Source organism: Rhinopithecus roxellana, chromosome 13, assembly GCF_007565055.1.
Source record: "Rhinopithecus roxellana isolate Shanxi Qingling chromosome 13, ASM756505v1, whole genome shotgun sequence".
NCBI classification, from domain to species: domain Eukaryota; kingdom Metazoa; phylum Chordata; class Mammalia; order Primates; family Cercopithecidae; genus Rhinopithecus; species Rhinopithecus roxellana.
The window spans coordinates 7,220,544-7,286,677 of NC_044561.1; the positions used below are offsets into that span (position 1 = coordinate 7,220,544).

A 66,134-nucleotide genomic window follows, 5' to 3' on the forward strand; every position below is an offset into this window, starting at 1 on the left:
AAATAGTTGTAGGAATTAGCGTCATTTTACAGTATGGAAACTGAGGCTCCAAGTGATAGTAACTTACCCCCAAGGTCTCATTGGTGAGAGACGTTGTGGAAGGGCTGCCCTGGCCTGAGCACACAGTAGGCGCTTTGATGCAGGCTCGGGAAGGTCCTGCCTGGTCGGATTGCGCCCTGGGGCACCGCGCACGAGTCGGGGAAGCCCCGGGCAGGGCCGTATGTAAATAGCGCGCGAGGAGGCCGCGGATTGGCCGGCCCGGGCGGGGGCGGGGCGCGCCGAGGGCCCCCGGCTGCCAGGTGCGCTGGCCGGGAGAGGTCAGGTGCCCGCGCCCGCCCGCTGGACCTCCCGCCCCGCGCTCTGCGGCTCCTTCCGGGCGATGCCTCCGCTCTGGGTCCTGCTGGCCCTCGGCTGCCTGCGGTTCGGCTCGGGTAGGCAGGGAAGGGCAGGAGGAGGCTGAGCTCAGAGAGAGGGGGCAACTGTGTCCTGAGGCGCCTGCCGCCTGGACCCTGATTTCTGGCGCTGGGGACCCAGATATTACTATTATGAATAATAGTGATAGCCAACGTTTACGTGCGTCCTCTGGTGGGAATCCGAGGGCTCACGGTTGGCTGCAGCCCTGCGATGTGTGTTGCAAGAGAGCAACATGCAGGGGGGCTGCGGGAGGGCAGAGAAGGGACTAGCCCCGGACCCATGGTGACACCTGGATGGGGGCAGATAGATATTTCGGCCGAGGAAGGCACATGGGCAAGGTCATGGAGGTGGGAGACAGCATTTGGCTGTCCTGGGAATTGCCAGTCCGTGGGACTGCCTGGAGTGTGGGATAAGGGGAGCCTGTGGAGGAAGGGGTGAGGCTGGAGACCCAATAAAGCAAAGCCCAGAACTTCAGGACCTCACTGCCTTTCCAGAGAGGCTGGACTTCGTCAGGGGGCGCTGGGGGACCATGGAAGGGCCATAGCAGGAGAACAAGACAGTCAGATTTGCATGTGGTGGGGACGGTGTTGTTACTAGGGTCCAGGTGAGGAAGTTGGGATGGAGGAGGGCTGGACCCATGGGGCGGAGAGGTGCTTGGGAGGGGCAATGGAGTTCTTGGCAACTGAGTGTCTGCAGCAGGGAGAGAAGGCAGCAGTTTGGCCCCACTGCCCCATTTCTGAGCAGGATGACTGGGCAGGGGGCAGAGTCTGAGACAGGTTATGCGGTGGCCCAGGGGTGGGTGAAGCCCAGGGCCTGGCACACAGCAGGTGGTCAGTAACTGCAAGCAGAGTGGGTGTGGACAGTTCTGCCGGGTGTGAGTTCCCATCCTCACTGCCTCCTCCAGCTGTGAACCTGCAGCCCCAACTGGCCAGTGTGACCTTCGCCACCAACAACCCCACACTTACCACTGTGGCCTTGGAAAAGCCTCTCTGCATGTTTGACAGCTCAGAGGCCCTCACTGGCACCCACGAGGTCTACCTGTACGTCCTGGTTGACTCAGGTAAGGGTCCTGCTTCCCTCTGGCTACTCCAAAAGGGGCTTTGACCTGTCTGCAGGGAGGAGGGAAGGAGGCAGGTACAGGAACCCTCCACGCCTATAGTCGTTTCATTAAACTACCCACTCTCTTTATTAGCATGCCCTGGCTTCCACTCTGGGCCAGCCCTTGGCTGGGTGCTGCAGTCACAGACCTGTCCTTGCCCTGCAGGGACATCCATTTAGTGAGAGAAGTAATAATACAAGCAATCACTGAGTACCTACACCATACTGGGCACTTTGCACACTGTAGAGCTAATATCTACAACCGGCTTGTAAGGTAGCTATTACCAATCCCCACGACAGAGCAGGGAATCAAGGCTCAGAGAGGTGGAATAAGCCCCTGGAGCTCCTGGAGCGGGAGAGTGAATCCTGATCTCTCTAGTCCCCAAGCCCAACATCCTTCCTGAGGCTTCGCAAGGTGGCTCGAGGCTGGTATTTTGGAGGCAACACCGTGGATTTGGACCTGCTGCTCTGGCCCAGCCCCGATCCCTTCCCTGAAGGGGATCCTGAGCTTCTGAGACAAGCCAGCATCAACTCTTGCATTTCTAGCAGCCAGTCATTTACAACAGCTCATTCAGGGCCATCATTTTCTTCTTTCAGCACATGTTTATTGACTATAAACTAAAGTGCCTGATCTCTGGGCACTGTGAGGAATTTCTCTCGCATTTCATAGAAGACTAGGGTCTGGAGAGGTAGAGTACGTTGTCCGAGGTCACCCATCTAGTAAGGAGGAGACCTGGGACCTGCCTCCACATTATTTCCCTTGGACATATGACCCTCCTTTCCCATTTTACACAACAGAAAATCCAGGGCTTTCAGCAATGAAGTGACAAAAGTCTGTTGGGAATGGGGGGTTGCAGGAATGTCACAAGATAAGGCGAGAGTCAGACACAGTGCCCAAAGCAGGGAGGTGATCCTTGTCCATCTCCCACATTGCACTGGGAAGGCAGAGACTAAGCTAGCCCCATGCCTGTGACCCCAGTGCCCAGCACAGGGCTGGGGCAGAAAGGATGATCGGGGCTTTTGATGAATAACTGAGTGAGTGCCGCTGAGCCGGAGTGGCCAGGAGCCTCACTTCCTGCACTGTCTCTGCAGCCGGCTCCAGGAATGCCTCAGTGCAAGACAGTGCCAAGATCCCACTGGACTCAACGTTCCTACAAACAGAGGGTGGGAGGACAGGTCCCTACAAAGCCGTGGCCTTTGACCTGATCCCCTGCAGTGACCTGCCCAGCCTGGATGCCGTTGGGGATGTGTCCCAGGCCTCACAGATCCTGAATGCATACCTGGTCAGGGTGGGCGCCAACAGGACCTGCCTGTGGGACCCCAACTTCCAGGGCCTCTGTAACCCACCCCTGTCGGCAGCCACGGAGTACAGGTGGGTGTAAACAAACTGCTACAGGAGAGCAGCGGTTCCCCAGTCCTGACAAGGGAGAGCAGGGGCAAAGCAGGAGCAGCCACATTTCTCGAGAGCTCATATGCTGAGCGCATCCCAGGTTCCAGGCAGGCCATGCTGAGCCTCAAGTTCAGAAGGACCCCTCTTGGACTGATGCTCTGCAACTACCGTCTTGAGGTTTTTTTTTTTTTTTTGAGACAGAATCTTGCCATCTCCCAGGCTGGAGTACAATGGCACGATCTCAGCTCACTGCAACCTTCACCTCCCAGGTTCACGCGATTCTCCTGCCTCAGCCTCCCGAGTAGCTGAGATTACAGGTGCATACCAGCACGCCCAGCTAATTTTTGGGGTTTTTAGTACAGATGAGATTTCACCATGTTGGTCAAGCTGGTCTCGAACCCCTGACCTCAAATGATCCACCTGCCTTGGCCTCCTCCATAGTGCTGGGATTACGGACGTGAGCCGCCATGCCCGGCCCATCTTGAAAGTCTTAATTGTTGAACAAGGGCCCACATTTTCATTTGGCTCTGGGCCCCACAAATTATGCAGCTGGCCCTGGCCCATCTACATATGTGGGAGTCACCCACCCAAACCCCTTCATCTTACAGGAAAGGAAACTGTGCCAGAGAGGGAAGCTTGCCTAGTGGAAAGCTGGGGCCCAGCGTGAACAGAAACCCTACCAAAGCCTTGCCATCCACAGCCTCAACGGAGTTTCGCTCTTGTTGCCCAGGCTGGAGTGCAATGGTGCAATCTTGGCTCACCACAACCTCCGCCTCCTGGGTTCAAGAGATTCTCCTGCCTCAGTCTCCCGAGTAGTTGGGATTACAGGCATGCGTCACCATGCCTGGCTAATTTTGTACTTTTAGTAAAGACAGGGTTTCTCCATGTTGGTCAGGCTGGTCTCAAACTCCCAACCTCAGGTGATCCGCCTGCCTCGGCCTCCCAAAGTGCTGGGCTTACAGGCATGAGCCCCCGCACCTGGCCTGGGTGAGACTTCAAGGATCTTCATTTTTATTTGCGTGTTAAGCTACAGGCTGTAGATGTGTTTGTCATCAGAACCTCCATCATTTTAAAGTGACTGTGTATGAGACCTTAGGTAGGCTGTGACTATTCTGTACTGTATTGCCCAGTCTTCTTTTGTGATTTGCAGGGTTTCTGCACTTAAAATATATCTCCTATACAAGGGCAGCAGGGTTTATGATGGATATTATTCCAGTTTTTTTTTTTTCTTTTTCTTTTCTTTTTTTTTTTTTTAGAGACAGGGTCTTGTTCTGTGTCCAGGCTAGAGGGTAGTGATGCAATCTCAGCTCACTGCACCCTCTGTCTCTGAGGGATCCTCTGGCCTTGGCCCCCCAAAGTGTTGGGATTATAGGTGTGAGCCACTGCATCCAGCCTCAGCTTTTTTTTTTTCTTTTTTCTTTCTTTCTTTTTTATTTATTTATATTTTTTTGAGACAGAGTCTTGCTCTGTTACCCAGGCTGGAGTGCAATGGTGCAATCTTGGCTCACTGCAACCTCTGCCTCCTGGGTTCAAGCAATTCTCCTGCCTCAGCCTCCTGAGTAGCTAGGATTACAGGTGCCTGTCACCATGTCCAGCTAATTTTTGTATTTTTAGTAGAGATGGGGTTTTGCCATGTTGGCCAGGCTGGTCCCGAACTCCTGACCTCAGGTGATCTGCCCATCTCAGCCTCCCAAAGTGTTGGGATTACAGGTGTAAGCCACCACGTCCAGCCTCAATCTTTTTCTTTTTAAGTTTTCTTTCTTTTTTTTTTTTTTTTTTTTTGAGATGGAGTCTCGCTCTGTCGCCCAGGCTGGAGTGAGTGCAGTGGCCGGATCTCAGCTCACTGCAAGCTCCGCCTCCCGGGTTCCCGCCATTCTTCTGCCTCAGCCCCCAGAGTAGCTGGGACTACAGGCACCTGCCACCTCGTCCGGCTAGATTTTTGTATTTTTTAGTAGAGACGGGGTTTCACCGTGTTAGCCAGGATGGTCTCGATCTCCTGACCTCGTGATCCGCCCGTCTCGGCCTGCCAAAGTGCTGGGATTACAGGCTTGAGCCACCGCGCCCGGCCTAAGTTTTCTTTATGATGCCAAGGAGTAGGCTTGGAGTAGCGGAAGGCAGAAATGCAAGGAAGACAGATGCATTAGTGCTCAGCAATGATACCACGTGTGTTACATGGAGGAAAGAAATGGAAGGGAGCTCTAAGAGGGAGCACCTAGAAGAGCGGTTTCTGACTCTGAAGGCTTCATGGATGGAGGAGGTGGCAGCTAAGCTGGGGAAGGGTACAGGGGGTCCTAGTGGCCAAGCTCAGCACTGTCCTGTTGCCCAGAGCCCACTCAGTAGCCATCTATATTTCCATCTCCTGGAAGGAACCCCCTACCGTCTCCCACCCCTAGGCCATCCTATGTCCCCCCACCGCCTCCCTGTGGCTGGGGCTCGCAGGAAGCATAAAAGTCACCCTGCCTCCATCTCCTTCCAGGTTCAAGTATGTCCTGGTCAATATGTCCACGGGCTTGGTAGAAGACCAGACCCCGTGGTCGGACCCCATCCGCACCAACCAGCGTAAGTGGTGGGCCGTGGTGGGGGTTATGCTCAAGGGGACCCGAGAAGGCAGGGCCAGGCACGGCGGTGAGAACCAAGGCTCATCTGTCCCTGTGAAAGCCTCCCAGGCCAGGCGGTGATGAGTAAAATGCTCCTTAAAGCCGTTGATCCAGGCCAGGTGTGGTGGCTCACACCTGTAATCCCAGCCTTTGGGAGGCTGAGGCAGGTGGATCACGAGGTCAGGAGATCGAGACCATCCTAGCTGACCCGGTGAAACCCCCATCTCTACTAAAAATACAAAAACAAAATTAACCGGGCGTGGTGGGGGCACCTGTAGTTCCAGCTACTCTGGAGGCTAAGGTGGGAGAATAGCGTGAACCCGGGAGGTGGATCTTGCAGTGAGCCAAGATTGCGCCACTGCATTCCAGCCTAGGCAAGAGAGTGAGACTCCATCTCAAAAAAAAATACAAAAATTAGCTGGGCGTGGTGGCACGTGCCTGTAATCCCAGCTACTTGGGAGGCTGAGGCAGGAGAATTGCTTGAACCAGGGAGTCAGAGGTTGCAGTGAGCCAAGATCATGCCACAGCACTCCAGCCTGGTGACAGAGCGAGACTCCATCTCAAAAAAAAAAAAAAAAAAAAAAAGGGTCGTTGAACCTGGAAGTTCCTCCTTCCTCCTTTCCATCCTTGAGGGCCAGGTGTGGGAACAGATCAAGATGGAGGCCTTGGTGGCATTTGGGCTGCGGATGGGTGTAAGTGGATCAAAGCTGGCCCATCCCTCCATCTCTCCAGCTCTTGCAGTGGGTTGGCCTCAAAGGCATGCGGAGCTGACCCGGCATTTAGGTCCTAGCCAGCCCCTTTGCTAAATCCTCATAGCAGCAAGCACCGGTGGCTAGGTGAGATGGCTCCAAGGCCTAAAACTAAGATGGTGAAGGCAGCAAGGAACCACTCTCCCTCCCTCACTCCTACTCCTTAGCACGTGTGGGCAGCTTTCCTGAGGGTGGAACACCAGGGTCCTGCCCTGTTCCTTGCTCAGCAGAGACCCGAAGTTTATACACAGAGTCGAGTCTGCTGAATGGCAGGGGTCACGCCAGGGACTTTGATGGTAATTTTGAGTGAATGATACGCTAACTTAAGACCCCCTCCCGCCACACCTTGGCCCCTAAGATGAGGCTGTCTGGCAGGATGGGTGTCAGGGGGCTGTGCATTTCACCTGCAGAGCCTCCTGCCGTGCCCATGTGCAGCCCCCAGGGGCATGGGGGGCTCCAAAAGGTTGCCTGAGGTCACACATAAGTGGGTGGTAGAAAGCCTTGTGTGTGTGTATGTGGGTGCCTGTGCCTGTTGTGGTATGTGTATGTGTGTGTGTTTGTGTTGTGTGTGGTGTGCAGTATCCGTATAATGTGTATGTAGTTTATGGTGGTGTGAGTGGTGCGTGAGTGTGAGAATGTGTGCGGTATGTGGTGTGTGGAGAGTATGTGAGGAATGTGGTGTGGGTGAGTGTGACAGTGTGTGGTGTATACCAGGGGTCCCCAACCCCTGGGCCACAGACCAGTACCAGTCCACGGTCTGTTAGTAAAGGGGCCGCACTGCAGGAGATGAGCATCTGCATTTGCAGCCGCTCCCTGTGGCTCGCATTACTGCCTAAGCTCCGCCTCCTGTCAGATCAGCAATGGCATTAGAGTGTCACAGGAGTGTGAACCCTGTTGTGAACTGCGCATGCCAGGGATCAGGTTGCATGCTGCTCATGAGAATCGAATGCCTGAGGATCTGTCACTGTCTCCCATCACCCCGGATGGGACTGTCTAGTTGCAGGAAAACAAGCTCAGGGCTCCCACTGATCCTACATGATGATGAGTTGTACAATCGTTTTATTACATATGGCAATGTAATAATAATAGAAATAAAGTGCACAATAAATGGAATGTGCTTGAATCATCCCAAAACCACCCCCAGCCCACTCCCATCTGCAGAAAACCTGTCTTTCATAAAACCGATCCCTGGTGCCAAAAAGGGTGGGGACTGCTGGTATATGTGGTGTGGGGTGGGGGTGTGTGGTATGTGTGGTTGGTGTGAGAGTAGATGTGGTGTATGAGTGTAGGTATGGGATGTGTGTGTGGGGGGTGTGGGTGGTGTATGTGGTGTGTGGTGGGGGTGTGTGTGAATATGAGGGTGTGTGTAGTTAGTGTGAGAGTATGTGTGGTGTGGTGAGAGTGTTTGGTGTGGGTGGTGTATGTGTGTGTGGGGTGTGTGGGGTGTGGTATGTATGGGAGAGTGTGTGGTGTGTGAGTTTGAGAATGTGTGTGGTGTGTGATATGTGTGGTATATGTATCGGTGGTGTGTGTGTGTGTGGTGTGCAGTATGTATGTATGAGCATATGTGTGGTGTCTGTAGTGCGTGTGTCAGTGTGAAAGTGTGGGAGTGTGAGCATGTATGGTATGTGTGGTGTATGTGAGAGTGTGTATGATGTGGTGTGTGTGGTATGTGTGTGGTGTGTGGAATGTGTGTGGCACATGGTACATGGTGTGTGTGGTATGTGGTGTGTGAGTGTGAGTTGGTGTGTGGTGTGAGTTGGTGTGTGTGGTATGTAGTATGTGGTGTGTGTGGTATGTGGTATGTGTCTGGTGTGTGGTGTGTGTGGTGTGTGGTGTGTGCGTGTGAGCATGTGTGGTGCGTGGTGTGTGGTGCATGGTGTGTGGTACATGATATGTGTCAGAGTGTGCATGAGTGTGATTTGGTGTGTGTCATGCGTGGTACATGGTGTGTGTGAGTTGTGTGTGTGTGTGGTATGTGTGGTATGTGGTGTGTGTGTGAATTGGTATGTGTGGTGTGTGGTATGTGTGTGGTGCGTGAGTTGGTGTGTGTGGTGTGTGGCGTGTGTGTGCTATGTGGTGTGTGACAGTGCATGTTTGTGTGTGTGTGTGGAGTATGTGAGAGTGTGTATTGTGTGTGTAGTGTGTGTGGTGTGAGAGTGTGGCAGTGTGTGTGTGAGTTTCAGTTGGTGTGTGGTGTGTGGTGTGGTATGTGAGTGTGAGAGTGTGTGTGAGTTGGTATGTGTGGTGTGTGGTGTGTGGTGTGTGGAGCATTGTGTGTGAGTTGGTATGTGTCGTGTGTGGTGTGTGTGTGAGTTGGTATGTGTGGTGTGTGGTATGTGTGGTGTGTGGTGTGTGTGTGAGTTGGTATGTGTGGTGTGTGGTGTGTGTGAGTTGGTATGTGTGGTGTGTGATGTGTGGTGTGTGGTGTGTGGAGCACTGTGTGTGAGTTGGTATGTGTGGTGTGTGGTGCGTGTGTGAGTTGGTATGTGTGGTGTGTGGTGTGTGAGTGTGGCAGTGTGTGTGAGTTGGTATGTGTGGTGTGTGGTGTGTGTGAGTTGGTATGTGTGGTGTGTGGTGTGTGGTGTGTGTGAGTTGGTATGTGTGGTGTGTGGTGTGTGTGTGAGTTGGTATGTGTGGTGTGTGGTGTGTGAGGGCAGCAGTGTGTGTGGCTGGGGTGACTCCTCCCATCTTCACTCCTGACTGCCCCTCCTGTGGCATTCCTACTCAGTGTGATTTCACTGAAACAGCCTTGGAACCCTTGGGACTAAGAGTCCTGAGCCCAAGACCAGCCTCTGCCCCTCCCTGCTGTGTGAGCCATTATGGACCTCGGTTTCCTCATCTGAGAAGAGGGAAGAAGAATTCTTGAAGGGCCTCCGCAGCAGGGTTCCTTTGGGGAACGCGGGCAGAAGCACAAGGCCCAGGTCGCGGGGCCTGTCTGGGGGACAGCATACACCTCAGGACCAGGCCGGCCCGGCTTGAGCCTGGATTCTGCATGTTCTTGGCTGGGGACTCAGGCTCCCTGAGCGCAGTGAGTGATCTCCAGGATGGGATCTCCAGGGAACCTACCTGGAACAGTAGCTGCAAGTGGCTGGCTGCAGTAGGACCTATACATCATCTGTTCACATCGTTCCAAAGGGTGAGGCCAGCCCCAGAAGAGTGACAGCCACCGTCCACCTGGCCCCGTCAGACCAGGGCCCTTTGCCTCATCTTTGTTTATAATCCATATGTCATCCATCTCACCAGAAGACTTGAGTCAGTTTTGTTTGTTTGTTTTTTGAGACGGAGTCTCGCTGTGTCGCCCAGGCTGGAATGCAGTGGCGCGATCTCGGCTCACTGCAAGCTCCGCCTCCCAGGTTCACGCCATTCTCCTGCCTTAGCCTCCGAGTAGCTGGGACTACAGGCGCCCGCCACCACGCCCGGCTAGTTTTTTGTATTTTTAGTAGAGATGGGGTTTCATCGTGTTAGCCAGGATGGTCTCAATCTCCTGACCTCGTGATCCGCCCGCCTCGGCCTCCCAAAGTGCTGGGATTACAGGCTTGAGCCACCGCGCCCAGCTTGAGTCAGTTTATGATTTAAAATTATGCAAAGTCCAGGCGCTCTGGTGGCTCACACCTGTAATCCCAACACATTGGGAGACTAAAGCAGGAGGATTGCTTGAGCCCAAGAGTTCAAGACCAGACTGGGCAACATGGTGAAACCCCATCTCTACAAAAAAAAAGTACAACAAATGAGATGGGTGTGGTGGCGTGCACCTGTAGTCCCAGCTGCTTGGGAGGCTGGGGTGGGAGGACTGCTTAAGCCTGGGAGTTTGAGGCTGCAGTGAGCCAGGATGGCGCCACTGCACTCATGCCTGGGTGACAGAGCAAGACTCTGTCTCAAAAACAATAACATAAAATAATGCAAAAAAAAAAAAAAGAAGAAGAAGAAAGAGTTAAAAGAGGAAGTGGCCAGGAACACATGAAAGAAAGCTGGGAAGTGGAATGTGGGGAAAACAAGGTAATTGTGCCTAAAACCTGAGAGAAGTTGCCGCACTGGGTCCCAGGGTCATCCCTGGATCCCCGGCAGCCAGGGCGGGGGAGACACCTGCCGCCTCCTGGGAGAAGGCGGAGGGTGGCGCTGTGTCTGGGGAGTAACTGGGCTGCATCCCACCACAGTCACCCCATACTCGGCGATCGACACGTGGCCAGGCCGGCGGAGCGGAGGCATGATCGTGATCACTTCCATCCTGGGCTCCCTGCCCTTCTTTCTACTTGTGGGTTTTGCTGGTGCCATTGTCCTCAGCCTAGTGTAAGTACCCAGCTGGGAGGGCTGAACCCCAGGGACACGCCAGACATTCGGCTTGCAGGGACTCAGCAGCAGGATCCTCCAAGGCAGGGGACAGCCTGGAAGGCAAGGAAGCTACCTTCTGCCCTGTGGGTGGGGTCTGGTGAAGAGGGAGCAGAGTGCTGGGATTTCAAAGCGGGAGGACCATCAAAGTCAAGTTGCTGAGCTGGGAAGGGTGGGGCTCAGCACCTGGGCTTTTGGGCAGATGGCCAATTCACATCTTAGCTCTGACACTTAGAGTTATGCAACCTTAAGTATGGCTTACTGTCCTTCTATTCTTCACTTTCCCCATCTGGAAAATGGAAATAATAAATATTAGTCATCTCACGGAGTTGTGAAGGTTGAGTGGAATAATCTCTATAAAGTCTCTAGAGCAGTGCCTGGGAACTCAACAAGTATTTGCTTTCATTGTCATTATAATACACCCACTTGCAGTACAGATGGGGAAACTGAGGCCCAGAGGGGGTCAGAGTGGTCCAAGGCGACACAGCCTGCAGACCAGAACCCAGAGTTGGGGTCCTAGAACCTGGGACTCGGGACTCCACTGACACCTCTGATCTGTGTCGGCTTTGGATGAGAGTGGCGTACCAGGGTTAGCAGGGCTGTGGGTGGGGAAGGCAGGTGAGCCCACAATCCACTAACCCCCAGGAAGACCAGGCAGCGGACAAACCAAGGTACCGTAGGAATCCAGAGGAGGGCAGGGCGGGTGCTGCCTGGAGCGTCAGGGTGACCTTCCTGCAGGAAGGGTCAGCGTGAGCAAACTCTCATTGGCAGAGTCCTACTCAGTGAGAGGCAGGGAGGCCCAGGGGACTTTGAAGACCGAGAGAGGTCCCAGTGTGGGTAGGGGTGGAGCAGATAGAAAAGTTTCTTGGAGTAAGTATAATTAAGTGGATACATGGAAACCAGGCAGGCAGGAAAAGATAGGTGGGGTGGGTGGAGATCGAATGAGGGAGGAGGCTGAGAACTTGCAACTCCCCAGGAGACCCGGAGTCCTCATCCAAAGCTGACACAAATTAGAGGTGTCAGTGGAGTCCCGAGTCCTGGGTTCTAGGTCCCCAACTCTGGGTTCTGGTCCCAGGCTGTGTCACCTTTGACATTTAATGACGAATGACTCTGACATTTAAGTTAATAAAAACAACAGATGATATCAGCCTCCCAGAAACTCTGCCTGGCTGTACCTGGGAGCAGTCAGAACATGGCAATGTCCCTCCTTCCTTTTGGGCAGTACCCTAATCTGGCATTGGAGAGCCCGTTATCTGAATGTAGCCCAGCTTTTCCATGTATCCCTCCTGCTATCCCCACTCTGTTCCGGCTCCAGCTGCACCAACGCTGATCTGCACTATTGCTCCAGATACTCCTCAGCCCTTCATGCTTCATACCTACTATGTGCTGACTCTACACCTGAATGCCTTTCTCTCCCCCAATATTCCTCTTTTTTTTTTTTTTTTTGAGACGGAGTTTCGTGCTTGTTGCCCAAGCTGGAGTGCAATGGTGCGATCTTGGCTCACTGCAACCTCCGCCTCCCAGGTTCAAGTGATTCTCCTGCCTCAGCCTCCTGAGTAGCTGGGATTACAGGCATGCACCACCATGCCCAGCTAATTTTTTTGTATTTTTAGTAGACAGGATTTCACCATGTTGGCCAGGCTGGTATTGAACTGCTGACCTCAGGCAATCCACCTGCCTCGGCCTCCCAAAGTACTGGGATTACAGATGTGAGCCACTGTGCCCAGCCCACACTCCTTCTTTAGGGCCACATGAGCTGCCGCCTCCTCCAGGAAGTCTTCCTGCAGCTCCGCCCTGCGCTTGTCCATGCTGCGTGGTCATTGTTGCAGTCAGTCTCCCCCTGCAACCTTAGCTCTTTGGGAACATGGGACAATGTTCTCAAATTGTCCAGCTCCCAGTAAGACCTATGCATTGTTCACATTGTTCCAAAAGGTGGACCTCTTCCTTATTCCTAGTGCCTGGCACAGAGTCAGTGCTCCAGAAAGATGGGTGGATTGAATTCATGTCTACGAAGACAACATCTGTGAGAGTGATATCTGACTATGAAGGTCCTCAAGCAGCTAAAGGAGTTTGGGTTTGCTCTGCTCCCCTAATCCTGGGTCTCTCCATCCCCTTGAACAGGGACACAGGGAGTTCTGATGGGGAAATGACTCACGACTCCCAGATCACTCAGGAGGCTGTTCCCAAGTCACTGGGGGACTCGGAGTCTTCCTACACGTCTGTGAACCGGGGGCCGCCGCTGGACAGGACTGAACCATATTCCAGCAAGCTCCAGGACTGAGCCCAGCGCCACCCCTGGGCTGCAGCATCCTCCTTTCTGGCCTTGCCCCAGTCCCTGCAACGGTGGTTGTCACACCCTGACTTCAGGGAAGGTGAAACGGGGCTTGTCCCTCCAACTGCACGAAAACCCTTAATAAAATCTTCCGATGATTTCTAGTTCAGTAACTACTTACGGAAGAATGAGTGAGAAGGTGTGTGAGTGAATGAGTCAATGTCAAACTGAGGGCTTGCATTGTTTCTCTACAGGGTGGGTGGGAGCAGGGGACTAATTTTCAGTCGAGGCTACGGCATGTGAGTTGCCGGGCAGTGGCACATGCGTGTAGTCCCAGGGACTCAGGAGGCTGAAGTGGGACGATCACTTGAGGCCAGGAGGATAGGGCTGCAATGAGCTATGATCGTGCCATTGCACTCCAGCCTGGGCAACACAGCAAGATACTGTGTCAAAAAACAGACAGGCTGGGTGCAGTGGCTCATGCCTGTAATCCCCGCACTTTGGGAGTCTGAGGTGGGTGGATCGCCTGAGGTCAGGAGTACAAGACCAGCCTGACCAACACGATGAAACCCTGTCTCTACTAAAAAATACAAAATTAGGCCGGGCGCGGTGGCTCAAGCCTGTAATCCCAGCACTTTGGGAGCCCGAGACAGGTGGATCACGAGGTCAGGAGATCGAGACCATCCTAGCTAACATGAAACCCCGTCTCTACTAAAAATACAAAAATTAGCCGGGCGAGGTGACGGGCGCCTGTAGTCCCAGCTACTTGGGAGGCTGAGGCAGGAGAATGGCGTAAACCCAGGAGGCGGAGCTTGCAGTGAGCTGAGATCCGGCCACTGTACTCCAGCCTGGGCGACAGAGCGAGACTCCGTCTCAAAAAAAAAAAAAAAATACAAAATTAGCCAGGCGTGGTGGCGCATGCCTGTAATCCCAGCTACTCGGGAGACTGAGGCAGGAGAATCTCTTGAACCCGGGAGGCGGAGGTTGCAGTGAGCGGAGATCGTGCCATTGCACTCCAGCCTGGGCGACAAGAACAAAACTCTGTGTCAAAAAACAAACAAACAAACAAGTTGGTTGACCCTCCCTTACCCCTGAAGCCTTTAGTCTCGGTCTTCTCATCTATAACATGGGCTGGTGGAAACAGTGAAATTCCGAGGCCATGGACGCCTGACTAGCAAAAGGGAAGAGCTGCCCAGCCCCCCTTTCCCAGGCCTCAGTGTACTCCCACTCCAGCAGGAAGACCGGAGGATGGTGAATGAGGCACAGCCACAGAAGCACCCCGATGGGCTGAGGCTGCCGGACGCCTGGGAGGGGGCACCGGGTCAGCCTGGGGGGTGAAGGGGCTGTCCCAGTCTAGGGTCTCCATTCAAAAGCTTCAGCTCTCTCTCCTGAGCCAGGCAGGAAGACTGCCTCCTCATTGAGTGTGCAAGACAAAATCACGGTCCGTCTTCCTGTTGCTGAAGGAAGATGTGGTTTGTCAGAGCAGGGTTGGTTACAGGTGGATGCCATCCAAGCGCTGCAAATACGACAGCCCAGGCAGGCTGGCACGTGCCCCAGGTGGACCAGATACTTACCCAGGACCACTGTTAAGCAATGAATGTTTGTGTCCCTCAACATTCATGGGTTGAAATCCTAACACTTGCTGTGATGGGATCTGGAGGCGGGACCTTTGGAAGGAGATGGGGCATGAAAGTGGAGCCCTCTTCCCACGTGTGAGGATACAGTGAGAAGTCTGCAGCGTGTAACACAGAAAGGGAACCTCATTAGAGCCCCCCCCATGCGGGCACCCCGATCCCAGATGTCCAGCTTCCAGACCTGTGAGAGAGAAATTTCTGTTGTTAACAAGCCACCCAGTCTGCAGTTCTTTCTTTCTTTTTTTTTTTTTCCTGAGATGGAATCTCACTCTGTTCATGAGGCTGGAGTGCAGTGGCACAATATCGGCTCACAGCAACCTCCACCTCCCAGGTTCAAGTGATTCTCCTGCCTCAGCCTCCCAAGTAGCTGGGACTACAGGCGCGTGCCGCCATGCCTGGCTAATTTTTTGTATTTTTAGTAGAGACGGGGTTTCACCGTGTTAGCCAGGATGGTCTCGATCTCCTGACCTCTTGATCCGCCTGCCTCGCCCTCCCAAAGTGCTGGGATTACAGGCGTGAGCCACCACACCTGGCCCAGTCTGCAGTTCTTAGTGATGGTACCTGAGCTGACCAAGATAGGTGTGGATTCTGAGACAGGCAGCAAATCCATTAGAGGGATCCTACGTGGAGAAGGCAGGAGGCAGAAGCTAGGAGAAGTCGCTTCAAGGCGGGGAGTGGTGAGGAGGGCCATAGCAGGGGTCAGTTCCCGCCACAGGTGCCGAGAGGAGCCTGAGTCTCTGGGTGTGGAAGGTGCCGATCTGGAGAGGGCACCCAGGCTGGACATACCCTGGACAACCATCCCTGGAGAACATCTTCTAACCTCACAAGGCTGGCCTCGGCAGCCACGGGAATTCCCACCTCCTCCCCTCCTTGGGTATCCTTACTAGAATCCCTGTTCTTTAGCAGGTAGGGTCCCAGCACTTCACTCTAAGAATCGGCAGCAGCGGGGAAAGGCAAAGCTGCCTTGAAGTCTGCTGTTGTTAAAAATTCATGGGCCGGGCGCGGTGGCTCAAGCCTGTCATCCCAGCACTTTGGGAGGCCGAGACGGGCGGATCACGAGGTCAGGAGATCGAGACCATCCTGGCTAACACGGTGAAACCCCGTCTCTACTAAAAAAATACAAAAAAAAAAAAAAAAAAAAAACTAGCCGGGCGAGGTGGCGGGCGCCTGTAGTCCCAGCTACTCGGGAGGCTGAGGCAGGAGAATGGCGTAAACCCGGGAGGCGGAGCTGGCAGTGAGCTGAGATCCGGCCACTGCACTCCAGCCCGGGCGACAGAGCAAGACTCCGTCTCCAAAAAAAAAAAAACAAAAATTCATGCCAGTGGCCCAGTGCGGTGGCTCAAGCCTGTCATCCCAGCACTTTGGGAGGCCGAGGCAGGAGGATCACTTACAGTCAGGAGTTTGAGATCAGCCTAGCCAACATGGTGAAACCCTGTCTGTACCAAAAAATACAAAAATTAGCCAGGTGTGGTGGTAGGTCCCTGTAGTCCCAGCTACTCGGGAGGCTGAGGTGGGAGAATCGTTTGAACCTAGGAAGTGCTGGTCGCCATGAGCCAAGATCGCACCACTGTACTCCAACCTTGGCGACAGAGTGAGACCTGTCTCAAAAAAAAAAAAAAAAATTCATGCAAGTTTTGCATTCTGTTTTATACCATGCCTGTGTTTATTGTATTTTGTAATTGAGGTGAAATTCATATAAAATTAAGCATTTAAAAGTAAACAGTTCAGTGGCATTTGGTACATTCACAGCCTTATGGAGCCACAACCTCTATCTAGTTCCAAAACCTTGTTTGTTTGTTTTTTTGTTTTTTTTTTTTTGAGACTGAGTTTTGTTCTTATTGTCCAGGCTGGAGTGCAGTGGTGTGGTCTTGGCTCACTGCAACCTCCACCTCCCAGGTTCAAGCAATTCTCCTGCCTCAGCCTCCCAAGTAGCTGGGATTACAGGCATGCACCAGCAGACCTGGCTAATTTTTATATTTTTAGTAGAAACAAGGTTTCACCATGTTGGCCAGGCTGGTCTCGAACTCCTGACTTCAGGTCATCTGCCCACCTTTGCCTCCCAAAGACCTGGGATTACAGGTATGAGCCACCGCACCCAGTTGTTCCAAAACATTTTAATCACCCCAAAAGGAAACCCTGGACCCATTAATCAGTTACTCCCCATCTCTCCCCTACCATCAGCCCCCGGCAACCACCAATCTGGTGGCATTTTGTCTCTATGGGTTCACCTATTCGGGATATTTCATATAAAGGGAGTCACACAGCAGGTGGCCTTTTGAGTCCGCCTTTTTAAACTTAATGTCAGGTTTTCAAGGTTCATCTACATTGTAGCGTGTATCAGTGCTTCATTCCTTTTTACGACTAATATTCCATTGTATGGATAAACCACATTTTATTATTATCAGTTAGTGGACATTTGGGCTGTTTTTGCAATTTGGTTATTAGGCATAGTGCTGTAAATATTTGCTTTCAGTTCTCTTGGGTACATTCCTAAGAGTGGAATTGCTGGATCATAGGGTAATTCTGTTTTACTCTTTTTTTTTTTTTTTTTCTTTTTTTTTTTGAGACAAGGCCTTGCTGTGTTGCCCAGGCTGGAGTGCAGTGGCATCATCACAGCTCACTGTAGCCTTGACCTCCCCAGGCTCAAGTGATTCTCCCACCTCAGCCTCCCAAGTAGCTAGAACTCCAGCATGCACCACCATGTCCAGCTAGTTTTTGTGTTTTTTTTGTAGAGATGGAGTTTCGCCATGTTAGCCAGGCTGGTCTCGAATGCCTGGGCTCAAGCAATTCGCCCACCTCGGCCTCCCAAAGTGCTGGGATGCTGGTATTACAGGCGTGAGCCACTGCACCTGGCCTCACTCTTCTTCTTCTTCTTCTTCTTTTTTTTTAAGACAGGATCTTGCTGGGCACGGTGGCTCACGTCTGTAATCTCAGCACTTTGGGAGGCCGACGTGGGCAGATCACCTGAGGTCAGGAGTTTGAGACCAGTCTGGCCAACATGGTGAAACCCCATCTCTACTAAAAATGCAAAAATTAGCCAGGTGTGGTGGCAGACGCCTATAATTCCAGCTTCTCGGGAAGCTGAGGCAGGAGAATCGCTTGAACCTGGGAGGCGGAGGTTGCAGTGAGCTGAGATCGCACCATTGCAGTCCAGCCTGGGGGACAAGAGTGAGACTTCATCTTAAAAAAAAAAAAAAAAAAAAAAAAAAAAAGGACAGGGTCTCGTTATGTTGCCCAGCCTGGTTTTGAATTCCTGGGCTCAAGCAATCTTGTCTCACCTTGGCCTCTCAAAGTGCTGGGATCATAGGCATGAGCCACCGTGCCTGGCCTGTTTAACTTTTTAAAGAACTTCTGCACCATTTTCCTTTCCCGCCAGCAATGTAGTCTGTATTCATCTTAATACGAAAATAATGTTTAAATGTTCCTATTTTGAAGTAAAATAGTTGCTGTGGAGAAGGCCTCAGACTTATCCTATGGATTTAGGCACTCCCAGATTTATATGCATTCATCCAGTTTGCAAAGCAGGATTGCAGCTAACCTGAGCCCCTCTCTTAGCAGCAACTGCCCCTCATTCGAGTAGTTGTTGAGTGGCCGTCCTCTCCACTGGCCTGGCTCATCACGGTTCCAGGGAACGTGAACTTCCACACAACAGTTCATGAGATATGAGCTAAGAGGACCAAAGCAATTGAACAAACATGTTTCCAGACAAGTAAGTGAGCAAATGAATGATCTCTCCTGCCATTTGCTGAGCCAGGGACCCCTCCCTGGTGACCAGCCTCTCTCGTCTCCCCAGAGAGTATTTTTTTCTTTTTCTTTCTTTCTTTTTTTTTTTTCTTGAGATGGCGTTTCGCTCTCTTTGCCCAGGTTGGAGTGCAGTGGCGCAATCTCGGCTCACTGCAGGCTCTGCCTCCCAGGTTCAAGTGATTCTCCTGCCTCAGCCTCCCAAGTAGGAGAGATTACAGGCACCCGCCACCATGCCTGGCTAATTTTTTGTATTTTTAGTAGAGACGGAGCCAGGCACAGTGGCTCACGCCTGTAATACCAGCACTTTGGGAGGCTGAGGTGGGCGGATCACAAGGTCAGGAGATTGAGACCATCCTGGCTAACATGGTGAAACCCCTCCGGTAAAGGCTGGACCATTTTTGTGACCCCCACTCCATCCAGCACACGGCAAGGAGGGAAGGAGTTTGGTAATTTTAATAATCACTCGCGTCATTTATTGGACATATGGTTTGTGCTCCATGTTCACGGAAGGAATGAGGCATCCACTGTAAAGAGATATATATATATATATTTATAATATATATTTATATATAATATATGTATAATATATATATATATTTTTGAGATGGTGTCTCGCTCTTGTCACCCAGGCTGGAGTGCAGTCGCGCCATCTCAGCTTACTGCAACCTCCACCTCCCGGGTTCAAGTGATTCTCCTGCCTCAGTCTCCCAAATAGCTGAGATTACAGGCACGCACCACCACACTTGGCTATTTTTTGTATTTTTAGTAGAGATGAGGCTTCACCATGTTGACCAGGTTGGTCTCGAATCCTGACCTCAGGTGATCTGCCCTCCTCAGCCTCCCAAAGTGCTAGGATTACAGGCATGAGCCACAGCACCCAGCTAGGAGCAATATTTTGTCAATGTTGGCAGATTCAAGGCCAGCAAGAGGAGAGGTGGCTGAGGGTGGGAGACGTGGCTTGAGGCCACCATGGGGAGGCTGGATTTTATTCAGGGGCTAATGGGAAGCTCTGAACAGTTTCGCACAGAGAACGGTCTTCATAAAGCCCACTTCACAGCTGTGCAGAGGATGGATTTGCGGGCAGGAAGCCGAAGGGTGGCAGTGTAACTCTGATGGGGACACGGAAGAATTTGCTGATGAACTGGCTGTGGGGAAGGAGGGGGAAAGGGGATCTGGCGTGGCCTCTGGATTGGGGGCCAGGGCCACTGAGTACACGGTGGTACCCTCAACCAGAATGGGGACACGAAGTTTGAGCTAGAGGCAATCCAGAACGTGGGTGGGCTCAATGCAAGCTGCATGGGATGCATCAGTAGGGCTAAGCAGCAGGCTATCCAGGTATCTGGATACCGGGGGTATCTGGGTCTGGCACCCGGGGGGAGGAAGGGGCTGCAGATATCCGTGTTGGAGTTGTCAGAGTTATGAGAGTGGGTGGAGCAAATGGTTGCTCTCAAATACTGGCTGCCTGGATTGAAAAGGATTATACTACCTCCCACCCTACATCGTCAGGTCTGGCCGTGGGACAGGCGGGGCCCCTCTGAGCAGAGGTTTGAAGAGCCTTTGGATGGTTCCTCTGTCGCTCAGCCTCTGCCGGGAGAGCAGCATAGCCCAAAGGGGCTGCTATGTGTTCCTGGGCCCTGAATGAGGAAGACGCATGGAGCCGAGTCACAGCCTGTTCACAGCCAACAGGGATCCCAGACAGGAAATTAACCTTTGTATTGTAAACAACTGAGACATTAGGGTTGGTTGTCACTCACTGTAGGGGAACTGCTGGGAGCAGAGCCAGTGTCCCGCAGCCCTTGCCCGTATCCACAGAGGCTACAGAGGTCCAGTTTCCCCGCTGCTGATCCAAACTTTGGCAGAACTCCCTGTGGTCCTCCCAGAACACGACAGCATGGAAGGTTTGCAAGTTGCTGCCACACGGCCCTGTCCCCACCTCCCATCTTCCTGGGGGCCTTTATGAGAGTTTCTAGTGGCCCTCGGCTCTGATGAGGTTTGAGGCTCCTTCCTCATCCTCCTCCTTAGGGTACAGCTGCAGTTCAGCAACAGGGTGCCTCCCGCTCATGCTGTCCTCATTGGGCCGCTCTTATTTCAGTGTCATCCTGTGGGATGAGGATACAGGGAGCAGGGAGTGGGCATCTTTGATCTTTTGCTGTCTGAGTCTAAAGAGGACTCTGTTTTTGCTTTTTGTTTTTTTTTTTTTTTTTTTTTTTTTTTGGCCAGCTGAATCTATTAGCCTTGCTTTGTCAGTCATATTAAAGCAAAAAAAAAAAAAAAAACCCAAGTATGGCAAGCTTTCTGATACACCAAGCAATGAATGATAGTATTTGAAGCTCTGGGACTGCTGAGATCATGAAAGGCAAAGGACCAGAGATGCAGGGAAGGTGATGGACAGAGCCGCAGTAGTATTTGGGTGGGAACAGAGGGTCACCATGGAGGTCAAGAGAGAACTCATGGGAAAGCCGGACCCTGCTCTGTCTCCTGACATCCCTGTCACTGAGACAGCAACGGTGTTACTCCACCAGCCACTCCACCCGCACTTGTTTTTTTTTTTTTTTGTTTTTTTTTGAGACAGAGTCTCACTCTGCCACCCAGGCTGGAGTGCAGTGGTGTGATCTCAGCTCACTGCAACCTCTGCCTCCTGGCTTCAAGTGATTCTCCTGCCTCAGCCTCCTGAGTAGCTGGGACTACAGGTGCCCACCACCATGCCCGGGCTAATTTTTGTATTCTTTTTTTTTTTTTTTGAGACGGAGTCTCGCTCTGTCGCCCAGGCTGGAGTGCAGTGGTGCGATCTCGGCTCACTGCAAGCTCCGCCTCCCGAGTTCACGCCATTCTCCCGCCTCGGCCTCCGAGTAGCTGGGACTACAGGCGCCCGCCACCTCGCCCGGCTAGTTTTTTGTATTTTTAGTAGAGACGGGGTTTCACCGTGTTAGCCAGGATGGTCTCGATGTCCTGACCTCGTGATCCGCCCGTCTCGGCCTCCCAAAGTGCTGGGATTACAGGCTTGAGCCACCGCGCCCGGCCTAATTTTTGTATTTTTAGTAGAGATGGGGTTTCACCATGTTGACCAGGCTGGCCTCGAACTGCTAACCTCAGGTAATCCGCCTGCCTTGGCCTCCCAAAGTGCTGGGATTACAGGCGTGAGCTACCATGCCCAGCCCTCTACCTGCACTTCTGCAGACAAAACAGCTCCTCCTGTCTGGATGGGTCCTTGCAGAATGTGGATCCCAGGCCCCTCCTAGGCAGCACCAGGGGAGAGGCAGTAAGTTTGGATTCTGAGGAGTAGGACAAGCCCTTGACATCTTCCCATCAGCTCTCCACAATCTCCCTGAGCTGAATAGCCCAAGTTGATGGTGGGGGTGAGTGGGAGTTGCTGCGCTTGGCTCCTGGGCTCTGGGCTGGACTCAGGCTTCACAGAAACTGCTAATTATAAATCCATGCAGAAGCAGTTTTATTAGCTTGCTTCTCCAAGTCTGTAGGACTCATCTGCCATGGCCGAAATGGCAGGGCCTTCAGAGCTGAGCTTCCCACCTCCACACAGAGGTGGCTTCACCTTCCTTCCACTCCAGCCATGGTTCATGGGTTAGCTACTCACTCTAGGTGTGCTGTGTGATCTGGGGCAAGGAGGTAACCTCTCTGGGCTCCCCTGACCTCATCTGTGCAAAAAGGGCCAGATGCTTGGGAAGGCTGCTCCCAAATGGGTTATTTCTTCTGAGATCAGGCTAATCATAAGGGATGCCATTCAGTTTGATCCAACGGAGCCCGGAGCCCCAGGCTTAGGAAACCTAGGGGCCACCCATCCGGTCAGAAGAACAGAAATTCTCAAGGAATTGTCAGAGCAGAATCTTGGACAGAATCGGCACCCTAAATAAAAGAGCACCTGTTCCTCATCACCCTCTGTCAACTCATCCAGCTTGATTTTTCCACTTTATTGGGGCATCACCGATGTATAATAAGATGCGCCTATTTAGAACATATCTAATGAATACTTCTTTTTTTTTTTTTTTTTGAGACGGAGTCTCGCTCTGTCGCCCAGGCTGGAGTGCAGTGGCCGGATCTCAGCTCACTGCAAGCTCCGCCTCCTGGGTTTACGCCATTCTCCTGCCTCAGCCTCCCGAGTAGCTGGGACTACAGGCGCCCGCCACCTCACCTGGCTAGTTTTTTGAATTTTTTTAGTGGAGACGGGGTTTCACCGTGTTAGCCAGGATGGTCTCGATCTCTTGACCTCATGATCCGCCCGCCTCGGCCTCCCAAAGTGCTGGGATTACAGGCGTGAGCCACCGCGCCCGGCCATGAGTACTGTTTTTGTTTTTATTTTTTGAGACGGAGTCTCTCTGTCGCCCAGGCTGGAGTGCCCTGGGGCAATCTTGGCTCACTGCAACCTCCTCCTCCTGGGTTCGAGCGACTCTCCTGCCTCAGTGTCCTGAGTAGCTGGGACTGCAGGTGCCCGCCACATGCCCAGCTAATTTTTGTATTTTTAGTAGAAATGGGGTTTCACCATATTGGTCAGGCTGGTCTTGAAGTCCTGACCTTGTGATCTGCCTGCCTCGGCCTCCCAAAGTGCTGGGGATGCAGGTGTGAGCACCGCGCCAGCCTATCTGATGAGTTTTAACAAATGTATACACCTGTGAACGCTCCACTGCAATGGTGATGACATATCCATCTCCCTCAAAAACTTCCCTGGGCTTCTTGGTAATCCCTCCCTCCCACCCTGTACTGCACGGATCTTTTAAAATTAAAAAAAAATTTTTTTGAGGCAGTCTCACTGTGTTGCCCAGGCTGGAGTGCAATGGCACAATCTTGGCTCACTGCAACCTCTGCCTCCCAGGTTCAAGTGATTCTCCTGCCTCAACCTCCCGAGTACCTGGGATTACAGTCATGAGCCACCATACCAGGGCTATTTTTTGTATTTTTAATATAGATGGGGTTTCATCATGTTGACCAGGCTGGTCTCAAACTCCTGACCTCAAGTGATCTACCCACCTTAGCCTCCCAAAGTGCTGGGATTACAGGCGTGAGCCACTGCGCCCGGCCTGATCTTCTTTCCATCACTAAAGATTAGTTTGCAGTTTCTATAATTTTTATAGAAATGGAACCACATGCTATGTTCTCTTTTGTGTCTGGCTTCTTTCACTCAGCATAACTATTTTGAGATTCATCATCCTGCTGCATGTATCAACACTTTGCTCCTTTTCCTTGCTAAGAAGCATCCCGCTGTGTGGATATTCTACAATGTGTGGATCCATCATTGACCTGTTTTGTTTCCAGTGTGGGACTATCACACATAAAGCTGCTGTGGGCACTCATGTGCAAGACTCTGTGTGGACATCTGCCTTCGCTTCTCTTGGGTAAATACTGGAGAGTGGGATAGCTGGGTCATGTCATGGGGGTATGATAAAAACACATTTTTTTTTTTTTTGAGACAGTCTCAGGCTGAAATGCGATATTGGCTCATTGCCATCTCTGCCTCCCAGGTTCAAGCGATTCTCCTGCCTCAGCCCCCTGAGTAGCAGGGACTACAGGTGTGCCCCACCATGCCCAGTGAATTTTTTGTATTTTTAGTAGAGACGGGGTTTCGCCACGTTGGCCAGGCTGGTCTCATACTCCTGGCCTCAAATGATCTGCCCACGCTCAGCCTCTCTCTTTTTTTTTTTTTTTTTTTTGAGATGGAGTCTCACTCTGTTGCCCAGGCTGGAGTGCAGTGGCACAATCTTGGCTCAGTGCAACCTCAACCTCCCGAGTTCAAGCAATTCTCCTGCCTCAGCCTCCCAAGTAGCTGGGATTACAGGCATGCACCACTACACTCGGCTAATTTTTGTACTTTTAGTAGAGATGGAGTTTCACCATGTTGGCCAGGCTGGTTTCGAACTCCTGACCTCAGGTGATTCGCCTGCCTCACCCTCTTAAAGTGCTGGAATTACAGGCGTGAGCCACCGTGCCTGGCCACGGGGTATGATGAATTTTTAAAGAAACTGCCGAACTGTTTTCCAAAGTGCTTGTACATTTTTTAGAGAAAATCTTTTTATTTTGAAATGATTCACGGGAAGTTGTAAAAAAGAAATGTACAGGGAGGTCCTGAGCACATTTACCCAGCCTCTCCCCACGTTAATGCCTCATATAACTACAACATAGTTATGTCAAAAACCAGGAAATTCATATTGGTACAATCCACAGAGCTTATTCAACTTTCACCAGCCACAAGTGCTTGTGTGTGTGTGTGTAGTTCTATGTAATTTTATCAAATATGTAGCTTTGGGTTACCATCAACACAAACAAGATACAGAACTGCTTCATGTCCACAAGGCTCCTGCAGCCCTGCATAACCACACGCACTGCTTCCCCAGCCCCTAAACCCTGGCAATCACTAATTTGTTCTCCATCTTGACAATATTGCCATTTAAAAACGGTTCTACATGACATTTTGGGGTGGATGATAAAAACAAAATTAAAAATGAAAATAAAAAATAAAATAACAGTTCTATAAATGAATCATAGAGTTTATGTAACTTTTATAGATTGCCTTTTCTTCGTGCAGCCTAATTTCTTTGTGATCCATTCAAACGATTGCGTATATCAAGAGTGCATTCTGGCCAGATGTGGTGACTCATGCCTGTAATACCAGCACTTTGGAAGGCCGAGGTAGGTGGGCCACCTGAAGATAGGAGCTCAAGACCAGGCTGGGCAACATAATGAAACCTCATCTTTACTAAAAATACAAACATTAGCCGGGCGTGGTGGCGAGCGCCTGTCATCCCAGCTATTTGGGAGGCTGAGGGAGGAGAATCCCTTGAAGCCAGGAGGTGGAGGATGCAGTGAGTCGACATTGCGCCCCTGCACTCCAGCCTGGGCGACAGAGCAAGATACTGTCTCAAAAAAAAAAAAAAAAAAAGCGCATTCCTTTTTAAATTTTTTGTACAGACAGGGTCTCAACATGTTGCTGTGGCTGGTCTTGAACTGCTGGCCTTAGGCAATCCTCCCCACCTTAGCCTCTCAAAGTGCTGGGATGAGAGGGGTGAGCCACTGTGCCCGGCCTCCTACTTACCGTTGAGTAGTATTCCACAGTGTAAATGGGCCACAGGTCGTTTAACCATGCGCCCACGAAAGCACATTTGGGTTGTTTCCCGTTTTTGACTATTGTATGAATATAGTTTTCATCTCTGTGGGATAAATACCCAAGAGCACAATTGCTGGATGTTTTGGTAAGTGCAAACTACTTTTATGTTTTTTTTGAGATGGAGTCTCGCTCTGTCCCCCAGGCTGGAGTGTAGTGGCCGGATCTCGGCTCACTGCAAGCTCCGCCTCCCAGGTTCACGCCATTCTCCTGCCTCAGCCTCCAGAGTAGCTGGGACCACAGGTGCCCGCCACCACGCCTGGCTAATTTTTTGTATTTTTGGTAGAGACGTGTTAGCCAGGATGGTCTCGATCTTTTGACCTCGTGATCTGCCTGCCTCGGCCTCCCAAAGTGCCGGGATTATAGGCGTGAGCCACTGTGCCTGGGGCAAATTACTTTTAAAAGAAACTGCCAAACTATTTTCCAGAGTGACTGTACCATTTTACACTCTTCGCTTGCAATGTATGCATGGTCCAGTTTCTCTGCATTCTCACCAGCAATTGCAACGAGGGTCATCACTCTGTTTTACTCCAGCCATTCTGGTAGGTGTATGGTGGTATCTCATTGTGTTTTTGATGTGCATTTTCCTAATGAATAATAATGTTGAGCATGCTTTCAGGTACTTATTTGCCATCCATATATCTTTGGGGAAGTATGTGTTCAAATCTTTTGCCCAGTGTTTTTTTTTTTTTTTTTTTTTTTTTTTTTTTTTTTGAGACAGGGTCTCGCCCTGTCACACAGACTGGAGTGAAGTGGCGCGATCTTGGCTTACTGCAACCTCTGACTCCTGGGCTCAAGTGATCCTTCCATCTCAGCCTCCCAAGTAGCTGGGACCACAGGTGTGCACCACCACGCCCAGCTAATTTTTGTATTTTTTGTAGAGACGCAGTTTCGTTATGTTGCTGAGGCTGGTCTTGAACTCCTGAGCTCAAGCAATTTGCCAGCCTTGGCCTCCCAAAGTGCTGGGATTATAGGTGTGAGCCACTGTACCCAGTCTTACACAGTTTTTAAAAATTGAGTTGTGGGCCGGGCGCAGTGGCTCAAGCCTGTAATCCCAGCACTTTGGGAGGCCGAGACGGGGGGATCACGAGGTCAGGAGATCGAGACCATCCTGGCTAACACGGGGAAACCCCATCTCTACTAAAAATACAAAAAACTAGCCGGGCGAGGTGGCGGGCGCCTGTAGTCCCAGCTACTCGGGAGGCTGAGGCAGGAGAATGGCGTGAACCCGGGAGGCAGAGCTTGCAGTGAGCTGAGATCCGGCCACTGTACTCCAGCCTGGGTGACAGAGCGAGACTCGGTCTCAAAAAAGAAACAACAACAACAAAAAAATTGAGTTGTGTACCTTCTTCTTATTTATTTATTGTTTTAGAGACATGGTCTCACTCTGTCACCTAGGCTGGAGCACAGTGGCACAATCATAGCTCACTGCAACCTCAAACTGCTGCACTCAAGCACTACTACTGTCTCAGCTTCCCAAATAGCTGGGACCACAGAGGTGCACCATCACGCCTGGCTAATTTTTAAATTTTTTTGGTTGAGACAGGGGTCTCACTATGTTGCCCAGGCTGGTCTCAAACTCTCAGCTTCAAGCGATCCTCTCACCTCATCCTCCCAAAGTGCTGGGAATACAGGCTTGGGCCACCGTGCCTGGCCCCTTCTTATTGAACTGTGAGTGTTCTTGTTATATTCTAGGTTAGGTCCTTGGTCCAACATATGTTTTGCACATTTCTTCAGTCTACGCCTTGCCCTTTAAATTTTGTAGTAGCATCTGGCCCTTACACAACTTCATTTGTCTTCATAGCTTCATAGTTCCTTGTCCATTTCCCCACCCACTACGCTGTGAATGGCAGATGGACCTGACAGCAGTAACTTAAGCGTACCCTGGCAATGACCTTTTGGTCTAAGAAGAATGTGTGTTTGGAGTCCTGAACTAAGGAATCTGGGAGTGGCCAAATGGGAGGTTCACTTCTTATCTCTGAAGAGATCTGAACCCCTGGCCTGTCGGTCCCCTGGAATGCAGGCTGTACAGGGGATCCAGGCCCTTTGCTGTGGCTCAAATGGAGGTTGCTAGGTGGAGGGAGCTCCATAAAAATTGCTATATAAATAGGATGCTTTTTACAAATGATAGTGTTTCTCCTGTCTAGCCCGCTGCCACTGGATCACTTTTGTATCTAAGTCCTTAATAAACCCCACGTCTCATTCACTGGCTCTGGGTCTCGTCAGCCTCTTGGACATGGTGCCATTCTTATTGGAGTCAATAGGGGCCTGGCGCACCATACTGTCAGCTCCACGAGGGCAGGGCTGGTTTTCCCACTATGTCCTCAGCTCCTTACACAGTGGGTATTCAGTAGATATTGTTCAGTGCTCCTGCCAGTCCTCCCGGACATGACACGTCTTGGCGGCAGGTGACATCGATTGGTGAGTGGAGACCTCAGAGCAGCCTGTTGCAAAACTTCCAGGCCAGCAGCAAGGGGGCCTGAGCTGGGGCACCGGCAGGGTCTGGGGAAGGGGAGACGAGCTGATGGAGAAGGAGGGCCAGAGAGACTTTTCCAAGGTGCAGCCTCCCCTCTTCCCTTCCCCTGCCTGCCACACACACCCCACCTGCTGCTTAGCAATGGCATCACAGCCCCTCCTGCCAGCCTGCCCAGATGCAGGGAGCAGCAGGAGAGTTTCTATAGGAAACAGACATCGGCGTGGGTGGCATGTGGGGAGGCTCTAAAAGGCTTAATTAGCTTCTTTACCATTAAGGAAGGAGACCACTACTACTCCTGCTGCCCTCCTCCCGCGACCTTGCCTAGTTCACAAGACAGGAGGAAAGAGAGAAAGAAACAAAAGCAAGATAAATAGCCAGACAACCTTGGCACCACCACCCGGCCCTAGGAGTTAAACAAAGTAATAATAATAACATCAACCCCTGGCCTAAACTACTTGTGTTATCTGTAAATTCCAGACACTGTATGAAAAAAGCATTGTAAAACTTTTTGTTCTGTTAGCTGATGCATGTAGCCCCCCGTCAGGTTTCCCACGCTTGCTCGATTTATCACGACCCTTTCACGTGGACCCCTTAAAGTAGTAAGCCTTTAAAAAGGCCAAGTATTTCTTTCTCGGGGAGCTCGGCTCTTAAGACGCGAGTCTGCCAACGCTCCCGGCCGAATAAAAAACCTCTTCCTTCTTTAATCCGGTGTCTGAGGAGTTTTGTCTGCGGCTCGTCCCGCTACACCATGAGTGTGTTTACAGCATGTATGTGTAATGACACATACGGTGTGAGGGTGTATATTGCATGTGCGTGTTACCTCTGTGGGGTGTGTTCTCGTACACCGGTGCAGGGCATATATGTGTTATGGTGTGGGTTTGTCCACAGAATAAAGCAACAACTTCCCCTTCAGGATGGGAGGACTGTTATGCGGTCTCTGGTGCCCTTTCTGTCCATTCCTTAGAGCATCCCACCAGGGGCCCTGCCTGTGAACCTGTTGGCTGTCTCTTTTCTGACAGTGCAAAGCTCCTTCTGCAGCCAGACAGACCCTGGCAGCAATTCCAAGCAGATGCCCACTTTCCAGCTTGGACTAGTTGCTCTAAAGCCTCTGAGCCTGTTTTTCGGTCTGTTAAAGGAGATTAATAACACCTACTGCAGCAATAGTGAGGAACGGTATACCTACGAAGAGTTTGGAATAGCGCCTGGCACACAGTAGGTGCTCAATTCACAGTAGTGTGTACACCCACACACAGGTGTGTACATTCCAAATGCACGAATGCCCCCCAAGGTACCCTCAATACACAAATAGATTGAGTCTGGACTGGGTGCAGTGGCTCATGCCTGTAATCCCAGCACTTTGGGGGGCTGAGGTGGGAGGATCACTAGAGCCTAAGAGTTCAAGACCAGCCTAGGTACCATGGTGAGACTGTCTCCATGAAAAATAATTAATTAAAAATTAAAACAATATATTTTAATTTGAAAACTTTTAAAAAGGAAAGAAATGGACTGGGTCTGGTCTCTGGACTCCTGGCGACAAGCCTTGCTGTGCATACACATCTTCATTAGTGTGAGTTGTGCTCACACCGGCTGTGTGGAGGCTGGGACAAGGACACCCCACAGTGCCCAATGATGTGTCACACCGACACATTAGCACTACCCGGCCCCTTGCCAACCTGCCATATCTGCCCCCTTATCTACTCAGAATGGTCAAGGTGCCCAGGGGACAGTGTCTCAGTAATTTTCCACAACCTGAGAAAAAGCTGCATCTCTCTTGGATGTGGGGAGAAGGCGAGCCCTTGCTTCTGAGGCGTCCTTCCGGCTGTCCTTGCTCTTATAAGGCTGACTGGCTGAGTTTTTGGGCGGAGGGGCTGAGGTTCCCAGCCTGCCTCAGATGGTGGCTGGAGGTTATGATTGCTTTGGTCTCACCACCCCTCAGAGGACGCCCTGCGCAGAGTCTTAGGTCTGACTGACCTCTGCAGCACCATAGGTCCTGTTAATCAAAATCCTTGCTGGGGCCTGGAAGCTCCTTGAGGGAAGGGGTCACATCTCCCACAGGTCTAGGGCTTCAGCACCCAGTACAGGAGCAGGTGTTCATGAACTGAATTACATATTTTTTGCATTAAAAAAATATTTTTTTCAGACAAAGTCTCGCTCTGTAGCACAGGCTGGAGTGCAGTGGCATGATCTCAGCTCACTGCAGCCTCTGCCTCCTGGGTTCCAGTGATTCTCCTGCCTCAGCCTCTCGAGTAGCTGGGATTACAGGTGTCCGCCACCACCCCTGGCTAATTTTTGTAGTTTAAGTAGAGACGAGGTTTCGCCATATTGCCCAGGCTGGTCTGGAACTCCTGACTTCAGGTGATCCACCCGCCTCGGCCTCCGAAAGTGCTGAGATTACAGGCGTGAGCCACCGGCCTTTTTTTGCATTTAAATCGCACCTCCAGGGGTTAGGGAGCTGTATGCAGTGCTGGTTACTTGTGTAGGCTGAGGCATAGAACTACACAACCTCTTGGGCCTGAACTTCCCCTTGTTAAATTGGAATAACAATGAAGACGCCTTCCTCATAGAGTTGTCCCAAGAACACCACGAAGAAACGCATGCAAAGTCCTCAGGGAGTGCCTGATCCCACTTACGGAGCACCCAGAGGTTGCCCTCTTCATCCCAGAGTCACAGCTCCCCCAGTTTTCTGGACTCTGCCCCCACCCCCCAAAATATCACAGGCCGCTAACACAGCACTACCTTCTGTCACAAAATGCGAGCTTCCTGGTGGGCTAGGGTGGGGGAGATATTAACAGCCAATTTTAAAATCAGGCAGAAAAAAAAGGTGCTATGGAGACAGGAAGTAATAATTGACTCCAGCTTGGGCAGCGCAGGCTGGGAATAGGAAGTAGATTGGGGTCTTGTTTAGGTAAGAGAAAGACTTCAGTGGCAGACAAAGGAGGAGTAATAAGATCGCTAGGGGGCCCGTGCCCAGCCAACCCACGCACAATCTCAGTCCTTGCAATACCCCCAAGGCGCGTGCTAGGATCACACCCTTTACGGACGCGGAACCTGGGACAGGGATGCGCGAGAAGTCAGGGGGCCTCGTTAGATCGAACCTAAGCTGGGGAAGAGTATTTCTTGTATTTTTAGTAGAAATTCTCAGCCTCGGGGAAGAGTATTTCTTGATGAGGGAAGAGCACGGGGAGACACGCACGCACAAACATGTGGGAGGCCATGGTGTGCCCAGCGCCGTGCTGGCTTCTGGGGACTTCCAGTGTACAAGACAGATAAGGTACCCGGATGGGAAGTGGGAGCCAGTCACAAGCGCACCTAATTTCGGAGAGTGACAAGCACTCTGAAAAGAAAGAAGGTAGGGCTGGGGAGGGGACTAGCCAATTTAAACGGGCAGGAGTCTGTTGGGGGACGGAGACTAGCCTCAGGTCTAGGCCCGTCTTGGGTTGGGGACAGAAGCTGTGCCTAAGTGTGGTGCAGGATGCAGCTGCAAAGGAGCGCTTCCGATCGCACTTGATGCTCGCCACGTCCCTGCAAAGTGCTCCCGCTCCCACTCTGTAGATAAGGAAACGCGACGCGCGGCTCGCCGGGCCAGGGTGGGGCTGGGACGCCGACTCCCAGCCCAAGCGCTCCCCTGCGCACCCGATTGCGCCTGCGCTGGAGACCCCGGGGGGCGTGGCCTCCCTGGTAGGCGGGACCGTGGCCACCCAGGTGGGCGGTGCCAGTGGCTCTGGCGGCGGGGCAGGGCGCGTGTCCTGGCTCCGCCCTCTCCCGGGGAGGGGCCTCCGGCAACGGCTTGGCCGTTGGTTTCGGGACGGAACGTTCACGCGGCGGGGGCGGGCGCGCGGGGGAAGGCTTTGCGGCGGCGCCGCTGCCGGCTAATGCGGAGGGGCGCCTGGAGGCGGCGTGGCGTCCGCTCGGGCTCCGACTCCGGTTCTAGCTCTGGCTCTGGCTCTCGATTCTAGCCCGCGTGCCCGCGCAGTCCCCTCCCCGAGAACCATCCTCTTGCCCCGCCCAGCGTGAGGGGCGCGCGGCCGCCGAGAGACCCCGGAGGCGTAGCCGGCTGCGGAGGTGAAGAAGCGGGAGCGCGAGCTGGGACCAGCGTCTCGGAGGCGCCGCAGGTGAGGGGGCGGGGCGGGCCGCGGCCCCTGCATCCGGAGCCCCTTGGGACCCCGAGATCCTCAGGATCCGCCTCGGCCCCGGGGCCACCCCCAAGACTCCCTCTCAGCTCTTCCCCTGGAGTCCTTGCCCCCGAGACCCCCTCAGGATCCGCCTGCCCCTCCAGGCCCGCGAACTCCGAAACTCCCAAGATTTTCTCTGAACTCGGAGACCCCCCGAGGACCCCGGCCGCTAGTGGGCCCTGAGAACTGTTGGTTCCGGAAACTCTCAAGGTTCCCTTGAGACTTGCTTTCAGCAGCCTCCTCAGAAGCCCCCAGGCCCGGGGCATCTTCCTGGGGGGAGCCGTGGGTCCCAGTGTCCTTAGCCCCGCTAGACCTCGGGCCCCCGTGCCGCCCACCCTGAGGCTCCCTCTCCGACCTGATCTCAGGGCTACGTTTCTCCAACTTGAGGTCCCTGGACCTGCGGGGCGTGGGTGGAAGTGTTCCCAGGGCTGGTGATAACTTAAGATGGTAACAGCGCGCCCGACTGCGGTCCCCGCGCCTACAGGTGCAGGGCCGGGTTTAACTTTCAATGCTCTGCTGAGACTCAGGTGGCCGCACAGGACGGTCTATAGATCAGGAGACCTGAAGTGGCCGAGGGCGGCCGAACCGGGGAGGGAGCGAGTTAGGGCACATGGGGACGCTTTTACGTTGTTTCCTCCTCTTAATGTTTTCATTCAAGGAACTAACTTTTTTTTTTTTTTTTTTTGAATGCCTGATAGGCTTCAGGAATTGACACTGGAAATAGAGATGACGCGGTCCCTGCTGTCAGGGCCTAGGGACCCCGGGGCATAGGACAAGTAGGTCGGTTTTACCTGGAGGAAGCTGTGTCGCCGCTGGCAGGGAGCCCATCTGGGTGGGCATGGGACTCTGGGAAGGCTGAGCTAGAGAAGTTTGCCAGGGTCGTTCCAGGCAAAGTTCCAGGGGACAGCCAGTATGTCAAAAGGCAGAGAGGCTGCCACAGCACACAGTGTTGGAAGGCGGGAGGTGTGGCTGGAGCGCACCTAATGAAGGTGGCGTGGGAGTGAATGCTAACTGTAGAGAGCCCAGCTTTGCACCCGGAGGCCCACCGTGCCCTTGGCCCTTTCTTGAACGACTGCACCTGCCATTGTCCTGAGAAATGATCCAGCTGAGCTGAAGGAAGGCGGGAGGTGGTCGGGGGGAGAAGTGAGGGAAGTGTCTCGGTAGAGACCTGGAACGGGAGAAGCTGGCACTTTCGCAGAGTGCTGGGTTTGAGGCGGGAGTGACAAGAAAGAGGATGTGATTCTGAGAGCCAGTCAGGACCAAAGCATGCCCAGTTTACGCTGAGTGGAGGGTTTGGTACTTCAAGGGAGTGGGTGACGGGGCTTCGGGAGGAGAGGGGCGGGAGTTGGTGTGTTTTTCAAAGATCCATATGGCTGTGGTGGGGAGACTTTTTTGGAGGAAGCAAGACCCTATGAGAGATGGGGGTGACCTGGACCAAGGCGGTGGTCGTAGGAGACTGTGGCTTCCTGGAACAGAGCGAAGCTTCTGAAAGCCCGGGCGCAGAAGACTGGTTCCTGCTCTTTCGTGTCTGAGCCTGGGGACTGGACTTTTAAGTGAGGGTTTTGTCCTGTTACCATCGGGTCTTAGTGCTTCAGGGTGACTGTGTGCATCACCATAGACTAATGACCACACAGGATGCAGTGGGGCAGGGTGAGTAGAGGTTGAGTCTCAGAGGTGGGCGCCCCGTGCTGGGCTAGGGGTCCTGAAGAGAACCCGTGTGTGGAAAAAACACCCAACGTGCTTTTTCTATTCTCTCACTCAACAACAATCAACAGAGTTGTCTTCTGTGACCAAATGTGGAGAGAGGTTTCTCCCTACCACCAAGCGGACAATCGTTTGTGCAAGAGACGCGGAGTATCTTCCAATTCAGTTCTGACACTGTCTACCTGGAGACAGCATCAAATCCCACAAGTTAAGGGCTCAGTCCCCAAGACTGCCCTCCACCCCTTTGGACACCAGTCACAAGCCTAGTCCTCTGGAACTTCTGATCCATCAGCTTCAAGTTGGGGTTCCCACAACCCTTCCTTAGGTTTGATTAATTTGCCAGTCGCGGTGGTTCATGCCTGTAATCCTAGCACTTTGGGAGGCCGAGGTGGGTGGATCACCTGAGGTCAGGAGTTCAAGACCAGCCTGGCCAACATGGCAGAACCCCATCTCTACTAAAAATACAAAAAATTAGCTGGGCATGGTGGTGTGCACCTGTAATCCCAGCTACTCAGGAGGCTGAGGCACGAGAATCCCTTGAACCCAGAAGGCTGAGGTTGCAGTGAGCTGAGATTGTGACACTGCACTCCAGCCTGGGAGATAGAGCCCTGTCTCAAAAAAAAAAAATTGCTGTAGAACAGCTCACAAACACTTATGTTTACTGGTTTGTTATAAAAGATATTGCAAAGGACACAGATGAGAAGATGAATAGGGTGAGGCGTGGGGGATGCTGTGCGGAGCTTTCATGCCCTCCCCGGGTCGTACCATCCTCCAGAAACCTCCACATGTTTGTATTTCTCTCTCAGGAAGTTCTCAGAACCCGACCCTTTTGGGCCTTTTATGGAGACTTCTTAAGCATGTAGTCATGCTTAATTAAACCATTGGTCTTTGGTGATCAACAAAATCTTTAGCCCCCTCTTCCCCGGGTTAGTGGGTGGGGCTGAAAGTTCCAAGGATCTAATCCTGCCTTGGTCTTTCTGGTGGTAAGCACCCTTCTGAAGCTACCCAGGGCCTGTCTGCGTCAGTCAGCTCATTAGCATACAAAATGACAGCACTTTGGAGATTCCAAGAATTCTAGGAGTAGTAAGACAGGAAACAGGATGAAGACCCAATAGAGATTTCAACAAAATGGAAAGCTGTTGGAGGGGAGACAAGTTCAGACGTGTCAGAAATTTCCCTCTGGCAACTATGTGGGACTAGAGGGCTAGAGGGTCTGGAACTGGAAGCAGGTGCTTTTCAGTGCTAGACATGTCCTGAGGGCCTTTTTTTTTTGAGATGGAGTTTCGCTCTTGTTGCCAGGGCTGGAGTGCAATGGTGCAGTCTCGGCTCACTGCAACCTCTGCCTGCCAGATTCAAGGAATTCTCCTGCCTCAGCCTCCCAAGTAGTAGCTGGGATTACAGGTGCCCGTCACCTCGCCCAGCTAATTTTTTGTATTTTTAGTAAAGACGGGGTTTCACTATGTTGGCCAGGCTGGTCTCAAACTCCTGACCTCAGGTGATCCACTCGCCTCGGCCTCCCAAAGTGTGGGATTACAGGCGTGAGCCACCGTGCCCAGCCAGCTTGTGAGGGCTTTTAAGACTGCGGCAGACGGTATGGATTAAACAGATTAGGAAGAAAAATCTACAGGAATTGTTTGTTGAAGTCTCGACTTAGGTGAGGGAGAGAGAGACTCTGGGATAACTGCACAGTGGAACTTCCTGTGGTAACCCACATGTGATGACTGCTGTCCAGTATTCACTGGCTGCTTGTGGCTACCGACCACCGAAAATATGACTCATGTGATGGAGCTGTTTTATTTAATTTTATTTAATTAGCTTTATTTAATTTTAATTAAATCTAGGCCTCATTCCCCGGCACACATCTAGGGTGCAGTAGGAAGTATGCTGTTCCAGGCTTTGTTCTTTTATTCCATTTAAAGCTTCCAGCTTTATACCTTAGGAGGTATAAGATATTATTTTCTTTGTAGAAAAGGTAAATAGTCTCAGGAATGAGTCCTTGCCCAGGTAGTAAGGATTTCAGCCAGTACTGATTTGTTGGCCAGGCTCTTGCTCCTATGTCCTGCCTCCTTCCCTCAAGGAGCCTGCAGCGTCTCCTTGTCAGGAAAATGCCCTTCTCTTGAGTGGTGGCATTGTTCCTCCACAGTGACCTTGTCTGACTTTCTTTGCAAATTCTAGGTTCATTTTATTATCACTCTGAGGAACACCTTATGTTCCTCCATAGGTGGCATTGGCCCTCCTTATCTGTTCCCACCCCGCCAAGCTAACAGGGACAGTTGGGTGATAAGCACACTGTCCAGGGGCTGGTCTTTTTCCTGAGGCTGCTCTGCCTGCTGCCTCTTCTGTCTGCCTAATGGCAACTCTTTCTTTCAGCATTTCCGGGGAACAAAAAAACTATAGAAAACAAAGCTCTGTGCCTTATTTGTAACGATTTGGTGGTAAAGAGGTAGAAATGAGTGCCTTAAAGTGTTGGGGTCACAGTGGACCAGACAATGCCCAGGCCAGTGGGACGAATATGGGACATGAGCCAGGAGTTACTCTATAGCTTGTTCCCAGCCCCGTGGGGGAAGTTGACGAAGTCACTGCCTCTCAGTCTCAATTTTCACTTCTGAAAAATTAGGGCATTTGGTTTCACGTAACCTTTAAGATCCTGCCCGCTCTGAAATTCTGTCATTTTAAATTTTGTTGAAGGTTTACCTTCTAGAACACGTCTTATGTATCCTCTCGAGGTGGGTTAAAGGCAGGTGCGTCCATAAGCCCCTGGCCTCTGTCGTGGCATGTTTTAACATTGGCTTGTTAAGTAACACGTTTATTTGAGTTAATGTGTCCTATCTGGTGGGCAAACTGTATGTAAAACGTTGAATGTTTTAGTGGATGGCAGAGTTCCCTGTAAAATATCAGGTATATTTGTTTGCCATTTCAAGCTGCACTGATGTTAGGAGGGAAGGCACAAGAATATGTAACACACAACTTGGGGCTGGCCTGTTGGAAGGGTTCGGTGTCGGCCTTGGCCAGGTTGTGGGTCATAGTCACCACCTCATTGGGTTATTGAGAGGGTTAACTGAGATAGTGCGTTAAAACGCTTAGCATTTTCCCTTGAATCTCTATTAAGGGCTGAAAAAGTGGCAGTAATTAATGTTGCTCTTTGAATTAATTTGTGACCAAATTAAACTAAATTTGAATTAGATTGTTTTTCTAGTGGTGGGTTTTGCTGTTTTCCTGGTTTGGATGTGTAGGTCCAAGCAGCTCTGTTTGGTGGGACTGGTTTCAGGAATCCAACTAACTTATTTCCATCGTTACAAAATAAGACATTTTTCCCATTAAGTTCAACGGAATAAAAAGTGATTCGTTAAGTGGAGTGCGTTCAAATTAAGGGTTCGTATTTTCTGTAAATTGAAGAAAATAACTCATCCTGAAGATCCCTTATTATTAGTAATGGCTGAAATTAAGTTTTACCAGAACCATGATTACATTGAAAGTAGTTGTGGTGACTGCCTTGGAAAAGTGGTGCTGGCGTGAGGCAGTTGAGTAACAGATTGTGCGCTTTACTGAGCACCTTTCAGGTATGTGTCTCCCTTGCAAGTCTGCAGCAGTCCAGTCGGTCCTGTGCATGTTGGAATCCCCATTTAGGAGACGGGGAAACAGGTTGAGAGAAGTCTACCTGGCTGGGGAAAGGGTGGCGTTTCCTTGTCTCCAGGTCCTGTGTTTTCTCCACCTTAGTCCTAATGCTGCTTCAGGTGGAGTTGTTGTGGTTTCAAGACTAAGCCTCTCCTTTGCAGTTCCAGAAGCTTAATTTTTTGCCCATTTGTGCCTTGTTTCCAGTGCAGGTGAACCTAATCATGCTAATCACACTCACCTGTCAGCTAGTTCGGAGATGATTCATTTGTGGTTGGAAATATGACTGCCACATGTGCTTGAAGACTGTTGCTCAGTTGCTCGGTGATTTTTTTTTTTTTTTTGAGATGGAGTCTTGCTCTGTTGCCCAGTGTGGAGTGCAGTGGCACGATCTCGGCTCACTGCAACCTCTGCCTTCCGGGTTCAAGCGATTCTCCTGTGTTAGCCTCCAGAGTAGCTGGGATTACAGGTGTGCACCACCACACCCGGCTAATTTTTGTATTTTTATTAGAGACACAGTTTCACCATGTTGACCAGGCTGATCTGGAACTCCTGACTTCAGGTGATTCGGCCGCTTTGGCCTCCCAAAGTGCTGGGATTACAGGTGTGAGCCCCACACCCAGCCTTGCTCAGTGATTGCTGCTGCCACACTCTCCTCTCCCAAGCCTACATGGGAGACCTGATTGCTGTGAAAAAGGAAGTTTGTGGGAATCGTATCTAGAATGAAGGGAGAGGACGATATTAATGAGCAGGGTCTGGCCATTGAGCTTCCATGGCATGCAGTCATCTCTCATGCTGAGGGTCATGCTGGGAAGGGCTTGCTTGAAGGCTCCCCATCTTCCAGACCTGCCTTGGTATAGTCAGAATGCAGTGGATAGATTCTGGCCTCCTTTAAGGACATTCCAATCCTTAGAATCCACCCTGGCTACACAGATTAAATTTAGTATTTCCAAGCCTCTTGTCTCCTGTCAGTAGCACATTTATAAATGGTTTCTTAGTGTGAGGCACTTTTGTAACAGTGGCAGTAGTAATATTGGTACTAATAGCCTACTGTGTTGCTGGGCTTTGCTCTAAGGGCCCAACATAAATCAACTCATTTGTAGTCACAGTGACCTTGTCTGACTTTCTTTGCAAATTCTAGGTTCGTTTTATTATCACTCTGTGAGTTGACTACAGGTGAGTTAAAGGTCAGCATTCGGAAACTTTGCCGAATAAACGTGATACCACTCACTCCTGTGTGAGATGGATGTAGTTTGAGCATATGTTTACTCTGAGTCCCTCTTGCTTAATTGTAATCAGATGCTGCTTGAACACGCTTTATCTTCGTGCTTTTTGAAACTGCTCAAAGCCCATGTGATCATCTGTTTATAGAAAGAAATTAAGAGAGTCGGGCACAGTGACTCACACCTGTAATCCTAGCACTTTGGGAGGCTGAGGTAGGTGGATCGCTTGAGGTCAGGAGTTCGAGACCAGCCTCTGACCAACATGGTGAAACCTGTCTCTACTAAAAAACCACAAACTTATCCAGGCGTGGTGGCACATGCCTGTACTCCCAGCTACTTGGAAGGCTGAGGCAGGAGAATTGCTTGAACCTGGGAGGTGGAGGTTGCAGTGAGCTGAGATTGCGCCATTGCACTCTAGCCTGGACAACAAGAGTGAAACTCCGTCTCAAAAAAAAAAAAAAAAGAGTTTTCTTAAAGGATACTTTTGAGGATCCCACAATCTTGACACTTCCAGTTGATGGTTGTGCTTGTTAAGTGAAAATATAGCTTATAATGGAAAGCGAGTAATGTAAGGTTTTTTTGTTATGCCGCTTTTAATCATTATAGTTCTTGACACACATTCCCCTCTCCCCACAGACCCTCATGATGTCAGTTCATTCGTCTCTCTGCTCTGTTTTCCTTGGCACTCTGGGCTTCTCCCTGTCCCACCAGGGTTTAGACAGCCACAGCCTATTTGCTAGCTCAGCGCCAGGCCCAGGCCCGGGCCCAGGTCCCGGCCCAGCAGGTTCTTCTGCCAGGCTCGCTGGGGTCACTCATGCAGTTGTGGTCCAAGGCAGCCTTGCTTTTGTGTCAGTGGATGGTACCTCTCGGCTGCCCACCGAGTGGCAGGCCAGAGCTCTGCAGGGCAGAGTTCCACTGGGACAGGCTCTGTGGTAAAGGGTGTGTCAGACTTGTACTTGCTTCCCATTATCCCATTTGCTGATATCTCAGTGGCCCAAAAATCACGTGGCTAAGCCTAGAGTCTGTGAGGGGCTGTAGAAGGGTGTGGCTGCCAGCAGGCATGAGAGGGGCGGGGCCATTAACATCCTCCCACAGTAGGGTCGTGAGGTAGCTTTGTTTTACTACCTGTAAATAACAAGTTCGATTTTGGTAGCTTATATTTTGCATTGAACTCGGTTTGATGAATGTTTACGTAGTGCTGGATTACAGGGATTGCAGACTACGACTGTCTCTAGCTACTCTGTGCTAGTTTATAAAATGCTAGTGATCTCAAGTTCTAAGCAGACAGCATCCTGGTAAGACTTTGGCTTTGGATTAAAAAAGACAGGAACTGCTTATAAGAATCTCTGCTGGGGCCAGATTTTGCTTTCAGCAATGCTGATAGGTTCTTGAAAACAGAGAAGGGTTGCTATGATGACTTGGCTCTGGGCCTGCAAACCGTGCTGACGACACAGTCACCAAGGAAACCAAGAGATGCAGTGTCTGAAAGGCCTCCAAAGGGTTTTGTTACTGTTGTCTGGGATCTGATTGGCTTAGATAGTGTCTGGATAGGAGCAGAATGCTGGAGCTTGCTGTCCTGCTGAAACTTCGAGGACCTGGTGCTGATTGCTTTGGAGATCACCTTACTTGGATTTTGGTTTAAAAACAAGGGGGAGATTTAGGATTATTTCTAGGTTATTGTGAGATTTGACTCTGATGTTTATGCTGCTGTAAAACAGGAAATGAGGTAATGTCTTTAAACATGTAGTGTGATAATGAACTGTAAATGTCTAAATATGGGCAACTGTGCAGTTCAGGTTGCAGAGTTACTGTGTTGAGTTTTATATAATTGGGTACTTCCCATCTGCCTATTGAGGTTGAACTCTGTGTGGTTCTGTTTGAAATACTGTCTGAGGAGCCAGTACCAGACTTGCAGTTCAGGCTGAGAAAGAGGTTTTGAGCACTTAAGCCAGCCACAAACCACCCAGGAGTGCAAGCTGTGGCCTGTTACATAAGTGTTAGGAATAGTGATACCTTGTTCTTTTGGGAAACTTTGAAATCACTTAATTTCGGAGTTAAATATAGCCTGCAAAAGTTTAATTTGTTCATACTGTTTTTGAAGATGTGTAAATGCAATATTTAGGTTTTGAATTTGTAACCATAATCGCATATATATGGAGAATCCAAAGCAGTTGAACAGTAGTTGAAAGAACTAGAGGTAGATTTTGAAAGTTCTTTTTTTTTTTTTTGAGACGGAGTCTCGCTGTGTTGCCTGGGCTGGAGTGTAGTGGCCGGTTCTCAGCTCACTGCAAGCTCCGCTGCCTCCCGGGTTCACGCCATTCTCTCGCCTCAGACTCCCAAGTAGCTGGGACTACAGGCACCCGCCACCTCGCCCGGCTAGTTTTTTGTATTTTTTAGTAGAGATGGAGTTTCACCATATTAGCCAGGATGGTCTCGATCTCCTGACCTTGTGATCCGCCCGTCTTGGCCTCCCAAAGTGCTGGGATTACAGGCTTGAGCCACCGCGCCCGGCCAGAAAGTTCTTTACTGTGGTAACAGTTTTGGACATGCGGTTTTTTTAGGTCACTGGTTGACTAGTGTGTGTTTAAAAAATATTCTAAAATGTCATGTACAGAAGGCTGAGCTAAACAAGCCCTTCTCATAGACAGGGGGGAGTAACTATTTGGAAGTGATGTGGATTATTTTGGGGGCCAGGAGTGGGAGCACTTGGATTAATCAGCTGATGAGCCCTCTTATCAGTCCCCTTCCAAATAGGATTGAACAGGAGTGGCTCCTGAGTCCTGCCCCGCAGCAGGAGGCCAGGAAGGGAAGTGCGGGGCAGCCTCATCCACAGGCCAGAGCCTGAGCTGTTGGACTCAACAGTTCCAACTTTCAGAGCACTTTCATACAGAGGCCTGAGCTTCCCAAACTCAGCGCATTAGCAAGAATCCATGTTTTATAGTTGGTAAAACTGAGGATTGGTGAACAGTTAAATCAGTCATTGAAATCTCAGGAATGGGGTCCAGAGTTGCTTATATTATTAACATATGGTAGAGGGATTCTGTTATACAGTGGAGAAACTCAAGAGTTGTTACTTTCCTTAGAAAGGATCTAGTAGATCAAAAAAACAAAAACGATGAGTTTGGTGATGGATGTTAACTCCTCGGTGGGAAGAAGGATCAGTGTTCGGGCCTAGCCCTGGCCGACTGCCAGTCCTTCCCTGGGGCAGGTTACAGGCGTCTGTGAGCCTCGCTTTCTTGGCCTGTGGACTGTGGGTTCTTAGCATTTGGGGGAAGGTCGCAGACATGTTTGGGAGTTGATGGAAGCTGTGAACTCTCCCTGGGAAAATGTATGCATGGACTTAGGCAGTTGAATACATTTTCAGGGAATAACCGGGATCCCATTTAGCTCTGCCATCTCATGATGCTTATGGACTGGTTAAGCCTTGTTTCCTTACCCTGGAAAATTACTTTTGATGACGTGATTCTAGTGGCGGGGTGTGTGTGTGTGAGTGAAGATTACACATGTGAAAAAGTGATTTTTCAGCCAGTCGCCGTGGATCACGCCTGTAATCCCAGCACTTTGGGAGGCCAGGGCAGGTGGATCATGAGGTCAAAGATCGAGACCATCCTGGCTAACATGGTGAAATCCCATCTCTATTAAAAATACAAAAATTAGCCGGATGTGGTGGTAGTGGACCTGTGCCACTGCACTCCAGCCTGGTGACAGAGTGAGACTCCGTCTTTTTTTTTTTTTTTTTTTTTTTTTTTTAGACGGAGTCTTGCTCTGCGGCCCAGGCTGGAGTACAGTGGCTGGCTCTCAGCTCACTGCAAGCTCCGCCTCCCGGGTTCACGCCATTCTCCTGTCTCAGCCTCCCGAGTAGCTGGGACTACAGGCGCCCGCCTCGTCGCCCGGCTAGTTTTTTGTATTTTTTAGTAGAGACGGGGTTTCACCGTGTTAGCCAGGATGGTCTCGATCTCCTGACCTCATGATCCGCCCAGTCTCGGCCTCCCAAAGTGCTGGGATTACAGGCTTGAGCCACCGCGCCTGGCCGACTCCGTCTTAAAAAAAAAAGGTAATTTTTCTTTTTCTTCCTTTCTTCTCTTCTTCTCCTCCTCCTCCTCCTCCTTCTACCTCCTGCTTCTCCTTCTTTTTTTTTTTTTTTTTTAAGACAGGGTCTCACTACTGTGGCCCAGGCTGGAGCGCAGTGGCACACTCGTGGTTCACTGCAGCCTCAGCCTCCTGGGCCCAGGTGATTTTACCTTTCAGGCCTTCCAAGTAGCTGGGGCTACAGATGAGCACCACCATGTTTGGCTAATTTTTGTATTTTTTGTAGAAATGGGGTTCCCCATGATGTTGCCCAGGCTGGACTTGAACTTCTGGGCTCAAGGGATCCTCCCGCCGCAGCCTCCCAAAGTGCTGGGATTACAGATGTGAGCCACCATACTCTGCCGAAGTAATATGTTCAGTCAGTGCTGGTTCGGATGTGGCAAAGCAAGCCCCGACGCGTTCTGCCGACCACTTTTCTGGAAAGCGGTTTGGTAGTGTGTGCTAAGATACTTTACAGTGTTCATACTCTCTAACTCAGCAGTTCTTCTCTGAAATCTCTCCTAAATAAGTAATTTCACAATATATAGGCTTTGTGCACCAAGTTGGTCGTCAGAGTGTTATACTGACATTCTGCATCAGAGATGTGTCAGTAAGACGCATATATGTACATTACACTTACATTTATGAATAGTTTTTAATAACATAAAGGAGATATATTTATTTTAATGCATGAAAAAGTAGGATATGCTCTGTGTTCTCAAATGATGTCAACACTTTTGTTTGTTTATTTATTTTTGAGACGGAGTCTTGCTCTGTTGCCCAGGCTGGAGTGCAGTGGCGTGATCTCAGCTCACTGCAACCTCCACCTCCTGGGTTCAAGATATTCTCCTGCCTCAGCCTCCCTTGTAAACAATTTTAAAAGAGAGTAAATATATAAATGTTAACAGTTAATGCTCAGAGGTCATAGGATTATAGGCAAAACCTTATTTTTCTGTATTTTTCCTTGCTTATAGTAGATATTATTTCTAGAATTGGGGGAAAATGTGATCTTGGAAAATTTTTATTTTTTATTTATTTTTTATTTTTGAAACGAGGTCTCACTCTTGCTCAGGCTGGAGTGGAGTGGCGTGACATGGCCACAGCTCCTTGCAGTCTCGACCTCCCAGGCTCAGGCAACCCACCCACCTCAGCCTTCCTAGTAGCTGGGACTACAGGCATGCACCACCATGCCTGGCAAATTTTTTAAATTTTTTATAGAGACAGGATCTTGCTGTATTGCCCAGGCCAATCTTGAACTCCTGAGCTCAAGCTGTCCGCCTTGGCCTCCCAAAATGCTGGGATTACAAGCTGGGATTACCACATCTGGTCTGATTTTGCAAAAACTAAGGAATATGGAGATAGCTTGGTGATAGAGACCCAGATGGTTTGGGATTTCGATTTTTATATAAGGTAGGAATTGACTTTTTACTTGGATGACTTCTTTCGACTAGATTTCAGTAAGGCCGAGGGGAGATTTCAGTGGTGCCTTGGAGCGGGTGCTGATGCTGAGAAAGGGCCATGCTCCAGCCCAGCGCTGTGCACCTTCGAGCACTTACTTGTTGGCTTCCTCTGCAAAACCACCTTTGGCTTCGCTTTGTTGTGCCGCTTACTGTTTTGCTTCTGTGATAAGTCATCTGTGTTCATGTGCACTGGAAATTCTTCTAGAGCAGTGTCCCAAGAGACAGCGAAACCCCCAGCCTGGAGCCCACGGAGCCCACCCCTCCATCTGCGCCTGTGTGTGTGTTTTCCTTCTATGCTGTCGCGTGTAGAACAGCGAGAGTCCAACTAGCCCGATGAGTCACGTGAGACGAGGAATGGTGGCTTAGGAAACGTTTTGGGTGTGCGTCATTTGCATATGACATTTTTCAGATATTCTAATTTAAATAAAGGTCGAGGACCTTCCATTTTAATTCTAGCCTTAACTCTCTTCCAGGGTACAAATACAAACTTGGACCTGGGAAATAGAAGTCACTTCTGACTAATTTTTCCCTTCAGAATTCACAGATGGATTCAGTGGAGAAGACAACAAATAGAAGTGAACAAAAATCCAGGTAATTAAAGGCAGCTCTGCCTTCAAGCAGCTTCATTGACTTCATCTAGTATCTCTCGGGAGTCTGCGTGCCTGTTCTTTAGTACCTGCAAAGGCCAAAGTGAAGTGGAAACACTGGGGCATGAGGGAACCTCGAGGGACCATTTTCCACCCTTGACTTCAATGTAAGGAACATTCCAGAAGGCAGTTTTCTGCCCAGTCTCCAAACCGAGCAACATGTCATTAGAGGGGTCAGATCTAGAACTGGCAGTGTCAGGCTTCCTAAGAAAGAACTCTCTGACTACAGATGGACAGCAGGCTGTGTTTGCTGTAAAGTGAAGCACGATAAAGAGGCACTTACTGTAGAATGGGTTGGAAGTGGTGGGCGGCAGAAAACCAGCATTTGCCAGTAACTTTCTTATCCATCACTGCAAGGAGGGGTCATTTTGTCATCATCATTTGTGTTCATAAGCTGTGTGCTGCTTCAAAGGAATGAAAATTGCTGAACTTCTGGTTCACAAATATGTATCACTTAAACATGAGCTTAACACTGAGCAACTTAAGACGCATGAGACACAGCTGTCACACATCCTTTAAGGAATAAGGGTAGAACGTGAAATAAATACACGGAGAAGGATACACAGGCTGACTCCCCGCAGTGTAAGAGGGGACTGTGTGTGTGTGTGTGTGTGTGTGTACAGCACAAGGCCTGAACTCGCAGAGAGTTCCAGACTTTGTGTTTGCAATGTTTCCGCTTTGACTTTCGTTCTCTCGCTTCCTTGTTTTCAAGTAGAAAGTTTTTAAAAAGCCTCATCCGGAAACAGCCCCAGGAGCTGCTCCTGGTTATCGGGACTGGTGTCAGCGCAGCAGTGGCCCCGGGAATCCCTGCCCTTTGCTCGTGGAGAAGCTGCATCGAGGCCGTCATTGAGGCCGCAGAGCAGCTGGAGGTGCTGCACCCCGGAGATGTCGCCGACTTCCGGAGGAAAGTGACAAAGGACCGGGACCTGTTGGTTGTCGCCCATGATCTGATCCGGAAGATGTCACCTGTAAGTGTCAGACAAGTACCTCTGGTTTCTTGGGGACAGCTTGGTTCTGCACCAGGTTGGATGAGTCTGAACCTAATGTTAAACTCTACAGGCCTAACTTGTGTTCAGTGTTCAGCAGAGTCGGCCTGATGAGCCAGAAATCCTTGAGTCCATTGGAGAGTCGTCTTTTAAAATTGAGGGAATGCCAGGCACAGTGCAGTGTGGGGCTCCTAAAGTAACTCCTATTAAATAGAGCCTGACTGTGTGAGATGGTCTCAGGGAGATGGTCCAGCTGCACTCAGTATGAACTTTGGGATTGTATGTTCACTTAGTGAAGAGATATCCCTTAGGCATGTTTGGTGTAAGCAGGCCAGCCATATTTCTTCAGATGACAAGTGCTTCCTAGAAAACATTTGAAGATGGGAGAAGTTCCAGCTTCTTTGTCTGTGGTGGAGATGATCTAGTCGAGAGGAGAAGCACTGATGATGCAGGAGCTATTCCTGAGTGAGGCCCTGGGGCCGATGGGTCTGGTGCAGGGGGAGGTGCGGCAGGCCATTGTTGTCCCAGGTCAGCCCAGGTGTGGGCATAAAGGCTGGGAAGCTGGACCCTGTGGCTGGAGCTCTTGGCAGGCGCTGTCTTCTACTCTTGTATTTACTGAAGAGGCACAGTCACCATCTGAGAGGACGAGATGTTGGAGGTTTGAACAGAGGAGAGAGCAGGGAAAGAGAGCTCGTCACCAAGGAGAGTGGAGAGTTGAGGTTAACTGTGAAAGGAGACCTTAAACCACATGGCTTCATGTGAGCACCTTTTTACTTCCCACCTGGAGACCCGGGTGGGCAGCCCGAGGAGAAAACGGTGGCTGGGCAGGGTTCCTCTTTGCTGGCTCTGCCACCCTCAGCAGGCAGCTTCTGTCTGGTGCTCTGTGAGCAGCTGTAAATGACATGCGTGCGCAGGGAGTGCGTGCAGGGGAGGAAGTGGGGGCTTCAAGGGCCACCACCGAAGTCACATACACCACTTCTGTTTCATCTCATTGGCCAGTTTTACCTAGGGCTGCACCTAGGTTTGCCAGAGCTTGAGGAGTGTTTTTAGTTAGGTGATCTGCCACACGTGGATGTTTTATTAATAAGGGACCACCCTCACCACAGGCCAGGAGTTGGAAATTTATGGCCTTGTTTGGGCCTGTTTTTACAGATGAGGTTCTGACAGGCAGCCACGCCCTTTCATTTACCTATAGTATGTGGCTGCTTTCATGCCTCCAGGCGGAGGGGAGTAGTTGCAACGGAGACTTTATGGCCCACAAGACCTAAAATATTTCCTCTTTTGCTCACCCTTCCTAGGAAGAAGAAGGGAGGAGTTGAAGGGAGGGCAGGGAAGGGTAGTGGGGTCGCTGGGCAGCCCTGAGGGCCCTCATTGTCCTTCATGTGAAGAGAGGCCGTTTGTCTAAAATGAGAGTTTGTCTAGAATGAGAGTCGTTTGTCTTGTAAACAAATAGTTGAGCATCATTCAGCTCTTCTGCTCACTGTTGTGTGTTTTTGAAAACCTCCATCAGGGAGTGTTGAGGTGAGGCCCTCGACACAGCTGTGTTGAGAGTTGGAGAACAGGCTCGGGGAAGCCCAGAGTTGGTTGCATCAGGAATTCCAGCAATGCCAGAGAAGGGCGAGGGGCTTGCAAGTGTATTTGGGGAAGTTGTAGTGATCCATTATAGACTCTAAGCTGCTCAATGGAAGAAGGCAGGACAGCAGGGCAGCGAGTGACTGGTCGGTGGTAGTGGGGTCAGTAGCTCACGGGCCTCAGTGGGTTTGAAGTTTCCCTGGGAGCCAAGTGCTAGAGAGGTGGGCAGATGGGAGTGGCTGGACAGGGGAAGCTGGCCCAGAGGTTCTGGAAAGGATCCGGGTCTTGGTAATGATGAGGCCTGGGGTGCTGTGGTGTGGACGGCTGAGATGGGCCAGGACCATGGGAGGAGAGTGATGGGTGGAATTTAGAGGCCATGATCCCAGGAAGAATCATCCAAGTGGACATGAGAATCACCCCACATTGCAACAGCACAGCTGGAGAGACTCCAGGGAGCCTGGAGCCAAGCCCTCACCTTCATCCGTGCAGGGAGTGCAGAGGAGCCCCCTGGGAGGGGTCTCAGGGATGCGCAGAGCCAGGTCTCGGGTCGGGGAGAAGGTGAGTCTTCCCAGGAGAGGATGGGGATGTGGGGCTGGCTGACGGCAGACCCACTGGGGGCAGTGGGAGGGTTTGGGGGGGTGGGAGAGTCAGAAGGGCTGAGGCCATGAGTGGGAACCTGTGAGTCTTGGGTTTCTTGTGCCAGCCAAGCAACGCGAACAGGCCCAGAGGGCGAGGGGAGGGGTTGTGATGCCCAGGTGCCGAGGCAGAGTGTGATGGTGAGGCTGGGAGCCAGGCAGAGGGGACCTGGTGTCCTCCTAAGCCGGCCTCCGCCCTGCCTCTCTGTCCCCTCCAGCAAAGCTCTGCAGCATGGTTGCTGCATCTGCTGTCGCCAGCCCTTCTTTTTTCTCTTGAAGCCATGCCAGCCAGGCTTTGGCTCTCAAGGCCCCTTGGAGGCAGCTCCTGTCAAGGCCACCGGTGATCACTGAGGGCTGCCTCTGGAGGCCAGGCCTCAGTCCTGATCCTCTTGTGTCTCTCAGAGTATATGCAGCACTACGGGCCGGGTGTGCTGGCTCACGCCTGTAATTCCAGCACTTTGGGAGGCCAAGGTGGGCGGATCACTTGAGGGCAGGAGTTCAAGATGAGCCTGGGCAACATGGCGAGACCTCGTCTCTACAACAAATAAAAAAAATTTTAGGCCGGGTACAGCGGCTCACGCCTGTAATCCCACAACTTGGCGAGGCTGAGGCAGATGGATCATCTGAGGTCAGGAGTTTGAGACCAGCCTGGCCAATATGGTGAAACCCCGTCTCTACTAAAAATACAAAAATTAGCTGGGTGTGGTGGTGCACACCTGTAGTCCCAGCAACTTGGGAGGCTGAGGCAGGAGAATCGGGAGGGGAGGTTGCAGTGAGCCAAGATCACGCCACTGCACTCCATCCTGGGTGACAGAGCAAGACTGTTTCAAAAAAAAAAAAAAAAATTAAAAAATTAACTAGGTATTACGGCTACTTGGGAGGCTGAGGTGGGAGGATCACTTGAGCCTGGGAGATCAAGGCTGCAGTGAGCCGTGATCGTGCCACTCACTGCACTCCAGCCTGGGTGACAGAGTGAGACTCTGTCTCAAAACATAAAATGATAAAATGAAAAATGAAATAATATAAAATAAAAGATGAAATTGTTATTATTTTTTTTAAATACAGTGAGCTGGGTGTGGCAGTGGCACCTGTGGCCCTAGCTACTTGGGAGGCTGAGGTGGGAAGCTCGCCTGGGCCCAGGAGTCAGAGGCTGCAGCGAGCTATCCTGGCACCACTGTGCTCCAGCCTGGATGACAGACCAAAGCCCTATCTCAAAAAAAAAAAAAAAAAAAAGAAAAGAAACACTGCCTCCCACCTCACTGAAGGTGCCATGAAGACACGCTGTTTCATATACCACCGAAAGAGAAAACTGGGACTCTGCAGCACTCAGGGAAAGCCAGAGTCTTTACCGTGGTCTTCAAGACCCAGGTCATCTGCCTCTGCTGCCAACCCTTCCCCTCACTCCTCTCCTGCCTCAGTGGCCTTTTGCTGACCTGGGATGTACCTGAGCCATAACCTTAGTGCTGTGGCCCTTGCTCTTCCCTCTGCTTAGAACATTTTCCATGAGCCCTCACTCCTCAGGGCCCTGTTCAGATGCCCACTTCTCAGAGAGGCTTCCCTAGTGCCTTGGTCCTGTTCACCCTCCCCCGACAGCGCCTGCCCCGTCTCTGCCCTGCTTTCCCATGGCAGCGTCACCGGTGGCATGCTACACGTGTGCATTGCCTGCCCCCTGCTCTGGAGTTTCAGTGCACTCTGTGAAGCCAGATTTTCTTTGTTTTCAGCTGCTGTATCTCTGGCACCCAGAACATGGCCTGTTTAACTGCTCAGTAGTTAAGAGCTGATGTTTTTGTAACTGTCATTCCATCTTTTTGTAGCGCACAGGCGACACCAAGCCCAACTTCTTCCAGGACTGCCTGATGGAGGTGTTTGACAACCTGGAGCAGCACATCCAGAACCCTCTGGTGCTGCAGTCGATCCTCCGCCTGATGGACAGGGGCACCATGGTCCTGACCACCAACTACGACAACCTGTTGGAGATCTTTGGGCAGCAGCAGAGCAAGCCCATGGAGTCTCTGGACCTGAAGGACAAGACTAAGGTACGGGCTGGGGCTGCGGGCAGCCACAGGTGTGGGAGCTCTGTGGTTAGGAGCAGCTTTCACCCTAGAGCAGTGAATTAATAATGAAGTAAGTAGCCAGGCGTGGTGGTGCCTGCCCGCAGTCCCAGCTACTGGGGACGCCAAGGTGGGAGGATTGCTTGAGCCCAGGAGTTCCAGACTGAAATGAGCTATGATCGTGCCACTTATTCCAGCCTGGGTGACAGAGTGAGACCCTTTCTCTTAAAAGAGTAAGAATGGGAGGTGGCACATTGGCATCCTCTGGGATACTGTGCTCCACGGGAAACCAAGACACTAGGACGTAAAAGGCCGAGCCGGCCTCCGCAGGGCAGCTGGAAACTGATGGGGCAGTGTTGCGTGCATCTCAGGACTTCTCTTTCCTGCTCTTATTTTGTATTTTCAGAGACAGGGTCTTGCCCTGTCACTCAGGCTGGAGTGCGGTGGCACAATCATAACTCATACTGCACAGCAGCTTTGAATTTGCGGCTCAAGTAATCCTCCTGCCTCAGCCTCCCGGAGGGCTGGGGTGACAGGTGTAAGCCACCAGCTCTGCCCAACTTGCTCTTATTTTCTTTATGTGTTCTGTCCTGTAGGTATGTAAGCGTTTCTCATCTGCATTTATTCATTATGGTCATTTGAGGAAATGTGGACAGTAAAGAAAATAATAAAGAAAAGCAAAATCAGCCACAGTCCTATTACTGTGAATTTTTTTTTTTTTTTTTTTTTGGAGACGGAGTCTTGCTCTGTCGCCCAGGCTGGAGTACAGTGGCGCGATCTCCATTCACTGCAAGCTCCGCCTCCCGGGTTCATGCCATTCTCCTGCCTCAGCCTCCCGAGTAGCTGGGACTACAGGCGCCCGCCACCACACCCGGCTAATTTTTTATTTTTAGTAGAGACGGGGTTTCACCGTGTTAGTCAGGATGGTCTCGATCTCCTGACCTGGTGATCTGCCCGTCTCAGCCTCCCAAAGTGCTGGGATTACAGGCGTGAGCGACCGTGCCCGGCCTACTGTGAATTTTTTAAAAACAAATTGCGATTGTAATATATGCAAAGATTTAATCCTGATTTTTTTTCTTTATATTATGGACTGTGATTATATTATAATTATATTAATATTATAAACTATATTACTATGTTTCTGTCATTAAGCATTTTTAAAAAGCATGATTTAAATGGCAATAAGATTATAATACTAAATTAAAATTGTTATCCTGCCTCTGTTGTTAGCGTATTAGGCCATTCTTACACTGCTATATAGGAAATACCCGAGGCCGGGTGTGGTGGCTCACGCCTGTAATCCCAGCACTTTGGGAGGCCAAGGCAGGTGGATCCCTTCAGTCCAAGAGGTCGAGACCAGCCTGGCCAACATGGCAAAACCCTATCTCTACTAAAAATACAAAAATTAGCCAGGCATGGTGGTGCGCACTTGCAATCCCAGCTACTTAGGAGGCTGAGGCAGGAGAATAGCTTGAACTGGGAGGCAGAGGTTGCAGTGAGGTGAGATCACTGCACTCCAGCCTGGGCAACAGAGTGAGACCCTGTCTCACAAAACAAAAGAAAAACAAAAAATTCCTGAGACTGGGTAATATATAAAGAAAAGAGCTGTAATTGGCTCACGGTTCCATAGCTGTCTAGGAAGCATAGCAGCGTCTGCTTCCGGGGAGGCCTCAGGAAGTTTCCAGTTGTGGCGGAAGGCAAAGTGGGAGCAGGCATGTCACATGGCAACAGAGAGAGTGGCAGGGAGGAGGTGCCACATGCCTTTAAATGACCAGATTTCTCAAGAAGTCACTATCACGAAGATGGCAGCAAGCCATGAGGGATGATCCTGCCTCATGATCCAAGCACCTCCCGCCAGGCCGCACCTCTAGCACAGAGGATCACAATTCAACATGAGACTTGGGTGGGGACAAAGGTCCAAGCTATATCAGTTAGCATGTATTTACAGTTACAAATAACACTACAGGGTCCTCATACTTTTCTGTCCTATTTTCAAGGTTAATTCCTATAAGAGTTTTATGGTCAAAAGGTATGAATATTTAAAGACTGATGATGTAAATTACCAAATTGTTTTCCAGAAAGAGCACCAGTTACACTCCTGGTAGTGGCTGTGTGTGGGAGTATCCATTTCCTGTATGTTGCCAACACATGGTGTTATTAAAAAACAAAATGAAATATGCTTTGTCCATTTGATAGCTGAGAATTTTCAACATTGATTTCTTCTATTACTAAAGGTTGAGCATAGTTTCATGTGACTATTGATATTTCTTTTGTGGCACACTTGTGATTTTTGTGTGTCTGCTCATGTTATTCATAACTAACACTGCTGCCTGTGTTGTCTGGGCTGCCTTGTGAGGGAAGGCCCGGGCCCCGCTCTGTGTACAAAGAAACTGAATTACGCAGAGATGATGTCTCATCCAGACCTCAGTGTCCGTGTGAGGGCTGAGCTCGGCTGCAGCCCCTGCTCCCCTTCTGCACAGGGTGGTGTACACAGGGGCAGGGCCGCCTGAGGGGAATGGGCAGGGCCAAGGCACCCATGCCTGCCGGCAGTGCCGTGGGGTGGACACCTGCTGTCTGCGTCTCAGCCACACGGTCCCCACTGCTGAGGCTTGCTGTCGGAAACAGACAGTTGCATCAACAGAACTGCCAGCTGGCTCACTGCCCAGTGATGGCAGCAGGGCTGTGGGCGTTTGTGTACCGTTCCACCTGCTGCCGCACGGGCCCCGGGGTGCAGATGACTCGACGGTGACCTGATGGGCATCTTTATCAGGTCCTGTGTTCTGTATCTTGAACTGAAAGGAATGTACTTAGCTATCTGATAAACACTTTTCCCCATATATATATATATCTTTATTTCTGGGTGTGTAGAAGTAATACAGAAATAGCAGTAATTAAAATATAACATATAACGTAGAAGTGAAAGTCCCCATAACCCACCTAAAGTAATCATTCTTAACAGTTTGCAGTAATCTCAAGTGTTAAAGACATTTTCTATGTAACTGTCTTTAAATAAGTTCCTTTTTTTTCCCCCCTGAGATGGGGTCTGACTTTGTTGCCCAGGCTGGTCTCGAACTCCTGAGCTCAAGTCTTGGCCTTGGCCTGAGTAGCTGGGATTATAGGCATGAGCCACCATGCCCAGCTAAAGAAGCTCTTTTGCTGTCACGGGACCCGCATGACTGGCGCTAACAGCCGATCTCCTCTCAGGTTTTACAGGCGTAATTGTACTGTCGTAGGACGGGAATAACTAGGGCTCACAGCCGAGTTTCTCTTAGGTTTTGGAGGTGTAATTGTAAAGTGAAGCGTCTCTCTGATTCTTTCCAAGATAAGTTTAAAAACTATAGATCCAATTTCAGTGTTTTCTTGTCTCTGTTTGAAACAGTTTGAGGATGTGTTTGTCTTGGCTTGATGTTTGGTAGGTCCTTGAGTGGGCAAGAGGGCACATCAAGTACGGCGTCCTCCACATTCACGGCCTCTACACGGACCCCTGCGGGATGGTGCTGGACCCATCGGGGTATAAAGACGTCACTCAAGACGCAGAAGTCATGGTACGGCCCGTCCTAATTAGCATCGGTGCGTCCTCTGGGGGATTCCTGGTGGCCACTGGCCGTTGGCTGCAGTCGAGTGGCTTCGCAGGCTCCAGGCCTCTGTGCCCTTCGGGTTGGTCCCTTCACACAGTTGCTGAGAGAGGGGCCACGTCTCTTGTCCTCGTCTGTGTCTCTGGGATCCTGCATGGTGCCTCCATGTTGAGTAGATGCTTGGCGAACATTCGTTGGAGGAAGGAATCCATGATTGCTTTAAAAGCATAGATCTGCCCTTACCCCCTCCAGGAGCCCCAGCCATTTGGTGGTTCTCACCTGCCCAGGTGTACAGTGGAACTCCTCAGCATGACATACAGGGCCCCGTGCAGTCTAGAATGTGGTCCTTATTCTTCCAGGCATCTTCTAGTCTGAAATTCTCTGCTCTCCTTCCTGTAGTTGTAAAGCTTCATTCTTGGCCTGGTATAGTGGCTCATGCCTGTAATCCCAGCGCTTTGGTAGGCCAAGGCAGGAGGATCGCTTGAGTCCAGGAGGGAGAGGCTGCAATGAGCTGGGATCACACCACTGCACTCCAGCCTGGGCAACAGAGCGATACCTCATTTCTAAAAATAAAAAATAAAAGTAAATAAAACTTCATTCTCTGTGAGGTTTTTATTTTTCTTCTTCTTAAATAGACAAGGTCTTGCTCTGTGGGCCAGACCGAAGTGCAGTGGCATGATTAAAGCTCACTGCTTCCTTGAACTCCTGGGCCCAAGGATCCTCCTGCCTTAGTCTCCCGAGTAGGTGGGACTGCAGGTGTGTGCCCCCACGCCCGGCTGTGAGGTCTTCTTGACGCCCTAGAATGAAGTGTGGAAAAGCTGTTCTTCTGTTAATCACTGAGAAACTCGGTGTCTGTGGATTCACTCGCAGGTACACAGCTAGGCGCCGTGTTCCTCAGTGCTTAGCGCTGGGCTGGTGTCATGCCAGTGACAGGTGTCAGCAGGATGAGTGACTAGGCAGATGCTTTTCAGTTACATCATTAATACTGCTTGGTTATAAGAAATACCTGTGCTGAGATTGAGCCTCTCTGAGATATTTGGTTAGCTGAATTGGTGATTCCCTCCTGCCTGCCTAAGTGATCCCACATAATCTGCTTTCTCTTTGCCCACCCGACCCCGTCAGTCATGGTCACTGATCCCCTCCTCAGCTCTCCTGCCCTCATTTGTAAAACCACCCCTGCAAGAATTCCCACATAGGACCCACTGAGGTCAACATTAATTTCAGGGTGTTTTATGTGCATAATTCTGAACTGAAAACATTTACTGTCCTCATTTTATGTTTTTTAGTAATTTAAAATTGTACCCAGTTTGAGAAAATTTGAGTTTGGTGACTTCCCTGGTGAGTGTGCGGAGCGGGCTGGCCTTGCTGTAAGGGGCGTGTGCACTGCCACCCACCTCGGCCAAGACCAGTTACCCTGGCTTAGGTGGGGACAGGCAGGCTCAGCCCAGCTTTGGTCTTTGCCACCATGGGCTGCTGCTATGAGGTGACCTGAGTGCCACATCAGAGACGACACTGTCCTTCTAACTGTGTTCCTCAGTGTGGCCCTGGGAATGCCTGTCAGGAGCAGGGATTTGAAAGCACACGCATGTGACTCACGGAGCAGTGATGTAAAAGCACAGGGATGTGACTTGGTTAGTCATAAGCTCTTGCTGTCTTTCAAATGAGCACCCGATTTCTCCATTGGCTTTTTCTAGGAAGTCCTCCAGAACTTATACCGCACCAAGTCCTTTCTGTTTGTGGGCTGTGGAGAGACCCTTCGTGATCAGATATTCCAGGCCCTCTTTCTCTACTCCGTGCCAAATAAGGTGGATTTGGAGCACTACATGCTGGTGCTGAAGGAGAATGAAGACCATTTCTTTAAGCATCAGGCAGATATGCTTCTGCACGGAATCAAAGTTGTATCCTACGGGGACTGTTTTGACCATTTTCCAGGATATGTGCAAGACCTTGCCACTCAGATCTGCAAACAGCAAAGCCCAGGTATGAGATCTGGCTTCACTTTCCTTTTTCTTTTACTTTTTTTTTTTTTTTTTTTTTTTGAGACGGAGTCTCGCTCTTGTTGCCCAGGCTGGAGTGCAGTGCGCCATCTTGGCTCACCACAACCTCCACCTCCTGTGTTCAACGGATTCTCCTGCCTCAGCCTCCCGAGTAGCTGGGATTACAGGCATGTGCCACCACGCCTGGTTAATTTTGTATTTTTAGTAGAGACGGGGTTTCACCATGCTGGTCAGGCTGGTCTCGCCCTCCTGAAGTGCTGGGATTTCAGGCGTGAGCCGCTGCACCTGGCTGCCTTCGCTTTTCAAGTACGAAACTCAAGGGCTCTTCCAGTTGTTGCTGTCTCTCTTTGATGTAATTCACCTATCCAGAAAATTCACCAATCTTCTAGTTATTATTTTTAAAAACTGCCTCTGGAATTTAAAATGAGAAGATTGGAGTAATTGGTGTCCTAGTGACAGTCTGTAACTAGAACTTTAACTTCCGGCTGGATGCGGTGGCTCGTGCCTGTCATCCCAGTTTTTTGGGAGGCCAGGGCAGGAGGATTACTTGAGCCCAGGGGTTTAAGACTAGCCTGGGCAACATAGGGAGACCTGGTCTCTACAAAAATGTTTTAAAAGATTAGCTGGGTTTGGGCCGGGTGCGGTGGCTCACGCCTGTAATCTCAGCTCTTTGGGAAGCTGAGGCAGGTGGAGCACAAAGTCAGGAGATTGAGACCATCCTGGCTAACTTGGTGAAACTCCATATCTACTAAAAGTACATAAAATTAGCCGGGCATGGTGGCGGGCGCCTGTAGTCCCAGCTACTCAGGAGGCTGAGGCAGGAGAATGGTGTGAACCCAGGGAGGCGGAGCTTGCAGTGAGCCGAGATCATGCCACTGCACTCCAGCCTGGGCCACAGAGCGAGACTCTGTCTCAAAAAAAAAAAAAAAAGAAAAGAAAAAAAAAAATAGCTGGGTTTGGTGGTGGACATCTGTGATGCCAGCTACTCTGGAGGCTCAGATCGGGGGATCTCTTGAGCCCGGGAGTTAGAGACTGCAGTGAGCTGTGGTCAGGCCACTGCATTCCAGCCTGGATGTCAAAGCAAGCCCTGTCTCTAAACACAAAACATAAAGTAACTTTGAAGTTTACAGCTGTACACACATGTATAGCTGGACACATTTATTCCTGTTTCAGGTTTCCTTAACCAAGAAAGAAAACTGCCAGGCTAGCTTTATCAGTTGTGATACTTAACACTTGAAAGATGCAGATATCTCATATTTGCGTCCTGTCACTGCAGTTGAAAAGTTACAACTTCACAAGCACAACCTGATTTCATGAACACTTGACTTCTTTTTTCAAGTAATGTATTTCTCCGTGTTCTGAATGTCCCTGTTCTGAATGCAGCACCTCTTTTAAGTGCTGCTTCTTGGCCCTTTTGAGAAATTGCTCACCTATCAGGAATGACCAGGATAATTGAGAAATTCTAAAACTTGATCATCTTAACATAAGGGAATTAATAGCTGCGAGTTTGGCATCATAAAACATTGATGATGGCAAGCTTGGAAAGGCCTGTGCTGGCTCATTTAATTGTAACAGGAAACCCAGGCACACTCACCACACACTGGAACCAGGTTAGCCACAGAGGCAGGTATATGTGACCAGCTGTGAACTTGGAGACTAGAGAATGTACAGCTAATCCAACAGCTAAGGTTTTTCTTGTTTTTTTAACCACTATCATTTCTTTTCAAAATTGCTAATAAATAGCAAAATGGACCAATGTAAGTTCCATTTCCATAAATAAAAGTATAATTCTTATTAAGGGCAGAAGAAAGGAGCTCCTCTGCTTGCCGTGTGTCACCCTCTACTGGGAGGTCCATATTCTTACCTTAGTTGGGTTTTCAGTGGCAGCATGCAGCACTAGTAAGTAGATGATTTCGTAGATGAGACGAGCGGAGCTGGCACAGGCACACGTGCCCAGTTAGTGCCCAGACATTTTGAAGCTGGGATTGGGATCCTGGCCCGACTGCAGAGCAAAATACACCATTTGGTGCGTCCTGGCACCGGCCCACGTGCGTGGCTCTGCAGAGAGGCAGCGGGCTTTCCTCATCTCTGCCCCCGTCCGCCGCTTCTCATTCCACCCCCACACTCCCCGGAAGAACAGGACCCAGAGTAACCCTGCATGTGCTTGGGCTCCTTTCTGTCCCGCTGAGGCTCCCTTTCCAGGTTGGGGCAGGCAAGTGGATTCGACAGGCTGCCTGAAGACTGCAAGGTCATTGGGAGTTTTAATCTGTGGCTGTGTCATGAAGGACATTTGTACTCGAATTCCTGGAGTGCCACTCCTGATGGGAGAGGAGGCCCATGACGGTGACAGTCATGCTAGCGACCGCAGACACCACGCCACGTTCCCTGTGCCAGCTGGCTCCTTCAGCAAGTCCTTGCGCCAAGCCTGGGAGGTGCAGAAGAGAGGGCAGCAAGCGGCCCAGGAGCCTACCGCCCGTGTGGGCTGAGCTGCCCAGAAGCCTGTTGCCAGTCACTGCCGTTCCTAGTCACTGCCTGCCAGCAGCTGAGGAGGACGAGCTCTGGGTGTCTCGGTTCCACTGACTGCTTTTCTTTCTCCTTCAGATGCTGACCGAGTGGACAGCACCACATTATTGGGTAAAGCAGATCTTTCTTCTTGCCAGCCTGTTTTTTGCCTACACATTCCATTGTCTTCTGTCATTAACTGTAAAATCATAAACGTTTGTTTTTACCTTAAATAATCCGCTTATATTAAGACAGCCCCACTGAAGATGATAAATACTCAAGCTTTAGCATGGTCCCTGCCACACCGAGAGACTAAAGGCCGTCCCTTTGACGAGGAAGCACAGCCGGATCACACGTGGGCCAGCTGGCACCTGAGAATAATTTCTTGCCCTAGAACCAAGAGTGACAGGGGACTTGGAACATTTTCTATTTGGGTGATACCATGTGGTGCAAGATGCAGTGCCTTAGAGTGACCCAGCTCTTCTGCAGTGCTCACTGCACGGGTCTGAGCTTTCACACAGAAGCTTTCTATTTAATACTTGTTTGAAATGTGAATGCTCTTATTGCTGGGCTCAGTTCTGCCTGTTTATACATTTAACAAGACTTGGTGGCTACAAGCATCCTCCTGTGTGTGAACTGGGCACCAGGTGCCTCCCCTTGCTGAGCCATTTGGGTAAAAGGGACTCTGGTGAGTGGCGTGGAGGCCTCTGTGCACAGCCCCGTTTTCCCTGCCTGTTTGGCCCAGTGCGTTCACAGATGAGAAAACGCGCATCGATGTGGGAGCTGCTCGCATCACATCCATGTTAGTGGTGCAGGAAGTATAAAACCGCCGCAGTCAGCTTCTCATCCACCTATACCCATGCGAAAGGACATCTTTATTACAGTTGCTTTCTTACTGAAATGCGACTCCTGGAAGCATGACTTTCTTTGGAGAGAAGCCGTAGTGTGGTCAGTGTCATCTGCAGGGGATGGCAGGGTCTGTTTGGCCAATGCTTCAGTAAGGTCACATTTAGAAACTGTGCCTTGACGGGTGGATTCTAAATAAACAAGCTTCTGAATAAATTTTCCTCTTTCAGGTAATGCATGCCAGGACTGTGCAAAGAGGAAGTTAGAAGAGAATGGAATTGAAGTTTCAAAAAAACTCAGACAATCAGATACTGGTATTGTGTCTGTTCTTTTTGTGGGGAGCTGCCTCAGGTCTGTCTGGTTGGCAGGCATCTTCAGGGACCAGGCCGCGCTTTAATGCCCCGGGCCCTATGGTAGGAGGATGGTGCATACATTCTGTCAGGGCCAGAGAGCACAGGAGGCTTAGCAGAGACCCTGACCTCTCACCCTAACCCAATTCCAACTGCCCAGAGGTGCTGGTACCTCTTTAGAAAATTGTTACGGAGAAAACATACACTAGGAAGGTGCAGCTTGCAGAAGGATGCTCTCTACAGAAAGAAAAAAAGTGCACAAGTTATGTAAGGTCAGCTCAGTGCATTTTTGCAAAGTGAACGCTCCCATCTAATCACACCCAGTTGAGGAAGCAGCATTGCCAGGAACCCCCTTGTCACTCTCCAGCCTCCTCCAGCCCCTAAGGGTGACCACTAGCCTGATGCATGTCACCTGAGTCTCTGTAGAAAAGCACTTTAAATCATTTGAGCTGTGCTGCCTCTGTTACAGACTAAGATGTAAGTGATTGAACTGTCTAAACAGTGTATTTGAATAGGCCTCTCTGTTGACACTACGAAGGGCGATCTCGCTCGTTCGTGCCGGTCCCTCCCTCTCCTCCCAGGTTTGCCTAGGGCTGTGTGTTATTTCTCATTCTTTAAATAACATGCTTAAGCCAGAGTTCCCAACACGAAGCCTGGGCTGGATGGGCCCCCGCTTGTGTATCCCACCCCGTAGCCCGCTGGCTTCCCCGTTTTGTTGGTCTCCGTGGTGACAGGACAGAAAGGAAGTGAGACCCCCAGTCTGTCTGTAGGTTGACTATAAAACTTGGCAAACAAAAGCATTTCCTTGATGAAAACAGCGTCAGTGTTCTTTCCTGCTTAGCCAGCTTGTGGCTGTGGCCGTGGGCCCAGTGCCACGGCGCCTGTGCCAGCTGCACATGTGTTCTCAACGTCAGGGTCAAATGTGGCTTGTTCTTACATTCCATTCTCCCATTTTTTATTGTTTAATATTGGGGCTTTAAGACATTTGTGTTACTTCTTATTTTTTGAGGAGTTTTTAGGTTCTTCTTTCCCCTTTGTTTTCCAAACAAGAACATTTCCCAATATTCTTAAACGTATGCATTCCCTCAGCTTTCAGAACTAAGAATTTTTTTTTCAAAAAAGTATGCGTTCTCTTCATCCTGCCACCCCACGTCTCCCAGGACACCTTCTCCTGGTCGGCTCCGTGGGGGCCTGCTGTGTGCCTGCCTCCCGAGCTTCCCTCCTCCCTCCGAGATGGAGGCCCAGGTCTCCCTTGCTCTCGCCCCGTCCATCCCGCGAGCGCCTCCTGAGGCTGCTTCTGCAGAGCCCCGCGCGGGGTCGCCTCCCAAGGGCGATGTGTCTGCAGGTGTCTGCCATCCCCACGCTCGCTGGTAGTTCTGGTGTGGGGTTCTTGGTTGTGACTCCCCCAGACTCCACTGTCTGAAGACCAGGTTTTCTATGAAGAGGGTCTGATGGGAACCTGTTCCCAGTGATTTGAAGGTACCCGTTGCTTTTTTCCCTGGGAGCTTTTAGGGTCCCCTTTTCCCTTGATTAGAAATTCAGTGAGGATGTATTTAGGTGGAAAACTTTTTTTCCCTGCCTTATTCACATGTTCTTTTTCTTCCTCCATTTCTCCAGTTCTGGAATAGTCTGTGATTCTCTTTATTTCATTTCTTTCCATCTTCTCTGTTCTCCCTTTCTGGAAGTCATACTAGTTGGGATTGCCTGGATTGATTTCCACTGTCTTTTAAGTTTTCTCTGATGTCTTTTTTTTATTTTTTGAGACAGAGTCTTCTGTCGCCCAGGCTGGAGTGCGGTGGTGCCATCTCAGCTCACCGGAACTTCCACCTCTTGGGTTCGAGCCATTCTCCTGCCTCAGCTTCCTGAGCAGCTGGGACTACAGCCGCACACCACCATGCCCGACTAATTTTGTATTTTTAGTAGAGATGGGGTTTCACTATGTTGGCCAGGCTGGTCTCAAACTCCTGACCTTGTGATCCACCCACTTTGGCCTCCCAAACTGCTGGGATTATAGGCGTGAGCCACTGTGCCCGGCCAAGCTCTTGTTTTCTTAGTTACCTTTTCTCAGAGCATCTGCTGTTCTATGTCTGTGAGAACTCTGGAGACAGAAGTCAACCTGGTTATCTGACTACTACATTCCTGAAAACATTGGGAGAGAGGATTTTCATATAATAGGAGTTTATATTTTAGTACTTTATATAAGTAAACCAAAGTAAAACACTCTTAAATACCTATATAGCAGTCCACCAAAAATTTCTGAGAGCTATGAAGCATCCAGCTTTTCAGTTACCTCTTCATTTAACATTTGTTTTGTTTTGTTTTTTTGAGACGGAGTCTCGCTCTGTCACCCAGGCTGGAAGTGCAGTGGCTGGATCTCAGCTCACTGCAAGCTCCGCCTCCCGGGTTCACGCCATTCTCCTGCCTCAGCCTCCCGAGTAGCTGGGACTACAGGCGCCCACCACCTCGTGCGGCTAGATTTTTGTATTTTTTTAGCAGAGATGGGGTTTCACCGTGTTAGCCAGGATGGTCTCGATCTCCTGACGTCGTATCCGCCTGTCTCGGCCTCCCAAAGTGCTGGGATTACAGGCTTGAGCCACCGCGCCCGGCCTCTTCATTTAACAGTTTAAATCCTTCAGCGGGTATGTTGGAGCAGTATTATGTCCCTGCATGTTCCCTCAACACCACAGGGACCATGTGCAACAGTACATGTTTATAAAGATTCATAGTGAGTGCAAACTCAGTCAAGTAAAATAAGGCAGTTCTAAAAGGGCCACCTGCAGAGTGAATTACAGCACAAGGGCTGGCAGCAGGGGGTGGGGGCGCCCTAGCGTCCTGCCGTCCAGGGGCAGGAAAGATGAGAGTGAACTGGTGTGGGGGTCCTCATGGGAGAGCTGTGAGGGGCAGCTGTCGCAGACTCGGCATCCTCTCGTTTAGTTTTATACAACTACAGCCAGGCGCGGTGGCTCACGCCTGTCATCCCAGCACTTTGGGAGGCTGAGGCAGGTAGATCACCTGAGGTCAGGAGTTTGAGACCAGCCTGGCCAACATGGGGAAACCCCATCTCTACTGAAAATACAAAAATTAGCCGGGTGTGGTGGCATGTGCCTGTAGTCCCAGCTACTCAGGAGGCTGAGGCAGGAGAATTGCTTGAACCCAGGAGCCAGAGGTTGCAGTGAGCTGAGATTGTGCCATTGTACTGCAGCCTGGGTGACAGAGCAAGACTCTGTCTCAAAAAAGATAAAATAATAATAGTTTTATAGAACTTCAGGTGCACTTGGGGGCACACACGTTTTAGAGAAGTAGATTTTGATAGTGTTTTGGATCAGACTGTTTGAAATCTTTTTGCAAATATTTGGATTGTGAGTTCAGCTAGTAGAACCATCGTGTAAGTAAAAACAAAACACCAAACTGGTGTTCTGTGAACTGTTTCCTCTGGGGTAGGTGGTTCTTTCCCACTAGTTTCTTTCATGTTCCTTGTTTTGTTCTCTGCACATCTGGGCTCCTCCAGTGCCTGCTGACAAGAACGAAGGCCCGGGCGATTATGCTCAATAGATTGGCTTTCTTCTGCTGTTGCTCGTTTTGTGTACATAGATTTTGTCCCCCGTGGCCTACCTCTGACTGGTGTGCACATTAGGAGGCAGGGCCTACTGCCTGGTAGACCTTGCTATGGAGCATTGGGCAGGGGTTTTCTTCAATACCTGTAAGATCTGTGCTCCTAGACGCCATCACCTGCACCTGCAGCCCCAGCTGTCCCCACACAGTCATGTCTCCTTAGGGCGAAGCTCCTGGCCTCTGTTGTACAGAAAGCCTTGGCCTGTCCTGCATGTGGGTGAGAGAAGCCAAGCCCGGGGATCCCAGAGGAATCGACAGGCTTCTTCTCCATACCTCCAGCAGGCTCTCACTGTATGTTTGTTGAAATTGCCCCATCCTCAGTCCACTGAGAAATAAAAGAGCATCCATGCTCATGGATTGAGATTCCCACAGATGGTTGCAAATGTAATTGTCATCACTTGGTTGATCCCCTGATGGTATCGATACTTACACAAGGTCATTTCCAGACAGCGGCTACTGTTTCCATTGTGGAGGGGTTTTCTAAGTCTTCTGCACAGAAGAACAATTGTAAAGCAGTTTCTGAAATAGAAATCTATTGCAAATAACTTCTTTTAGCTGGACTTTAACCCTTGGGCTTTTCGTTCTTTCATTTAAACAGATGATGCTGGAGGGTCTTGAAATCTTTTAAAACCAGTAAAACCTGCAACTTGAAAACCAGCCTTCTGTAACCACAGTGCCCAAACGAAGAGGAGTGTATGGAGAACTCCACGTGGATCTCTGATTGCGAAACCTCACATACACCAAGAGAGCCACATGGGCACACGTGTGGCCCTCAAGGCTGGGTGAGAGGGCTCCCCTGTGTGTTGAACTGTGCAGGAGGTGACTTCAGGTGGACTTTGCAAGGACTGATGGACAGCTACCTCAGGGGCCAGAATCCATGGGAAGGGGTGGACCTGGTGTTCCCGTTCCTATCTGACAGGCTCTCTTTTGTCAAGGTGGTATTTTTTGTAATAAAAGGGGAAGAGTAAAGACTGTTCAAGCAACAGTAGTTGCCAAAGAGAAAATACAAAATAGACATTTATTTTATTTTATTTTTTTTTGAGTCAGAGTCTCACTGTCACCCAGGACAGAGTGCAGTGGCGCGATCTCAGCTCACTGCAGCCTCAACCTTCTGGGCTCAAGTGATTCTCCTGCCTCAGCCTCCCGAATAGCTGGGATTACAGGCGTCTACCACCATGCCTGGCTAATTTTTGTATTTTTAGTAGAGTTGGGAGTTTCACCATGTTGGCCAGGCTGGTCTCGAACTCTTGACCTCAGGTGATCCGCCCGCCTCAGCCTCCCGAAGTGCTGGGATTACAGGCATGAGCCACTGTGCCCAGTGAAATAAACACATCTTATAATTTGTTTATGGAAACATGTTACTATAGAAAGCATTTTAAAGGTATGTTTGTTCCACTGTTAAATAGTAAAGAATGAATCTGCTAGTGAAAATGGTATGTTTTTAGGGAGAACAACTGGATGGATCAAAGGGCTTCTTTGGAATTAGGTTGTTTTAGTAACTTCTGTTCCAAAGAAACACAGGTCTGATATTGCTAAGAACTGTGAAATCGGAGGAGCCAGAGGCCCTTTGCAGAAGTTCAGGCCAGCGTTGTGCAGGGCCACTGTGGCACTGACAACCGGGACAGCCCAAGTTTGAAAGACCAGGTTTCAAACATTATAAATTCCAGGCTTTGCAAGTCTGTTATTGTCTCTTAAAATTCTCTTCTATGGCCCATATTAAGGGAGTTTGCAGAGAGTGAGGGAGGCAGAACTTGAAAAGGGCCTGCAACACTTTAAACCTTCTCAGGTTCACCCACATGAAACGGCTGTGCTGGGTGCGCTGCTGATGCCCGGGGAACTTCTCTGTGAAGCAGCAGCTGCTTCTGTGGTGGTTCATGAGTGGCCCTACAGTGGGGGGTTCTCTTTGGAAACAAACGGCCCTGCTTGGTTTCAGTTTGAGGCCACTTATCTTCAATGGGACATTTCTTGCCAAGCCCTGTGACACTCCCCATGGATGACTCCCACAGGTACAGAGAATGTTAAGAACAGGAAACAGAAGGGTAGGATGCAAAGGGAGGGAGATAAGCCTGAAAACTTTTTTTTTCTTTTTGAAGCATGGAAAACAAATCTTTTATGCCACTCCAGCCATAAATAAAATTTTAACTTCAACCCTGTGTGCTCAGTGTTTCTTTAGTTATGCCATGGCTTGCTAGAATGTTATTTAGTGAGAATTTTTAGCTTGAGTTGCCACCCAACTGTGAAATCAACTAAATGGTTACTTGAATGTGTTTAAGTGTTTTAAAAAGCAAACATTATAAATTATTTTTTTTAATGTCATTTACTAAGTGCAGTCAGGGAGTATCTGAATCTGAGAGCTGGCCAGACACAGGGTATAGCAGAATTATAGGCATAGAGGATGCTATGCAGTAGTATGTAAAGCTCATTACAGCCCATTGTAAGAAAAGCTTTGTGTTTTCTGCTGGAGGACGCAGCCATGTTGCTGTACCAAATGGATGTATCTAGTTGGTTCTGTTGTATGCTCGTTGTAGAATGTAAAGTTTATTCCAATGCGACTGATAGATTAGAAGCAACTCCAGCATGTGCACTTGCTTGTGTATAGTTTAGTCACTGAGAAACATCACATGAGGAGGCAACAAAGTTGGCCCTGCTGTTTAATGCCTCAAGCTAGAATAGCCATTACATTTTAAAATGGTTATATTTTAAGGCAGGGCAGGTAGCTCAAACCTGTAATCCCAGCACTTTGGGAGGCTGAGGTGGGCAGATCACTTGAGGCCAGGAGTTTGAGACCAGCCTGGCCAACATGGTGAAACCCTGTCTCTACTAAAAATACAAAAATTAGCTTGGCGTGGTGGCGTGCGCCTGTAATCCCAGCTACTTGGGAGACTGACACAGGAGAATCACTTGAACCAAGGAGGCAGAGGTTGCAGTGAACCAAGATCGCACCACTGCAGTCCAGCCTGGTCGACAGGGAAATTCCATCTAAAAAATAAAAAATAAAAATAAAATGGTTACATTTTAAAGTTATACAAGTACCTGCTAAGAACCTCCTTACTATCTCAACAAAGCCTGAATATGTACTGTGGCCCTTAAATTAGGTTACTGGGCATGCTGTGTTATATCAGAAATGACTGAATTTGGTGGGATCACTGACAGTCGTTGTCTGTAAGTCAAAGTTTTGAAAGAGAACAGCCAAGCGCAGAGGCTCACGCCTGTAATTCCAGCACTTTGAGAGGCTGAGACGAGTGGGATCGCTTAAGGCCAGGAGTTCGAGACCAGCCTGGCCAATGTGGTGAAACCCTGTCTCTGCTAAA

General features: G+C 50.3%; 2 protein-coding genes across 11 annotated transcripts; both read left to right on the forward strand.

The window, feature by feature from the left end:
• The first annotated feature begins 321 nt into the window (after positions 1-321).
• UPK3A (uroplakin 3A) lies at positions 322-13,013 on the forward strand. The gene is made up of 6 exons (XM_010367944.2): positions 322-431; positions 1,319-1,474; positions 2,605-2,884; positions 5,379-5,461; positions 10,406-10,538; positions 12,699-13,013. Exons 1-6 carry the CDS (start codon positions 380-382, stop codon positions 12,856-12,858), a joined length of 864 nt encoding a protein of 287 aa, XP_010366246.2. The 5' UTR covers positions 322-379; the 3' UTR covers positions 12,859-13,013.
• Positions 13,014-31,574: 18,561 nt separating this feature from the next.
• On the forward strand, positions 31,575-64,971 carry FAM118A (family with sequence similarity 118 member A). 10 transcript variants are annotated; one of them, XM_010367850.2, is made up of 9 exons: positions 31,575-31,923; positions 44,586-44,641; positions 45,413-45,665; positions 49,705-49,926; positions 53,358-53,486; positions 55,211-55,496; positions 58,115-58,147; positions 59,092-59,175; positions 63,422-63,795. In XM_010367850.2, exons 2-9 carry the CDS (start codon positions 44,595-44,597, stop codon positions 63,439-63,441), a joined length of 1,074 nt encoding a protein of 357 aa, XP_010366152.1. In that variant the 5' UTR covers positions 31,575-31,923; positions 44,586-44,594; the 3' UTR covers positions 63,442-63,795. The 10 variants fall into 10 exon arrangements, with proteins under 10 accessions (XP_010366152.1, XP_030770817.1, XP_010366074.2 ...); XM_030914957.1 differs by having other exon boundaries at positions 31,630-31,923; positions 45,410-45,665; positions 63,422-63,441; XM_010367772.2 differs by having other exon boundaries at positions 31,657-31,923; positions 44,524-44,641; positions 63,422-63,477.
• Positions 64,972-66,134: the final 1,163 nt, after the last annotated feature.

Bases quoted from the DNA above. Each gene is read 5' to 3' on its own strand.
- UPK3A (XM_010367944.2), top strand. From the start codon at position 380: ATGCCTCCGCTCTGGGTCCTGCTGGCCCTCGGCTGCCTGCGGTTCGGC. The intron at 2,885-5,378 runs GTGGGTGTAAAC...ATCTCCTTCCAG, and splicing joins TCGGCAGCCACGGAGTACAG to GTTCAAGTATGTCCTGGTCA. The intron at 5,462-10,405 runs GTAAGTGGTGGG...ATCCCACCACAG, and splicing joins CCCCATCCGCACCAACCAGC to TCACCCCATACTCGGCGATC.
- FAM118A (XM_030914957.1), top strand. From the start codon at position 44,595: ATGGATTCAGTGGAGAAGACAACAAATAGAAGTGAACAAAAATCCAG. The intron at 45,666-49,704 runs GTAAGTGTCAGA...ATCTTTTTGTAG, and splicing joins TGATCCGGAAGATGTCACCT to CGCACAGGCGACACCAAGCC. The intron at 59,176-63,421 runs GTATTGTGTCTG...TCATTTAAACAG, and splicing joins ACTCAGACAATCAGATACTG to ATGATGCTGGAGGGTCTTGA.